The 70459-nt window shown below is 43.3% G+C and overlaps 5 protein-coding genes across 10 annotated transcripts; all 5 read right to left on the reverse strand.

Moving 5' to 3' along the window:
* Nucleotides 1-15563: 15563 nt before the first annotated feature.
* Nucleotides 15564-32834, reverse strand: stk40 (serine/threonine kinase 40). The gene is made up of 11 exons (XM_056444435.1): nt 32481-32834; nt 28836-28960; nt 28239-28324; nt 27456-27599; nt 26215-26439; nt 25384-25436; nt 21438-21553; nt 19928-20072; nt 19531-19650; nt 19210-19294; nt 15564-19006 (listed from the first exon to the last, which is right to left on the reverse strand). Exons 1-11 carry the CDS (start codon nt 32804-32806, stop codon nt 18788-18790), a joined length of 1644 nt encoding a protein of 547 aa, XP_056300410.1. The 5' UTR covers nt 32807-32834; the 3' UTR covers nt 15564-18787.
* Nucleotides 32835-34768: 1934 nt separating this feature from the next.
* oscp1b (organic solute carrier partner 1b) lies at nt 34769-41092 on the reverse strand. Of its 2 annotated transcripts, XM_056444098.1 has the most exons (11): nt 40916-41092; nt 40396-40425; nt 39638-39792; nt 39035-39202; nt 38504-38584; nt 38289-38392; nt 37467-37595; nt 37107-37176; nt 36729-36868; nt 36513-36576; nt 34769-35740 (listed from the first exon to the last, which is right to left on the reverse strand). In XM_056444098.1, exons 1-11 carry the CDS (start codon nt 41025-41027, stop codon nt 35621-35623), a joined length of 1173 nt encoding a protein of 390 aa, XP_056300073.1. In that variant the 5' UTR covers nt 41028-41092; the 3' UTR covers nt 34769-35620. The 2 variants fall into 2 exon arrangements, with proteins under 2 accessions (XP_056300073.1, XP_056300074.1); XM_056444099.1 differs by lacking the exon at nt 40396-40425.
* Nucleotides 41093-41414: 322 nt separating this feature from the next.
* Nucleotides 41415-44111, reverse strand: LOC130187900 (cornifelin-like). Of its 2 annotated transcripts, none has more exons than XM_056405850.1 (4): nt 43173-44111; nt 42293-42442; nt 42047-42183; nt 41415-41867 (listed from the first exon to the last, which is right to left on the reverse strand). In XM_056405850.1, exons 2-4 carry the CDS (start codon nt 42402-42404, stop codon nt 41769-41771), a joined length of 348 nt encoding a protein of 115 aa, XP_056261825.1. In that variant the 5' UTR covers nt 42405-42442; nt 43173-44111; the 3' UTR covers nt 41415-41768. The 2 variants fall into 2 exon arrangements, with proteins under 2 accessions (XP_056261825.1, XP_056261824.1); XM_056405849.1 differs by having other exon boundaries at nt 42848-44111.
* Nucleotides 44112-44185: 74 nt separating this feature from the next.
* On the reverse strand, nt 44186-48232 carry mrps15 (mitochondrial ribosomal protein S15). 2 transcript variants are annotated; one of them, XM_056405848.1, is made up of 8 exons: nt 48006-48232; nt 46112-46174; nt 45941-46016; nt 45787-45835; nt 45605-45689; nt 45422-45480; nt 44745-44936; nt 44186-44470 (listed from the first exon to the last, which is right to left on the reverse strand). In XM_056405848.1, the coding sequence occupies exons 1-8, from the start codon at nt 48133-48135 to the stop codon at nt 44363-44365; spliced, it is 762 nt and encodes a 253-aa protein (XP_056261823.1). In that variant the 5' UTR covers nt 48136-48232; the 3' UTR covers nt 44186-44362. The 2 variants fall into 2 exon arrangements, with proteins under 2 accessions (XP_056261823.1, XP_056261822.1); XM_056405847.1 differs by having other exon boundaries at nt 46112-46180.
* An 811-nt stretch (nt 48233-49043) lies between these two features.
* Nucleotides 49044-59981, reverse strand: csf3r (colony stimulating factor 3 receptor (granulocyte)). Of its 3 annotated transcripts, none has more exons than XM_056445007.1 (17): nt 59891-59981; nt 58144-58238; nt 57320-57394; nt 56834-57127; nt 56190-56322; nt 55898-56064; nt 54043-54212; nt 53321-53471; nt 52934-53016; nt 52605-52812; nt 52319-52507; nt 52023-52124; nt 51598-51744; nt 51372-51512; nt 51161-51257; nt 51002-51080; nt 49044-49866 (listed from the first exon to the last, which is right to left on the reverse strand). In XM_056445007.1, exons 3-17 carry the CDS (start codon nt 57381-57383, stop codon nt 49384-49386), a joined length of 2508 nt encoding a protein of 835 aa, XP_056300982.1. In that variant the 5' UTR covers nt 57384-57394; nt 58144-58238; nt 59891-59981; the 3' UTR covers nt 49044-49383. The 3 variants fall into 3 exon arrangements, with proteins under 3 accessions (XP_056300982.1, XP_056300980.1, XP_056300981.1); XM_056445005.1 differs by having other exon boundaries at nt 56834-57130; XM_056445006.1 differs by lacking the exons at nt 58144-58238; nt 59891-59981 and having other exon boundaries at nt 56834-57130; nt 57320-58109.
* Between the last annotated feature and the right edge of the window lie 10478 nt (nt 59982-70459).

The following is a 70459-nucleotide window of genomic DNA, read 5'->3' on the forward strand; positions in this document are numbered from 1 at the left end:
TTGATTGAGGGCGAAAATTAAGCAGGTAAAATACAATTTGCTATTGTGCAAATATGTAGGCCCAATGTGTACAGAAACTATCTGGTCTTCAGAGGTTTGAGATGTTGCCTTTAAAGTTATTTATTTTCTCCTCTCTGTAATTGAAGCCTCCTCCTACTCACAAAGCGGAACCACTGCTACATTATCAGAAATGTCAGAGTATGAAGCTTGTTTTCATTTTGATTTACCAGGCTTATTTCACTCTCTCTAAAGGATGGAAAGATGGTTAATAGACAGCAACCAATCAGCCTGCACCTTGGGAGTTTAGTTTTCTCTCATAATTATGTCAAAGCATTCCAAGTAAAATGTTCAGAGACGCAGTTCTCACATCGGCCACTGGGAGCCAGTTGCTGACGTTCACGCTTTCACACAGTGACCCTTGTCCTACATCAACCACCATATTCATCAAAAGATTCTTTATTTCCTGGGCCCCTTTGGACGAGCAGTGCCTGCAGTTAACAAGTTATCTGAAAAAGAAAATAGTCACTTGTTCAGCACATGAACACCTTATGATGACGAGGAGCGAATGCCACAAACGGACGTTGAATAATCAATTATGTTTTCCCTGCAGAAAGAGAAGGGACAATGGATGTTCTTTCGCTCGCTGGCGATGTGCAGAATGGAGGTCAAGCTGTTCATTTTGAAGCAAAGCTATCAACGACTTGGCAGTGAGATTTTAAAATGTCTAATTATGAAAATATCTCTACACCTGGCAGTTAGTCCCGATAGCCAATAGTCACCCTCTTGAGATTCAAGCTGCCAATCAGGTGCCAAATAAATCCACACGGCCCCTTCCCCTGTGGGACTGAGCCACCATAATATAACTCCTGGAACCACACATTTCCCAAAGGACGCCCGGCCTCCCAGTCCTTTATACAAACAGCCACTCCTATCCTTACAAGCTCTGTAAACACACACACCGTAATAGATAGACGTTTTGGAATTGAGCTTGAACTATCCCACAGGCTCGGACTAAAAATACAAGCCCTCACTAGTATTCGTGACGGCTGAGAACAAGTCGAAGTGAAACATCAAGCAGAAATGTGTGGCAGGCCGGCAATTTCTTTGGTTGCTGTGAACCACAGACACTTCTACCGCCTTGGGAGCACAGCGCTCTTAAAAGCTTGCGCATAATGACACACAAAGTGGCATTAATAATATGTCAACAAACAATCTGTTTCCATTCATGTTCTTCCCACAGGGAAGGGTCTAGCATTAACTGGAGCCGGGCTGCACGGCGCACATACATCACAAAATGAAGATGCCCTTTAGACAAAGGGCGTCGTGTGTGGGGAGTTTTTCTGGATGCACATTTATATGTGTGTCGCATTACCATGTACGCATGTGTGTGCCTATGTGTGTATGTACGATGTGTGTCCAATGGCGGCGGGCCAGAGCCATTAGATGCCGTTTTTGTGTGTGTGTGTGTTGCCTCCCTCTCATTAAGGTGGAGCCTGGAGGAGTGTGCTGGAGGAGTGCAATCGAGATAATAACACGGTTGCGCGGACAGCTGCTGATGGGGACTGCAGAGCCGAGCCAGGTTGCAAGTCAACGCGGCTGAAAGTCAGAGTGCAGGTTGACTTGACATGTGCATACTGAGAGGACAGGACCCAACAGGATGGGAGAGAAAAGAGAGGAGCAGATGGGAAAGGTCGATGAAGTAGTGCACGGGTACAGGAATATGGATTACAACAGTTACACGCATCCCAACAATTACCCAGCACACTGAATCCTCTCAAACCATCCCCGCAACACAATCCTCCTCCGCACCTTCTCATCCATATCTTCAGCGTCTCCTGCAACGTAGTTTCTCCATTTTAAAGCAATAAGTGGGTTATACTCCATACAGGAGGTGTTTTAGGAAGTTTCCGTGAAAGATGATTACATTGAAAACTAGAATGGACACTCGGTAGAGCGCATACCTTCGCATATCACAAGATTGGGCATTGAATTATGAACATTTTGGCGTTAGTTGCATGCCAATTGGATAAAAATTGACCGCGCTATGGTAAAAAGAAGATTTTGACCTTTTCATGACCTTGACCTTTGACCCGATTGATCCCAAAATCTAATCAAATGGTCCCCGGATAATAACCAATCATCCCACCAAATTTCATGCGATTCGGTTTAATACTTTTTGTGTTATGCGAATAACACGCATACAAATAAATAAATAAATAAATACACGGCGATCAAAACATAACCTTCCGCATTTTCAATGCGAAGGTAAAAAAAGGAAAAATTCAAACTATGAGTGATCAGACCGCCGTAACATTTGAAGTTAACTGAATGGTTTGTTTTGTTTAACACAAGCTATACACACTTTGTAAGCCTGCAGGCTGCATATTTGGTACTTTTAGAGATTATCAGTGGAGTTTATTCATGCACACCGACACACAAACATCCGTCAACACTATAATAATGACATCAGTTGGTCACTTTTCTTGCTCCTGAATCACTCAGGCATCTGCTTCCCGTTTGCCCCCACCCCAGGAGCTTAAGCCCCATGAAATCGTTCAACACCATTGCACTTCCTCTGCTCTGTCCCTCCATCCTGCCATCCCCCTCTGCTGGGAACTGTTGACTCATGGTTGACTGAATCAACAGTTTTGGGTCAGAGGCATCCATCTGCACTGCGGTCGCCGCTGTGCCCTGCTGGTCATTTACCTCTCTGCCGGAACAAGCCCCCGGAGTTACAGTCAACACACATGGACACTTGTGATAACAAGCTGAGCTGCTTTTTGTTTGGTTTTTACTGGAAAACAAGCACTTTGACACCGGCGCACAGTCGGTGGAGCTAAATTGTGTCGAAAAGTGAACGAACAGCTTGTAAATGTGCCAGAATAAGTTTGTCACAAGTTCTGTTTTCAAGACCCACGTTTTTTAAAATTATTATTAAGGGAAGCAGGTGTCCTTCCATGCTTTGTCTCACAGAACATCTCCAGCCCGCTGATGAGCGTGACCCTCCTTTCTTCGAATAAGAAAGAAGAAAAAAAGGTCTGGATTTTTTGTGCAAGCTAATGGCTTCATTCAGAGTGAAGGAACTCTCAAAGATGTGTTATCTGTCAGCATCTGGTCTTGATCTTCAGTGGATGCATGCACACCTCGGGGTGTAACGCACTTAAGGACTAGCTCCTCCCCCTGGGGAGCCGGAGCAAGAGCTGACACGTACAGGACTCATCTCATCTTTTTATGCAACCCATTTCAAAGCACCCTCTTATCGTAATCTTTTGCTTCCTTCAGATGCAGCCACGATTATATATTATTATTATTATTATAACTGGCGTTCATAATGCAGAGCTCCAGAGTTCATGAACCATTTAATCTGAACATGATAGCATGCCTGTCTGCACAGGCAGCTCAGAGTAAGATGATCTATGCATAACACGGACAGCCTTTTACAAGACTCACATTTAAACCATGGTGGTTTATTGAAGCTACAATTTAGTCAGAGTCAAATATCTGCACACGGAGCATTGCATGAACAGCCAAAATAAATCCACCCTGAAAACCCATTGCATTTTACAGCTATTGTTTTTGATATATTGTCCCTTCAAGCGCACTGGACACCTACGAGTTCAGGGAGGGCAGTTAGTGAACCCCACATTTCGGAAAACGTGTGCACACAAAAATATATATATATCTCCTTATGAATGCACTGCGTGTTTTGCATTTTTCCAGCTGACAGGGGAATGCAACAACATGACTCCCTCGGAGTGGAAACCATCTGCCTCACTTGTAATCAGTGTGTGCAGTGTCAGGGTGTTTACATTGAGGCTGCATGCTTGAAAGACAACAAACAGGCAAGACTTCATAAATCACTTCCCCGTTCAAACCCCCAGAGTCTGTGCGGCCGCAGCAGAGCGCGATGCTTATCGACGTCATGAGCGACCTGCAATCAGGAAAACAGCCAAAGTCCTTTGCCCACATGCAAAAGCTGCGAGTGCCGTCATGTCTTCCGGATGTTCGTAGATGGAAACTAGAAGGGCGGTCGGATAGCGCAGACATCAGCTCAGGCCAAATACTTTGTGTAAACGAAAGTGGAAAACAATTTATGTATCCGACCTCTGAGTCGGTTCTTCCATGGCCCATTGCTGCATCCTTCCACCAAGTTTCATGAAAAATGGGGCTCCTCAGAGAGACTGAAATTCCAGCACTGCAGCTGTGGCGCCCGACGATAAAGCGAGGAGGCCAAGACTGCATGATTCCCCCTCCAGACGATTCACCTCTCACAGCACACATAGTCTACTCCTCTTGCTTTTCGACCGCACTTCTTCTGGATCCAATCTGAGGATTATCTGTAACATGAGGAAGAAGCCAGTGAATTGATGGGAGAGTTAAAAAGATGTGCGTGAAATGGGCCTTCCCCGTCCAAGAATAATGACTTTAGCTTGAACATTCGACGACATGGATTCCAAATGAAACAGTTTCTTCCTAATAGGTTTCATTGAATGTTGATTTCCTTAAAATACCTTGTCGGTAACACAGTATGTGTATAGTTGCCTTTTCAGCTTCACAATGCTCTCCTCGTGGGTTAAAACACGTCTTCGTCCACAAACCCAATCGAAGGAGGGCTCTTCGTCAACATCAATCTGTATTTTGTGCATTCTTAGCTCAGGTTGACTCACGGTCGCGTAATTGTTCAGCATCCAGAATCAGAATCCACGACTTTGGTTGGACAGCCAGTCCAGGGGGGAAAGTTTAGCCTGGGGGTGTAGCGAGGCCAGGCGGGCAATCTGGAGAGCTCGACTGCTGAGTTCACCTCAGGGCACATTACTGGAGAAAATAAAACAAGCCCACAAAGTATTCACTGGAAGCAATGTGTGTGTGTGTGTGTGTGTGTGTGTGTGTAGTTAGAACAATAAACACAGCTTGAAGCCTTGAACTCTGACCCACAGGCTGTTGTGCCAGTTTTAATACATATTGGTGCATGAAGCCGACACCTTGGCAAAGTCGAAAAACAAAGAAAAATCTAATAACTTCCCAGTAAACAACTTTCCCTTTTTAATACAAGCATTTTGATTGAGGGCGAAAATTAAGCAGGTAAAATACAATTTGCTATTGTGCAAATATGTAGGCCCAATGTGTACAGAAACTATCTGGTCTTCAGAGAGGTTTGAGATGTTGCCTTTTAAAGTTATTTATTTTCTCCTCTCTGTAATTGAAGCCTCGCCACTCTCCCTGGACATTAATCTCTCGTCGTACCGTTCATCGTCTGCATCCCTGACGCTCCAGGTGTTTGGAATAAAACACTGCCGAGTTGGCGACCGGTGAGAGTGTAGATGATGGAGGAATGGAGTCTGTGGGAGCCTAATAAATAACAGGCCGGCCCTCTAAAAGCTTATTTTACAGTACTGGGGATCATTTACAACGAGAACTGTGCAGCAGAAAAATGTTCTCTGGGCTTTGGTGCAAAGCATTTCCACAGATGGAGGAGAAGTTATTCTGTTATGGTCAAAAATGGGACTCCAACTTTCTGTAGTGTCGATCATTTTGGAGAATTAAGTGTGTTGCTCTCCTTGCTGTTCCAGCTGATAACCAGACTTCACGGCTACACCGAGATGATTTTCTTGAAAGCAAAGGGAAGACGAGCTCTGACTTTTAATTAATGGCTCCACAAACAATTATTTCTATTTAATCTTGATATGGAGGAGGTTTTGGACGTCCAATCACTGATTTGTTTAGTGCACACACTCGCCGATCGCTTGGTGGCGTCAAATGAATAATTACAGCATAAAGGTTTATGGTTCCAAATGAAACGCATAAAAGAAGGCACTGCAGAGTGTTCCCGAGATGAAATGGCTCTTTTGGGATTCTGAATTAACGCCGGAAGAGATGTTATCTGTGTAATATTCGGTCTTCGGAAACTGCTCCTTTTTCCATGTTATTTCAGTGTACTTCACACACACACACACAGAACACTGTGCGTCACTCCCAGAAATGATAAAGCCACACTTTTCAAGTACACTCTTTTTCTCAGGGGAAATGATAGCCTCTCAAGAACTTCAGCCACTGCTGCCTTTAAAAAAAACATAGAAAAAGAGCAAGTCTTGATGTTATATGTCTAAACAGAGCCAACGTACACGCCCTACGTGTGCACTAATTCAGGCTCTCATCTATTTCTGTCAAAATGAATAATACATGGGATGTGGCTCGATGCGTGTGAGGGCAGTGTTCACATAAGGGGAATAGTATATTTTATTCCAGCTCCAGATAAAGCAGCTGCAGAAGACAAACATAAAGTAAACACACGGTTAGCTTTGTGGGTCCAGACTGATCCCTAACTAACCAAACCCCCAGAATGACTAACAGTGACCACATGTAGAAAAACCCAAACCGTCTGGTGCTACCAACAGGTAGCAGCCACAGGGAACCTCCAAACATGGACCTGAGCTGTGCTGACAACAGATATCTGGAGACTTCAATCCTGTTCCCTACATCCATCCTACTGGTCCAACCATGGAAGTGCAAAGCAAACCAGCAGCCAGGGTGGGACCGATCCCAAACCCAACCAAACTCCGGAGGAATTCACATTCCGGCCAGCGTGGTCCAGACTTGTTTCTTCTCCTTGGGTGCCCGGAACCACTTGGGACATCCTGGTTTGGTTTTAGAATATAGAATATACACTTTTATTAATCCCCAAGGGGAAATTAGTTCTCTGCATTTAACCCATCCTTAGTTATTAAGGAGCAGTGGGCTGCGGTGAAGCGCCCGGGAAGCAACTGGGGGTTCAGTGCCTTGCTCAAGGACACTTCGACTTGCAACTAATGGGGAGAGCGAGGATCGAACCCACAACCCTGCGGTTGCAGGACGGCCCTCTTACCCCACTTAGCAAGTGGCACTCCACCCATGCCTCATTAGGGTTGAAGACACAGCCACAAGAATTACACCCTGTGTTAGAGTGTGTCACCCGGTGCACCCACTGCACCCACTTCACCCAAGAATAGACCTGAGCAGTCATTCAAGCAATGCCCTGGGAAGCCTGTAATGACTACTTCCCGGCTCTATTTGGCTTTCTGTGGGAAGAGTGATGCCTCAGAGAGAAAACAAGTACTGGTGTAGTTACTCCACTTGTTTTGTTTTTCTGAACAAAACAAAAAGAGTCCTGAGTTCGTCATCCCGAAACCTCTGAAAATAAAAAAGGTACACATACCAAACAAAGGAAATGATTTTGGCCAAAATAAAAGATTGACAGGTGTGAAAGTCTTTAATCAACCCTCCTGTTGCCTTAGGGTCAATTTGACCCCATTCAATGTTTAACCCTCCTGTTACCTTTATATTTACTGACATATTTTACCCTTGGGGTCAATTTGACCCCAGCAATTAAAACCTCCAGAAAATTATTAGAATTAATATTGTTTTCCAAGTTTAAGTGTGAGGTACTTTATGTTTGTTTGTCGACTACCTAAATAGCCCTTTAAATATCTAAAAAAGTTGATATTTCTTATATGTTTGACACAGTGAAAAACAGCCTGGGGTCAAATTGACCCGAAAGAACACCGACATTAAACATTGAATGGGGTCAAATTGACCCTAATGTAACAGGAGGGTTAAATGACTATACCACATCTTGGTATACATTCAATTACTGGCCATTTTTACAATGCTTGCTGTCGGGTTTTGTGGTTCTCAACTCCAAGGACATTCATTCCATTTACTACATTTTAAAATCTGAACGGGTTACAAATATAATTTTATTTTAGTATGAATTAACACACGTCTGATGCACCAGGATGTTGGATGTTGGATTGACTCATAATAAACCACCTCACCCACATTCATCACAATGAAGGAACATTTCAGCCGGTTCAACAGAGTGGCTCACTGATGGAATTCTGTAAAAAAAAAATTAAAACAATGGAGCACTATGACACAAAATAATGAGCTAAATCCGCTTTTGGGTACTAAGACGTGTACTTATTAGGTACATTGTTTTTGTTGTTGTAGTTGTTTTTATCCTGAGTCTTAGGAAAATATGGAATATTATGTTCTTTAAAAACCTGAAATGCAGCAACCTGATCAGATTCAGAATCACCAAGTATGTTGACACAGACGAGGAATTTGATCTGGAGTTGCAATTTAGTTAAGTCCACTAAATGTAGTTTTCGGGGGGATGCGCTATTTTTTAAAAACTTTTGTGAACAAAGGCCACTGCGGCCTCAAGTGGTAATTACAGGGTGATAGCACATGATAATAAGCAACCTGTCTGGATGACCTGCTGAAAGTAATGGTATAGTGGTGCTGATGAAGCTTTTCATTTGTGCAAGCAATAAACTGTTATTTCATCTTTTAAAAGTCCCAGTGTCACTTCAAGGCACCGTGTAGATGCAGAGAAAGCTCATGCGATACGGTGTAATACATGTTTGTTTATCCGTGAATTGCAGAAGTTAAATCATAAACTCCTTGTTACTCCAAACACTCCCCGAAGAGGAAGAGACGTGCGCTCGCTCTCTCTGTCACTTCACTCATCTGCTTCATCCTGTTCTTTGATGTGTGTCTCAGAGATTAGACCGAGCTCTGAAGTTTGTCTCTTTGATTGGAGAAGATATTTACAGCACGCACAAAGAGAAAGAGACGCCCGCCCACACCAAAGCTCGCTTTTGAAGGGGCAACGAGAGGAAAACCGAGGGCTGTTTGCCACCAACAGATACAGGATGAAGGAGTGAGAGACGTTGAAGAGGAAGAAGAGGAGGATGTGTGAGTCAGAATGTATTCGACATTTTGTCGGTCCAGTGTCTTTACTGGCATAATGACGAACATAAAGCCCTCTGGTTTCTCAGCACAGTGCCGGCGGGCTTCGTCCACATTCTCCTGTCAAGTAAAATCCCTTGATTTCAGTAAATTATTCAACCTTCAGACGCCCACGGGACTGACGCTGAGACTCGTTGCCTTCTCGAAATGCTCGGTCGACTAAAAGTTGTGATGGCGGAGTCAAAAAGCGCTTTGACACGTGAACTCGGGAGACGGGGATCGAACCTCCGATCTCTCGTCTACAAATCTTGACCTGCTTTTAGCGGCAGATGAAGAAAAATTCCAGTTCACCAAAAGTTTCAACAATCCATGGAACATGAATATCTTTCCCAAATGTCATGGCCCTGCATCAAGAACATTGTGGATAGATTTCAGACTAAACCAACGTGCCAACTGACTGACTGCAAGAGCCAGGCTGAACGTTTACATGAGAGCCAACAGGATCTTGATGAATCTATATTTTCCCGATTTAGTCATCCCTCTCCAACTTCTCCGCACTGCAGCTGCCATCAGAAAAGTAGAGTATCTGATTTAATAACGTGCCTTGACTGTTTATGTCTCCATGTCAGGGGGAGAGTGTGGAATGAGTCCAAGCATCATTAGAGACCGAGAGGTTCGGACGGACAGCTTCGTTTCCCGGAGTTTTTCCACATTGTACATCGGCGGTTTTCCCTCCGCTGAGTGGGGACAGCTGCGATGTCGTAATCGCCCTCGATGGACAGCGGCTCTTCTCCCAAGCTAGCACTCTCTCTGCCCACAACGTTTGGGTTTGGCTTGCATGTAAGTGCATTTGGGATGATGCACATTCATCTTGTGCTCAGCACTTGTCTTTGCGGAAGGCAGTAAAACAAAGAAATCAGACTGTGGGACAGTTTGATGTTCCTTAAGTGTCTCAGAGGCCAGGACCTGATTCTGTCATTGGGATAAAAGCAGCCTCTATATTCAGTTCCCACGTTTACATTGATTGAGTCTTGCTTTCTTTTAAAAAAAACAAAATACATCTTATCTCATCAGCCTACTTCAGAGGAGTGCCCCATTTCATGCAATGGTGTCCCAAAGCAAGTTTTGCTTTCAAAGTTTGCTCTGCTGGAGTGCAGTAAATCAGTAAATGTAGCTGTACGGAGAGCGGCGGTTTAAATCATTTAAGGAGTAACACACTGCAGAAACAATAACTGCTTTGTTTAAAATCGATATGAAAAATAAAAAATAAATTGAGGGGTTCAAACTAAAGTTTGACTTCCATTTGAGACTGTGAGAATCTAAAGTGATTTAATTGAATATGTGATGGAAAAATGATCCAAGTGCACCTCGTTCTTCTTCGGCGTGCTTAATGTGCTGCCACTACTTACGCGGTGCTTCATTAAAAAGGACCAAATGACAAACGACTCAGCACTTCTGACAAACTGAAAGACAAAAACTAATTTCTGCACCTTCATCCGTGTGTTTTAAACTCCATCAAGTGTTGACGATGGGTTTTTGGTGCGAGACACCAGTTCACAGACAGGTGGCAGCAGTAAAGGGGCCGAGCATGTATTAGTCAACAAGATGCATATGGTGCAATTACAAAAGAAACAAGATTAGGAGGATCGTGTTTGCGTCTCAACATTAAGGACCGAATCACACGTAATTCTACATACACCTGTTTCGGTTAGCAAAACCAGGAGAGCATTGAAGGTAAAATGGGCATTTCATTAAATTATCAATTTCAAAAGACTACGTTCCTTTGCACCATGGTTCTTAGAAGTGCACTTGTGTCAGGGATCGTTATTGCATGGTGGCATACGCTGAGGTTCCATTAAGATATGAAGGTTTGAATTGCTGTATAAGATTAAACAAATCAAACCAAATAAACATTTATTACATCTTGTAAAGGAGGCTGTTGTTGTTTATTTTCCCATCAAGAGGAGGGTTCAAAGAAAACATTCACAACCCTGAGGAGGTCTTTCTTTTTCAGCCGGTGGGGGTTGGTTCTTCAGGTTTCAGCTAACCGTCACCCAACCACACAATGCAGAGATAGTTGAAGTGCCTTCTCAATGAAAAACTGATTCTTCAATAAAAATGAAATATGTATGTTTTTTAAATTATTATTCATGCTTAGGCAAGTTCAAACACTGGCACTGATAGCAACATATGGTCAGTCTTGATGCAGGCAAGCAGGAAGGTGTTCTTCAATATTCACTACAGGTAGGTTTTCCAAATGCTCCAATTCATCCCCAATCAGAAAAGACAAGACAGCAAAGAAGTCTCAAAATGGCCAAACACGGAGGATGGCTGAACATATCGACTGAAATGATGTCCGCATTGAGTCCAGGAAGGACCAGAAAACCCTGGGTGGGCCAACCCCCACCTTAAGTCCTACAAAGAAGGTTGTTGTCACATCTTGATTGGCAGATGGGGAAAATGCACCAAGCTGCTCTCAATTTGTAATTAGGAGCAGGCAACAGGTGATCTGAATAACCCCCCAATCAACAAAGGAGAAGCGTGAAGTTTAGCAACAGCAGGTCCCAAAGAACCCAGTTCCTATCACACCGGAACAGATATTCATACAATGTTATTATATGTTCTTTGATGACAATTTCCAGTAAGATTTAGGACACAAGAAACACACAAACTTTCTCGCTTATCACATGATGCTCCATTTTGGAATCTTTTCATGTGTCCTGATGATGTTTTTGACAATTGCACCGGATGTGCATTGTTTATTAATTAATTCAACGTATTTGTATTGATGCTGCATGCCGAGGGACGGTTGGCCTGAGACAGTGTACTGTACATCAGATAAGCTTTGTGTTTTTATTTTATTTTATCGGAATTACACCTAAAAACAAGGGACGAGAGCTTTTTTCTGCTCTCCTGAAAGCAATCGAAGCGACAAACAGAAGGTCTTTCATAATAAGTTGGATATTCCAAATGAACATTCATGGTAGCCTACTCATATTTCGCCTCTTATTTTCGGGGCAGATTGAAAGGAAAATGTCAGTGGCTCCATCCACAAACTTGTGAGTCTTAACGATGCCTGTTAAACATCATTCCAGTAGGAACATTGCGGGTCACGCGTTTAAAAGTGTGGGTCACTCACACACACAAACACACACACACACACACACACACGCCTCCTTGTTCACCTTGCGGCGGCCTGTTCTCCTGGTGTTGACAAGGGAGACAAGGGCTCCCATTGACAGGGTCACCCTCCTCCCTGTAGGACCAGATGTTCAGAGTTAGCGGGCAGTTTGAAAATGACACACTCATTCTCCCGCCATTTTGGATTTACCCCATTTTCTTTTCCTGACGGAGGGAAAAAGGAGCTCAGTCAGATTTAAGTCCGCTGCACGTCTAGAGGAAAGAGGAAAATAGTTCCGATATAGTAAATTGACTTTGAAAAGACAAAAAGTCCGTGAGCAAACTTTATCGGCATGGTCGGGATCTTCACAGCGTCTCTGTCCTCCCGACACCAAATATGGTCATGTTTAGGGAAAATATGCAAATGCTCAACCATCACGACCCGCCTGTATCACGTCGAACGCAAACACACAGAAGACAGATTACAGAATGTATTAATGTCCCAAGATGTCGTCCTAAAAGAGACAAGAAACAGAGATGTTTCACTCTCTCGTGGAAACAGGACAAGGTCACGAGGAGACACAGAGCAGCTGTAAACAATCTTCTGCTGATGGGTCTCAGATGAATATGAGTAAGAGGGGTTATGCCCTGGGTCTACATGGGCTTTATTAATAACACCTTCTGGTAGGAGTCATACTCACAATATATGTCAGACTGTTGATAAAAAAGAGGGAAAGGAAAATAACAAAAACATAAGAAAAGTGTGATTCACGTGACATACATTTATTTACACATTAACTAAAATAACGATGATCTCTTTGTCTGACTTTCAGGAGGAAATAAACTAATTAAGGAATTTAATTAAGCCTATAACATTCTATTCATGCAAAAATGTGGCACCATTTTTTTTGGTGCCAATTCATCACAATAAAAGTATTATTATCCGTATTGGACTTGGACCGTTGTCTGGTAGTGCTGCTGCAGGGCCCACCATGTGGAAAGAGAGATAAAGTATTTGCTTCTGCTGGACACCAGATGCAGAACCACATCTGAAGTCACACCGTCTGACTCTGAATTGGACTGCATCCTTTCATGTGGGGCTAGTGGTTTAGTTCCCTCATTTCATTTATTGATTTTAATGGAGGTATCATATTAAGACAGCGGTAGTTTTAAGAGAACATGCAACTTTATTCAACTAAACTACAAAGTCAATGAAAAGATGCGTTAAACGAGGATATGAGGAAACTTCAGAAGATTCATATACGTTGTGGTCACCACTAACCGGTTGATGATAATGTAATTGAGTTTGTCATTTTCAGATCTCTTGTTTTAACAACACTCTAGTATGAGGAACTGAAAACAGAGTGACTTTAAATTGGTAAAGAAAGACCTTTAGCAGATGTTTCCCCTCCTTGTTGCACATCTGGGGACCGCGCTCTGCTTTCAGACATGTTTTTGGGGCCGCGACAGCTCGCCAACAAAAATGAACTTAGTTCAGCGTGTCTGTAAGTACAAGTCATAAGGCTGCTAATCTCATCCGGAAACAGATGGAAACGCTTCAGTATTCTGCCACTTCAAATAGGATCTACTACACTGGATGATAGTTTTATAAATTATTTTTTAGTACTGTGAGATATAAGGATAATTATCGGGTGGTCGTTTGATCAACCTTCCAGAAAAGGATGTTTTTACAACCACTGGTCAGATTGGGACACATTGTATTATGCATATTCATTGTCCCCAGAGGATGATAATCGGTTGAACCCAACTGTTTCTCCCCAGCAATACTTTCAGGCCAAAATGTCTACTTTGCATCCGTGATATCTCGTATTCAGTCATGAGATTTGAAACGTTCTCTGCACCACCGTTAAGGCTCTAAAAATAGATACACAAGCACCTTCGTTTTCAGGCGTTTAATGTTCATCGCGACCCTGAAGGACCTTCACAAATTATTATTATTGTTGACATTGAGGTAAGCATTCCTCTTGCGGATGCTTTTCTCTTGATCGAGACAGTAAGAGGAGCATGAACAGCAGGGATTGGATGAAGCAGACACAGTGTGATCACTACCCAGTGGAAGCACTTATCCGGAGGTGGAACGTCCAGCAGCCGCTAACTCCTCATAGCGGTGGAAGAAGAAGTATTCAGATCCTTTACTTAAGTCAAAGTACTAATACAGTGAACACTCAAAAACTTAATAAAAGAAAGCTTATGATTAAAAAAGGGGGGTTTAAATAGTGTATTCAAGTTATGATGTACAGGACAATTTACTCACCACATAAGGAACACTTCATCTATTAGGGTATCACAAACATTCAAAACTGAATGTATTGAAACATTTGGAGGTATAGAAAAACTGAAAGATTTGGAGATACATGGTTTTTACTGGACAGCTGAAGATCTTACAAAAAATGGAAATAAAGTACACGTACAATACTTGAGAAAATGTACCTAGTTTACTTCCACCACCGAACGCTGGACACAGTTGGTGACACATTCATACACTCAATCAATTATTTCTCCTTCCTTAACGTTTTAAATACGCTGCTACCAGTGAAGTACTCGGACACGGGAAGCTCACGATACGGTTACGTGCACACATCTGGATCCCCGTTCGCCCTCTGTCATCCACGACCAACTGGATGAAGCCACGATACGTAATGCTCTCCGAGGTAATTAAGCAAAAGCATCGCAGATGTCCGACGTAGCCTTTAATGAACAATCGTTAGTTTGAGACGCATGGATCCGGGATGCACCTCCTGAGGGCCAGCTGGTTGTAGTTTATGGGGACAAAGCATTTGCGAAACTTTGACCCTTGGGAATCTCCACCCCCCCCCCCCCCCTACACACTTGATATGTTGGGAGAGGGGTGTAGATACCCACTTGAGGATCTCAGAAGGTGGGAAAGGTTACTCATATTTTTTTATTTTTTTTGAGTCAACATATCATTTTTGCCATTAGTAGCCTACCTATACTTATTGACTGAAAAACTTTTTGATCGAAGATCTGATTTCCCAAAATGTGCTTCGAGGGCTTAAGATCCAATTTCCCTCCGTGGGAGACTCTTTCTTTAATCGAAAACATCTTTGTGGCGTCACAGTAGCCGAGCATGAGTGTGCTGTAATAAAAAGGACTACATAGTGTCTCATGAAACATTTGCCATCATGACAGATTTCATCCAATGTCTGTTTATACCTGTATGATGTTACATCCATGTGTTCTTTGGCATGCATGACAGGATTTCTTATTGAATTAATACCCTTCTCAAGTGTGTGTGTGTGTGTGTGTGTGTTCGTGTGTGTGTGTTGAAAGGCCCTGAGACAGGGTTGGGGATTTGGCAGAGCCCACAGGGTCCCGCAGCGCTGTCAATCAGGTGATTTCCTGTTCGAGCACCTCCACCGAAGTTTTGGTCCAAAAACCAACTCACCGCAAAACTGAGGTGGCACAGAGACTCAATTCTTCACACGAGGCTCAGCCTCAGAGGCCGAAGACAACATTATTTGAAAGCCTTATAGATGGCTGGCACATTTTCTGTAGATTGTATTTGCCACATATAGTAAGGAAAAATCTGGAAGGCAACAATGACGAACATTCAGTTTAATTTCCTGATGCCAAAGTCCATTATGGTCCAAATGCTGGCTTCAGTTAGATTTGTTAAGAAACTGCTCCATCTTCTGGAAGTAAAAGGAAGTGACAGCACACAGACAAAGAAGAATGTTTCCATATCAAAGTTTATTGCTGACATGCATGTAGAGATCTGATGAAGTAGAAAAATATGTGGTTTTTTTTTTTAATACAAACGTGTTTTTCATCTGTACAATTACGCAGTTTTCCTTATCTAGATGCCCACGTCCGACCAAGCAGCTTACAACACAAATCCCATTGGGTTTAAACCACACCACGTTTCTTATCTCACAACTACTAGTTTCCAGTTGAAACGGTCAGCAACGTATCAGTTATACACTGCAGACACAGGACTTCGAAGCAGAGTGAAAAATCACCATCAAAACTAAAACTTGGGACATGAATAGAAAATGTCACTACATATTCAATTAAGGGGATGGATCTACTTTCCCTGGTAGTTTCCCCGAAGGAAACTACCTGCAGACGTTCAAATCGGTCGCACGTTTAAAATCATGCAACAGTCACGTGTTCTACACAGAGCTGACCCTCACACCATCTCCATGCTGTTCGGTCCACATGGCAGTCGACCAATACAACTCTGTCAAACAAAGCATTGAGCGTGGTACAATCCACGAACTAGAAAGTGAAACACTTTTTGATTGGGGGGGGGGGGGGGGGCAAAATAACATCTACATCAAGGGTCTATTGAACCTGTCGTTACCAGTTTGTCGTTGGGCTCCATGGAAGATTGCGCAATACACTTTCCACAGACCGATCGGCATTCAGCAATAGCTCCGGTGTTCGTGAAACACCCTTTCCCCCCCGGTGAACAACCTAAACTACGACAATACTGCTGCACGCCCATGGAGTTCACATTGAGGTGGGAGAGAGCCGACGGCTCCCGTGACATATCATTTAAGCTTCTGGATGTGGCGGTCGACGGCCAACGTGGCCCATAATGCACGTCAATCGGCACGTTGAAACGGAGTCGGCGTCTCGCTGGGTGGAACGACATAGAATGTGCCTGGCGCGTTCACGGTGGTACGTATTTACACAACGACCAGAGAGCAGCCGTATGTGGGGATTTGTGGGGTAAAATGATAGGAAGAACAACAAAAATGGGAAAAAACCTAGTATAATTTTTGTTTTCTGTAAAAAATATAACTATGCAAAGTCAGTCTTGTTATTAGTGTAGCTTAAGTTGACCACAGACTTGAGAATTATATAATTTTTTTAAATGCTACTCTTTCATGAATGTGGCTGAAGACGATCAAAGTGAGAACCGATGTCGGCGTCAACGCCACTTCTTAAAGCTGGGAGAGCACAGAGGTTTAGGACCCCCGCTACACCGGCGTACGCAGAGCAGAGCATTTGGGGACGGGCGGTCGACACGAGAGAATAAATAAATCAACATGAAATTACAAGGAAAAAGAATAAGTGAAGACATTTGAAAATATTTCAGAGCCTATGTGCATGCAATCAGTTATAAATAGGAAGGAGTCTAGAGAGCCTAAAGCAGGTACCAACACGCAAAGGCAAGTTGCAATGTACAGATGCCCAACAGTCACTGGTTAGTCGCTTTGCCATGGTTACAGGAAACCCTTCGATAAAAGACGAGAACGCGTCGACGGCCGAGAAGCCGCCCCGGCATCTAAACGTAGAAATCGACGAGTCCGTATTTTCATTTCTCGATGAAACACGACGGAATCGATCCCCGGCCACCGCCTCGTCTCTCTCTGCGTGGAGAGAGCCGACATGGTGGGATCACACCAGCGTGTGCAAGTCGCGCTGGAGAGAAGGCTTGAGAAATGGCTTTAGAATGAGATCGCTTTCAATCTTAAAAGAGAAGCATTCGTGGCAACCGGTGCAAAACATTCAGTCAAGCCCCGTCTCCGCAAAGCCCGCTCTGGCCTTCAGTGTCTGCCGGCGAGGCGGGCCGGAGAACAGAACACAACCATTGGAGGTTAGCTTAAAAAGGGGCCTGTGGCCGGCAAGAGGTGAACAGCTCCGCGGACTCAAAGCAGAGAGTGACGGTTCACATTCATACTGAGGAAGAAAAAAAAAAACAACTTGCCCCCATCATCTATCTTGATGAAGAGAAACCGGGAAGTTGGAATACCTGGAAGCCATTTGATTCTGAATGAGGCTGTGGGGACCAGTTTCCTTGGCTGAGAGTCACTTTAAGACATGATTTTTGGCAATAGAAACATGACAGTGCTTCGATCTCCGCGAGAATGGCACTGAGGAAGCGTCGCCGTCACTATGCCTTGGCAGGGAGGATCCGACAGTGTTTCCCATTCAGGTATTGGCATGGTGACTTCCAGGTACCTCACGCTAGCTGCCTAGGTGCTAAAATAGATTTCCACAGGGGTGAGCAAGAGCCGGAGACAATGCATTCTGCAAATATCAAAGGATGCGCGGGCACATCCTTTGATATTCATCATCTTCAATCCAAAAGGTAGGGACGAAATGCTACTTATTAAGGTTAATATGATAAAGAAAAAGCTTATTCAGATTTTTTTGGAAACCACTGAAGAGGTTTCAAAAGCATCACGCGGACAGAAAACATGAACGCTTTATGTCACTGGTGGCATCAAGACTCCATCGTTACAATCCCGTGTCTCAAAACAGTGAGCATGGTTTACCAACAGGCAAGAGAGACGGAGAGGTAGATCGATTTGAAGTCAGAGTTTACAGACGGGACGAGCCTCTATCATTTTCGGTACGGTAAACAATAGAGAGGAAGAGGGAGGAGAAGGAGGAGGAGGGCGGAATGGAGGTATCGAGAAGTGACATCTGCGGTCAGGTGATCCGACTTGAGGCGATACCATGAACCACGAGGAAGAGGGGGTTGCTACATGATTCTGGTCCTGTGTTGCTCCGGGGGTCCAGAGTGGATGGGGGGGAGTGAAGTGGGGGTTTAACGTCTCTTCCACACCGCAGGCCGAGCCTCGTGTTCGCCCCGTGTGGGTCGGTGCCGTCCGGTGACTGTGGCTGACCTGAGGGCGGGGAACCTTTGGTCCAGATCCTCCTCCTGGACATTCCATGGTTCGCCAAAGGACTCAGATACGATGCGTGACGTTGGAAATCAGCAGTTCATTGTGGTGCCCGACTCGCACCCGCTTCCACTCGGCTCGCACAAAGCCCCCCTTCCCACGGGGGATGTCTGTTCCCTGGTCTGGGCTGGACCTCCTGTAAGAGAAGTTCAGTTTTAGGGCGTGTCCTCCTCAGTGCTCTCGGGACTCCACAGGGCTCCCGTACTCCCCGGGGGAGGTCGGGCGTGGTGGGGGTGGGGGACTGCCGTCGGGGGGGACTACTTCCGGAGGAACCGCTGTGCCAGGATGGCGGCGTCGAGCGGGCTGACGGGCTGTGCGTCGTGGCCCAGACGCCGTACGGGTGGGATGCTGCCAAACTGGCGCTTGATGAGAAAGCTCTTGGCCTCGTGGATCGTGTTCTTCTCCTCGGCCAGCAGCAGCTGCTGGCGCATGTAGTTCTCAAACTCGTACTGCGAAGACTCTTCTATCGCCTTGGCCTGGAGGGGGAGGGGAAATGTAGTCTGTTCAATGTGACGCAACATCTGAGCGGACGAGCAGGTTCTCCAAGTTTATCAAGGAAGTAATGTAAACATGAGGAGAAACACATCATCGCATCAAAGTGGGGCTCTTTCGTGAGAAGCTGTATTTTAGCTGTATTTCTCCAACGTGCTCAGATCCTTCACGTCGTGTCATAATTTACCTCTTGCAGATGTTCTGCGTGATTGACCTGATCGTCAATATCCGGCACCACCTGCAGAGGGCCGCTCAGCAATGAAACAGACTGCCTGTTGTTAGGAAAACACGGCAAAGAGGATGATTAACACCAGCGATCTTAAGCCTTCAGCAGGAGACGTATTCACTGTGTGCTGACAATCCAAGTGCCTACAAAATCAAAATCATAAATGTGGAGATCTTCACTCATGGCAGTATACCGTTTAAACAAATCCAACACCATTATTTCTTCAACAATAAATTGTGAAATTATGATCATTTTCAAACATCCAGCAGGGGGCGCAATTACCATGAGACAATGATGCCGCTGAGAGACTCCAGCACCTCTCCTGCAGTCAGCCTCTGCTGAGGGTCCAACACCAGCAGCTTTCGGATCAGGCACACCGTGCTCTCCGACACACGGCCGTCCCTGCGAGGAGGTGAAGGAGGACAGAAAGGGACGGTTTGATTCATGATCATGTGACTTTTAGTCAGAAAAGGCCACTATTGGAAGATTACAATGGGCTTTCTTCAGGTTCTTATGGAATATGAAAATGTGACAAATTCTCAGCAAAACGTTCTGCATATAAAATCTCAATTCCGGGATGCAAAAAAAAAAAAAATGGGGTTAACAGATATATAAAATGTATTCACGTTTTTAATATGCCATCACTGTTAAATATCACAAAGACGGGACAATGACTCACTCTGGGATGGAGTACTCGGCAGCCTTGATCTTGCGGAAGAGCTCTTGAGGTATGCTGTCGTAAAAGGGGAACTGGCCGTACAGCATGGTGAACAGGACCACGCCGAGAGCCCACATGTCACTGGGTTTACCGCGGTACGGCCGACCTGGCGACGGGAAGGACGGGGGATACGGATCAGTGTTTTGACGTCAGCAAAAGGGAATTTGAAATGCAAATGACGGCAAAAGTGCCTCGCGACACGCAAAAAACAGGTTTCCCAGAGAGTTTGAAATCAACATGTTTGCCCCGTGTGACTCAGAGGGGCGATTAACCCTTTCAGTTCAACTCCTGTCATGTCACCGGGTCGAATGATTAACGAGATGAGTAAACAAACGGAGGCCGCGGCTCCGTATACATTATTACCGCTGACTTTTAGATGGGATCAAGGAAGTGTTTTCATCAGCCGTGGATCGATTAACAGACTGGAGCTGCTGAAAGTGGAGCAGCATGGCCGTGGAGGACCATAGGCCGTGTTGTTACAGCCTGGCAGGCGGTAGCAACAGCAGCAGGCAATTATGTTAAAGCTTGTGACACACACACACACACACACAGGCCAGGGTGGGGGATGGGAGGGGAAGGGGGTAGATGGGAGTAGTTTCCCTCCAGTGAGTCATCAGAGCGTGAGTCACTGGAGCACGGTTTAATTGTGTGCCTGTCACGTTACGCTGCTGCACAGGCCGCGGTTTCATAGAGTTTCGGAGTTTGTTGGAGCTCTCGGTTTGAAATGACTTCTCAAAATCGTGCACACTGTCCGGGACGACGCTCTGGACGTGGCTTTGGGGTTTAGCGTGGCGGCGCCGGCGCATCGACCCGATCGGTGTGCGGCGCTCAGGTCTGCACATTTACTGTGACGAATGAGCATTGTGAAGCCAAACAACACAATGGATTTCTGCTTTTTTTCAGACAGAGAACATGCTGCACAGAAAGAGGAAAGCGGCTTCCTCTGCAGACACATACCATGGGAACATGCAACATCGGCATAACTACACAAACAAAGACGACAACAAAAATACGCCGTTTCTAGCGAGAGCCGAGATTGCAACATAACCGCTTTCCTGTTGCCTAATAAACCGAAGAATCACACACAAGACTGTCTCCTTAACAATCTGTAAAAGAATCCCAGATTGCCTTCTGGACCCGGATCCACACGGGTCGCTCTTCTAACCAGAACCACGCCCGGTATGTTGTACACGTATACATTAGACGATTGTTTTTTTCATATGCAGTAAACTTTAAACCTCTATTTCACATCTTAAAGTGAACACTAAAAGGAAGTGAGGAGGGTTTCCACACACACACATGATCAGTTGCTGCAAAAACAGTTGTGACTGTTGGAGGGTCAGTGTTGGGAAAGTGACACAAACTGGGTGATGCTGACCACCAGAAAGGAGGTTTTTAACATGTCTGACAGACACAGATTCCGATACAAGGAACATGCACGGATGCAACGCGGTTTCTTTTTTTCACTCACCGCTTAACACATCGGGGCTGATGTAGGCCGGACTTCCTCTCTGGTCTTTCAGCAGGTCGTCCTCGCTCACCAGGTGCTTTCCCAGGCAGAAGTTGGTAATGGTGATTCGGTGAGTCCTGGAAGCGCACACAGAACGCCCGATTAATAACTTCTGTCGTTCACATTTCTGGGCTTGAACAGTCCCACACCCGAGGACTCTCCTCTTTAACTTGATCAAACCGTGGCCAAACTGTGTCGCTCATCAGAACAGATGTCGGTTTAGAACGTGGGACGCTGCACAGTCATTGCTAAACGCACGACGTGAACACATGCTGACGGGGAGGAGAGGAACTTGCGAGCGTGCCTCGTTTTAATAATCTCACGGCTCACTGGGTCGAGTATCTCGTGACGGCCAAATGCAAAACCCGAGTGTGCACACCCAGTCTACAAGAAGGAAGTCTCCCATCTTCCTCGCTTAGAATTGCAGTTAAAATACAAGTTGTCTTTTTCCTTTACCGATGCAACGCAAGAATCTTAATCTCAGATTCTGTGCAGTTTCATCCACTGACGGAGGGTCTTCAAGTCCACAATGTTCAAGTGTTTTTGACTCAGTAGTTCCTTGTATGTTACGTTGCACTATTCCTCTGTAGCATCCGTTGTATTCTACATTTCTCAGCATGCATTTTGTAGTTAAATAGATAATTCAGAGCATATCCATTGCCTCGACGCGCCTCTCAACATAGCGGCGTCGAAGTCGTCGGCTGGCGGCCGGAGATGTATGAATTGAACAGACTACAGCGAAAAAAGTGCCGCCAATCGTTCCTTTGAAAGTTGCTCAGTGGTGCATGAAGCTCTCTTCAAAGTATAAAACTCAGATTAAATCGACCGCATTATGCAGCAACATTCCTCATCCATGGGTTTATGGAGAAAGCGCCGTACTAGTTTTCCCGCCGTCCAGGTTTATTCACGTACGGAGAAAGAAAAGTAACCCTGGATTCGGGCATTTAAAATGGGACATACTTATTTAAAAAAGGGCCATTAAATTGTTTGTACAGGGAAGTTAATTCATCTAAAAAAATAATGATCTTCTCTTTCCCAATTCAAGTCTATGGGGGAACGGGGTCTTTGAGCCCGATGGCATCATGTGACCGACACGGAAATCAGTCAAATCCCAACGCTCTCCTGGAGGCCGTGCTCGCCGCTAAAGGGCCAACGGTCATCAGAGCTGACGGAGCCGGCCGCGTTTTATTGAGGGAGAACTGGAGGACGGTCGCTGCCCTGCTGCCGTCAATCGCTGTACGAGCCAAAGCTACTTCATGCTCAGACATTATTCTCTTATATCTTTACAAAGAAAATAGTTATGTCATGCAGTATTAATGATCAGAATATTGTATTAATAACCTTTAAATAACTATAGACAATATTTATTTCATAAAGTTTTCTTCAGAATAAAATCTACTGTATAACTCTCCCAAATGAAATGCTCATGAAGAAAAAAAAATCTTCATTTTCTCATGAATATGCATTTTATATTCTTATGTCGTCTCTGTACCTTTCCATGACGCTTTATATAAACTCTTATGCTCTACATTAAGTCTATTATCATCATCATCATCACTGTTTTATCTGATTGCCTACATCAGGCCTCAGACGAAAGAAAAATGAAAATGCGCCAGACACACTGGCCCTTCAAAGTGAGCGACGTTTGATCAAGTTGGGTTCTGTGGAGACGATGCGGCACCGGAACATTCTTCAGTCATTACGGTACAATTAGTTTGCTTGTGGTCGAGTGAAGCCAACAGTTGAAAAGACGAGTGCTCCGTGTCGCCACGCTCTTTCAGCAGAGGAAGAGAAAATAAAGCGCCACACTTTGACAAACACATGAGTCAACTTGCGGCTCCGGATGATTGTCCCGATGACTCAGCCTGCATCGGCGATGGGTTGCCAAACGAGTATATGAAGCGCACGGAGATTTTTAATATGTACACATACGTGCAACGATCACTTCAATGGCGAACGCACACACACACGAGTGCAGACGAAAAGCAGCCACGGTCTGGAGCCTGGGTCCTCTGTTGATCACGCTGCTCACCCGCATCCGCTTTCTAAAAAGCCTGAGGTCAACAGCTTCCCCTATTCTCTCCTACTTTCACACCCAGATCCATCACACACACACATTGCTCCTATTACAGCGTCTGGAGCCAATTCCCGTCAAACACTATTTTCAACAAAATGTTCCAATCTCAAATTTCCCCTGAGAACATTTGGTTCATATAATTTCCAGCGACTTCTATGATCAACCTCTTGAACGGCCTTGACGCTCCAAATCTCTGTCACCAAGCCGTGTGATCCGCGCAGGGACGAGCCAGAACAGAGTGCAGCGCTTCAAGGACCCGCCGCATAAAAGCTTGCTTTACGGAGGAGTCGGTTCTTTTGTCCGTCTGCATCACGACCCGAGCTTCTATTCTCGCACCGGAGATTGTGTGAATTGAATTGCATGTTTGCCTCGTGAGGCGAGGGTCCCCGAGGACCGAAGAGAGACCACAGCGTCGCTGCTTCCTGTTCGTGTCAGTCAGGAAACCAGAAACCCAAACGGCCCCGATGTTCTATCCTCCCTCGCCGGAACGTTTTGCTGAAAATACGACTGCTGACGAGAAAGAAGGTGAAGAAGGCGACCTCTACGGAGACTTGGAGGGAAGCCACACTTTACAGAAGCATTCGTGTTATTGGCATTTCTGACGGGATTATGGATGCTGCTCGTCTTGCATCATTGCGTGTTTTCAAAAGTAGTTATGCAATGGGAAAATAGTTCACGGATAATTCCAGAATTAAATATTCCGTACCAGACGGCGCAGAAAAATAACCCCTTAACTTCTAATTTAGCGATATGGGGTAATCCGTTGCTATGACAACAGAGCACATATGGTGACGGAAACCTACACAGACAGTCGGGTGGAGATTGAGAACAGAAAGGACCCCTTGCTGTGGTGCATCTCCATCTATGGAAGTCAAGACCGCTCTGACATGACAACCCTGCAGATTCATTTTACGACATCCTGCTTTCATAACAGCTGGCTCGGCAAGAGGAAATCACATCATTCATACAGAAACTGCTGAGCTTGTTGATGGCATCGGCGCATTTCCCGGACTGACGACGAGCAGCAGGGGAGAAACGGGGGATTTTAGCAGCGGTCTGCATCTAAAATTGGCCACGCCCGTCCCATACGGACTGGACGTCCGCAGGGTGGAGGGACGAGGGGAAACATGCAAGCCAAGTCTGATGCGTAGAGTAGATGGGAAGAGTGAAAAGGAAAAGGGGGAGATGACGAAAAGACATTGAAAAATAGAGACAAAAGCAGAGTAGAAGGTAAATAAATGATGACAGTCCGTCCGTGTGCGTGTGTGTGTGTGTGTGTGTGTGTGTGTGAGAGAGAGAGAGAGAGTCAGCTCTGAACTATGGGGCCTTTGGCAGGACTCTCCTTTGTCTTCAGCTGGGACGGAGTGTTCCGCTCGTCTGCTCCCCTCCCCACCACCACCCTCCTCCTCCTCCTCCCCTGGCCAAAACACTCCCGTTTCTTCATCACCATCATCATCACCACCACCACCACTCCTGCTACTGGAGGAGAAGGCAACCGGCTCTGACCAGAGATGTGTGCATGTGGTCAAAAAGATAAGCCTGGAACGTGACATCTCAATGCCTGTACTCACACCGACAGATAACGAATGAGAAGTGACCGAGTCCAGTGAGATCACTCCGCGATGCAAGCGTGCTCGATGTTTGGACGCAATCGATGTAGCGTGGAAGCAGAGGGAGTGTTTGAGTGCAGTCACGTCCGTCCAAATGAAAAGGTCGGCTTTGTGGCATGGTTGTCAGAGTCGTCAAGAATGTGTGCGTAATGTGTAACGAGAGGGTTTTGGCCAGCTAGCCGGCTGGAGAGTTCGAATGACAGGGTGAGTTTCACCTTACCGTTTGTTCAGCACCATGTTTCCCAGCTTGAGGTCTCTGTGCACAATGTTTTTCTGCATGGAAGAGCGAGAAGAGGGGGAAAAAAGGTTAGCTCGGATTGTGCCCCGTGAATCATTGGTATCAAAACAATCAGAGTTTGTTTTTTAAAGTGGCACACGGACATGGGAGATGAGTCATCGGAATTTAGCAAACAATAACAAAGGGGATATTTTCCGGAAAGTTGTAGTAGCCCAGCTGTTTTTATTGCTAAAAATACAAAATGCACACATATTTTCCTACATGTAACCCATAGATCTGCTCCTGGCCTGTAGTTGTAACCGTCAAGAAACCGTAAAGCAACCTCCACAATGCAGAGGAGGGATTGTAATTATATGTTAATTCATATTCATGGGATACAGTATGTCCCACGTACAAGCCCCGACAAGAAATAAGTCAAATATTAACATGCAGGAAACAAAAGGTTGAATATCCTGGAAACCATTTGATTGGCTAAATATATACACACACACACACTCAAATGAAGATTTGTAAGAACTATCGTTTCTAATGCGTCTCAAAACAATTTGGTATAATCCCTAAATATTGCTTTTACTATGACACGTGATCGAGCGAGGCACAAAGTTAGAAATATTTTGAGCTCGACGACCAAGTACACCACGCGCCAGATGCGATTACGTCATTATCTGATACTCGCCAGCCAGGATTACATCAATTTCTGGCACACGCGCTTGAGCCTCACCCACTTGCCCGGGGCAAGAAGAATGCTACGTTGAGCTACTAAATCTAGCAACTCACTGGGCTTTTGTTGAACAAATTCCATCCTAGACTCACCGTGTGAAGGGCTTCCACCACACGCACCACATCGTAGAAGATAATGATGGCTTCGCGCTCGCTTAGCCGCTTCTCCTTTATAACGTAATGCTGGAGGTTTATCAGATCGGCCGTCTTGTCGCTGAAGTCGTGAGCACACAGGCAGTCGAGCACGAGGCAGATCCGCTTCTTCAACTTGCGTACTTTGTTGGCCTCCATGTCCTCCACTATTTCGTAGGCTCGATCCTGGACAACAACAACAAGGAGAAGTGTGAGCAGCCATCTTCAGAAAGGGGCTCAATTTCAACAGCGTTCAATCAACATAGGTGGAGGTATTCACCAATGCATCAAACTGAATGGACTCCTGTGCTATGCCGGCTGAGCAAGCCGATTCATTCAGCTTAGGGCATAGAATCAAGCAGAGGACATCAATCACTAGCCTGCATGTTGCTGCCCCCCTTGGTGGGGGGCTGAATAACAGAGGTCATTCCGCTATTTCCAACTACAGTCCCGACATCTTATTGATAGCCGCATCAGGTAGGTCAGTTCATTTTATTTTTTAATGCAGCCTCTCAAAGTGTACATTAACTGGTTCACTCAGTGGAAATGCACTTTAATAACCAATATCAATATTGCAGGCCTAAATTAATCAGAGTGCGTAGCTCGATGCTGCTATTTTGAGAACAGAGGCAGAGTGGAAGTGACGGATGTGAAAGAGAGGCAATGAAAAACAGAGAGGAGGAGAGAGAGAGGGAGAGATGACATTGGCAGATGGAACAATAACAAAGTTAAAGGAGGAGGCAAACAGGAAGACAGGTGATGCGCGGGGGGGGGAGCATTGTAAATGGATAGAGCTGTGAATAGAGAATGACGACAGATAAATATGTCTTAAATGGTACTCCCACTTCTCCCTTGAAACAACCCTGATAAGGAAAATACGAGCAGCTGGCAGGATTAACGACGAGCTCACCTCCGCTGTTCCTGGGCTGATAGCAGCAGCGTAGTGTTACTTATGCGTACATGGTGATGCCGTAGTCTGAACTGAATCAAAGTTAGACACGTCTCCATGGTAATGTGGATTTATTAAGCATTTTCAATTCTACAGGAAACTCGCCCACACGGGGCTGAGTAATGCACGATAAACTAAAAGACACGCTTTTTCCCCCCCGTTTGTCCATGTGATTTATTTGACTTCTGATATACCGTGCACCCGTGAACAGAAATGTAACTTAATTGCCAAATGTGTGCGGGTGTCAGTCTACCTGAAAGAGGCCGTGGTGATGCACCACCCCGTCCTGGTTGTGCAGCAGAGAGAGGAGGGAGTACTCTGTGTGCAGGAGCATCTTCCCCTGCCTTTCCTCCTGAGTCTCCCCTGCAGAGTCGTCTCTCTCCTCCAGCGTAAGGATCTGCCGTAACCACACACACACACACACACGAGAACAGAGCAAACATTAGAGGTCACAAGACAAGCGCTCAGGCGGCTGAAAGAGAGCTTTAACCATTTAGTATGAAGCCGATCTCCAGTCTAAATAATGGAAGGCATTACAGCGAGGTACATCTGCTCGGCATTTAAGAGGAAGTTACAATCTGGGCAGTGGAGATGGTAAAAGAGTTTTGCTGCTTTAAAAAAATACAGTGGCTCGTATGTGAAGCAAACAAGCTGTGCAGCAGACACTGAGGCGCTGGAGTCAGGGGTACGAGGGGAGGGTCCCGCGCTGACTCACTGCATGGTCGTGGGGGTTAGAAGGAGACATTCCAGGTGGGGCGCTACCTTCCTCTTCCCCCTCTCTCTATAGTGCCCTCCCATGTGTAATTAAATAGCCCCAATAAACAGATTGCCCAGCTGAGGTTTCGTTCTTTGCACCAGACAGAAACAGGGGACCATAAAATGAACACCAACCAAGAAAGGTCAAAAGTTCAGATGTCGACTGGGACATCATAGCTTTCAAATTTTTTTATTTATTTACGAATTCAAGCAAGGGCTTAACTCTCTGCGTTTGCAAGAAAGAGATCCCCTAAAAACGCGCCAGCCAAGAACGACTTACTTTGAGCTGATAGAAGTCATCGGTGCCGTCCTTTCTGGCCAGACATTGCACGATGCTGGGCACCGGTGAGTTGCCCAGGCGAGGTCCTGCAAGGAGAAGAAGAAGAAGAAAAAAGGACAGCTGCATGACCAAAAGGCAGGAGGCTGCATGCCAGGAGTGTGTGCTCTCACTGAAACTCATTAAAAGGCTGCATGTGCACGTACACATTAGCACCCCTGGTGTAATGTTGTCTTTGGCACTCTGCATGGCAAATAGTGGACGAGTTGTGGAGTAGAAAACATTCACGTTTGAGAGAACGGCAGAGAGACATTTTCCAGAGGGAGGAAATAACCTTGGCCTGACACAGACTGGGACCTCTGGCCGACGTGAGCGGGATCAGGGAAATTCTTCACATTCTTGTCTGAGGAGCGAGTCCACATTGGGACAGCCCACGACTCTCACATTCACACAGACACAAATATCTTTCCCCATGTCCTGCAAACACACACACAGGTTACACATGTTCACACAACTGGGCGCAATCTCAGCCATTCAGACAACTTTGCATACCGCATCCATACTTTTGGAGCTCGTGCTAAAAGAAAGTTGCCTCCTTACCGAGGATGAAGGGCCCGGCTCTCTTGGCGTTATTGCCCGATATCCCGGGACACTGAAGCTTGCTGGCCCTGCCCGACGTCTCTCCAGCCCCCCTCTCCGACGAGCGCCGCTTGGACATACTGGAGCTGCGCAAGGGAATAAATCTTATTAGTACACGGGGTAAAGACAGTCGAGGTGAACGTCAAGTGCGCACGCGTGACCGCGCGGACACGGCGCTTCATCGAGATGAACAGCGGCGGCGGCTTTATAAATGGCCCGTTTAGAAAGGAAGCCTGTACCCAGAGATCCAGCAGGAGGACGACAGAATGCACCGATTAGTGAAGAGAAGAGAGAGGAGGTGAACTTCGGGGCAGCTCCGCCCAGCCTATTTTAAATAGCCCTCCCACATGTTTACCAACACCTCCGTGTGAATGCGAGGCCATTACGGCTCCATTCAGAAGGATGGCTGCTGGCGTCAAGGGCGACACCTCAGATTCAATCTCCCCGACACGCAATGCAAATGTGCCAAAATCTGCTATTTAAAATCAGCTTTTTTAAAAAAATGGTAAATGGTGTCATGTAAAGGCTTTACACGAGCACGCAATTGTTGTTTCCAAATAGTTTTTTATTTGAGCCCCACCACGTATCCGTCTCCAGCTCTTCCTGCATGCGCTGGATGTGGGTTTAGAAAAATCCCCCTGCTCATAATCTGCCTGCTTTTTATCGAAAAAATCTGTACAGCCGGCTTATCTGGCATACCTTCCTCTGAAAGGACATGCGTGTTCGAACAAGGCCGAAACAACAACACAACAAAAAAAAGCCAAGCCCTTTACTCTATGATAAGGAATTGGATTCACATGCAGGAGGGACCAGTGACACAGTGTGACACATCATCATGACAAATGACTTCAACTGCCACAGCCGATGCACCTCCCAGGATTCAGAGAGCAAGAGGCAGGTACGCTTTGTTTACCGACAGAGTTCCTACTCCGTCTGTTTCCCGTAACAGGGAAGTAGTGCCTCGAACCGAGAGGAGTGATTCACCCGGCTGTCGTCCTCACTTTCCATTGGACAGCGACGCTTCGCTGCCCAGGTGATGACACCAATGTGTGCAAGACAAATGTACCAGAACACGCACCAGAACTGGAAAAATAAATACAATCACCATCATATGATGTCACTAAGATGTCACTAACTGATAGCAGTGGTGTCAGGGTTCTTACACATTTGGACCAATGGTTTTCCATGACTTTAAAACAAATGTCCATGACCAAACTGAAATGTAGAACACTTTGCGTATTGAGGGCGTACGCCGGCTTATATATTGAGCGTCTTTCTTTAAAGAAACATCTTAATTATTTCAAACTCGGCGTAAATGAACATGTGATATTAACAAATTGCCAGGACTTTTCCAAAACTTTTATGATTCAATTTTTTTTCCAGGACTTTTCCAGGCCTGGAAATGTCCATTTTTAAATTCAATGACTTTTCCAGGTTTTCCATGACCGTACGAACGCTGTGGTGTGTGTGTGTGTGTATGTTCGCCGACTTAACAAGAGGTGATTCAGACTAATAACATCCAAAACACCTTATAAACTGCAAACTAGATAATGAGCCCGAAACAACTTCCGGACATAAAAGGTCTCGCAAATGGAACACACTCGGGAAATGTTTTCGTAACGATATATTCTTAATGAATTCGGCCATCTTTCCGTTTCAAACCGAATCGTGCGCCACTCGCCAGTTGGCGTTTTTGGGCAGAGAGGAGGCCGGACAGTTGGCAGTCAGTCTGGTACGAATTCTCACTTCCATGAGGCTTTTTGTGATCCCAGACAGCAGACAGTGTCACCGCCATGTCTCTCGCCCATCTGTCTCCATCTCTACTCGTCTTCGCCCACTGAGTCTGATGAGCTGAGGTTTTCTGACAGCATGTATGGCACAAGCCAGGGTGACACCGTCGGCCTGCCAATAGGAAGAGAGCATTTTACTCAAGCGCGTGCAAAGCAACGGATAAATCAACCGCTGCGATGTACGAGGCTCCTGGGAAAGACAATGATTCGACCCGGTTCATCATGTGGCCAAAGTGGTTGGCCGAATTAAAAAATGTACATACTGCCCCCATTGCTATCGGATTCATTTAAAATTCTTAGTTAAGTGCTATCGTAAAAAAAAAAGGCAGACAGAGCTTAAACTAAGCCATTTCCAAACAAGATGATCCTTGGTTGTACTTTAGCAAAAGTCAGATTATAAGAGAATACAACATAAACACTAATCGGACCCAACTAATAGACGACACACAACAAACGGTCCCATGGCCATTCATTTACCGAGTAAACACCAGCTATATTGCTTTGGGGCCAACCCCCGACACATCTCAAAAGCAAAGGTCAATGCAACCAACTCATGCACACTGACCGAAATGACATCAGCGCAACGACGGCACACAGCTATCCCTTTCTGACACTGCTGTGCCTCGTTGCACAGCCAGTGATCTGGCAAGCAAGACTGCCTCTGCCTGTACCGGAGGGAGGACAAGAACAGATACAGCCTCTGAATCATATCGCACAAAAGGAGGAGAGACATGCTGCCGGTGCCCACGAGAAATGTGGGCTCCTGAAATAGTATCTGAACAAAACAACCGCGTAGGTGTCTCAGGATCCACCCACCTAGACTCCATGCCACTTGTCTGGCTCTGCGAGAACAGCTTGAATGCAAAATCAAGATAGTATCGGGATGGACAAAGACGGCATAAGGACACTAGAGCAGGTAGTAAATGTGTATGCATGGAGCCAAATCTGGAGGGAACATAAAGCCAGAGAGATGGGAGAAAGAAAAAAAATCAATGAAGCCACAAATAGATGAAACGCAAAAGTCAGGACAAAGAGGTATGGCAACTCGGAAGGTCAAACGGGCTTTAATCCATGCTGCTTGAATGAAATGTCAATCATTCATGTCAGCTCTCACACATACGCACACACATCTACGGCTATCAAGCTCGACGTGACCGCAGTTGTTGGCGACATTATTGCAATAACAACGTCCTTGACCGCACAACAAGTCCACGTACGCAAGTTCACATTATAAATGACAAGACGGAAAATAATGACAAACGCACACACAGACTGTCACACGTCGGTCGTCGGTGCCATTTTGCGACCGCAAGGTCTGGACACCGTGCAGTCCTCCTGGCAGCGAGCGGAGCAACGCCGCACGAAAAAAAACGCTGACGTTATACCTCACAACTTTGTGCACAAAAATAAATAAATAAATTATAGCACTCCGCAGGAAGCGAATAACTCGAGTAACCAGGTGCTAATGCGTAGCTGCACATACAGACTTAGTACGACAGACAAAAGCAGGCTGAAATGTATTCGGCTTAATTCGCTGCCCCGGCTTCAGGCACACCGGCCACACAAAGGGGGCACGCAACACAACAAGGAGTTGGGCTTTCGCAGCAAACTAACACAGGGCAGCCGTGAGCTAGGTCGCGGCTACTTAGGCACGGAGCGTCATTCTGAAGAGTCCCGAATGCTAAAAGCGACGTTAGCGAAAGCCGAGCCGGAGGCACCGCAGCAGCCGGGAGGCCATTTAAACACAGTAGGTGATATTACAGCTGGCTAGCTTCGCCGGAGAGCTAGATAGCAACGCGTTCGCCACCTCGCTTACCTCGAGCCAAAAACCGCCGGGTAAAGTCTGCGACGTCTGCTCACAACATGGATGTTTCTCGGGAACACGCTGCGGTGGACGCGCGGAGCGTCTCGCGCGAACAGGAGAGACCGCAGAGGGTTCGGGCTGTTCGGGCTGTTCAGCCTCTGTGACTGAAATGAGCAATTAAGGAAAAGCCTCTGCTCTTCGCTGATCGCATCTTTCCACAGCGACAGCGCCACCTGACAACGGATATGACGCACACACTTATTTGATTGACAGCTGCGATCGACCAATGCAAACACCTGCCTGTTTGTTTCTCTCTTGCTAAATGGTTGCGCACCCATGATGAAATTCTTTGCATAATACAAGTTACTAAACGAAACCCATTGCATCATCGTTGTTTTTACGGGAAAAGTTTAGTACGTTACAATAAAGTGTGTCGCACTATGAAACAACACCCTTTTCATACATTGTCATAATTATGAATTGTGTCGCGCAAATAAGTTTCTAGCACACATACCATTGTAGTGGTGCGTTTTTTGTCAGACAGAAAATAAGTTAGGCCTAATACGTTTAACATTCGGCTACATTGCATTTTGATGATCTATAAATAAAATGTGCAAAAGAAAAAACCCACGTTTTAACAATAATCCGTCCGGAGGAGGGTGTAAGAAAAGATGGAGCATTTAAAAATAAAAGTAGAGCCTTTATGTTCTAATCTAATGAGCAATATAACAAGTCTACCTCAACCACACAAACAACTGATTGTTGTCTTCTTCAGGCACACGATTACACGTATCTTTTGCAACAACCAAAGGTCACGTAACTGTAACTGTGCATAAAGAAATCTTCTGAAATGTTGCTTCATAGAAGTCTCTCCACTGAATCACATAGCCTACTGCACTTAATTCACATCAACCATATGACTTAGTGAAAGTTGAATTATTAAGTTATATATTCCTGTACCATGCTATATCTTTACAAATTGCAATTAGGCAGGATGTCATTGCTAACACACAAACTCAGCCCACTAAAAGGTACATTTTGTGCTCATTTACTCTGCAATGACAGTGACAATTTAGTATACAGCCCACCCGTGTTCCCAATTTAGACTCCCCTGTTCACCTTCAATTTCACCCACAGCTACCAGTTTCATACCAGTAGGCAGGTGTGACAGAGAGGGCAACCTAAATGGCAAAGGCTTATTTGAGTTGCACTCGTCTTCCTGCATTGACTCAGCGGAGCACAAGCCCCCGGCCACATGAAACACTCGTCAGCCTGTGGCTTTACAGTGTCCTGCCCACAGTCTTTCAAGAGGAAACTGAATCATACCCCGAATGCAAGGTGTTTCACATTTCAGCGTCTCTTTTTGGCATGTTTTGTGGAAACTAAATTGGCTGCACATGAAAGACTTTCACAATAACAATCATCATTCTAACAGTACTATTTAAACGTTATACACCTCTTTAAAATATGCCAATATAGTAGAACTATTCTGATAATGTAATATACATATTTAAATGAGTAATCTTGCAAATCTTTTTGCAGGGAGGGTGCCATGCTTAACTCCAGTGAACAGTCACGCAGGGATGACTGGCATAAGCTCTGGTTTGTTTGTTTTGCAGGTAGGTTGTATCCTCGGGGCACAGAGTGTTTCTTGTCTCTCCTTTGCCAAGATTATTTGGAAGGCCTCACCAGAATCTTCCTCCCCCGGATGAGATCACAGAAATGTCTCAGCATGTCTTTCCCGCATGGTATGCACCATGTTCGTTCGTGCACGCATGTGTATGTATATATGTGTGTGTGTGTGTGTATACAAATACAAGGGTAGTTTACTGGAATAGTGCAGACTGTCTCACTTCTCACTTTGACCCATCTGCAGTCAGACTACACACACATATATTGCAATTGTCAATGTAGGCTTGTGGACGGGAGTCTAATTGGGGATTACATTCAAGCACATTGCTTTTATAACGTTCTGGTTTGGTGGTAGTTATAGCTGAATATAATCAATCATACATTTGTTCTTATATATTTCAGTAAACCCTCATACAGCAAGTGAATTTGTGAAAAAACTACTTTTTAAATGAGTTTTTATCAAACACAGCATGACTGCATACTAGTATGCAACGTGGTGTGTGTGTGAGAGTCACTTTGGACAGACCAGACACAGAACATGTTTTTTTAAATAAAGGTCAGACAGCCCCCCCTATTGTTGGAGCTTTTAAACTGCAACAAGCTGTTCCAAGGTCCATGCCATTATTAACACTCGCTTTAGTCCCAAAACAAAATAAATCATCCATATGTGTGTAAAAAACAACTTTTTTCATGTATTTATTAAAAATCTTACATACCACATTTAACAATTTACAGACTTTTGCAATATGTATACAAATAAAATACATTTGAATAAATAAATTATGCAATAAACATATCTACATCCATCATAATAACATATCAATGAGTTCATTTCTGGGTCATCCGTCAAAACTATTGACATCACAGGATATTGAGAAAAGACGTACAAGTTGGTCCTCATACTGTTTTAAGGAAGTACAGTGTGACCCAACACAAACATATTTCTTAACAAAATAAAGATTTGAAAGAGCACTTGGGTTTCCATCGATCGCCCCACACTATCATAATATGTTTTCTTAAAATACAGCAGTAGTAGCAAATTCCCTTTTCATATTGTAACATGGAATCACAATCAACTACAACTTAGATGTATAAATGAACATTTAAGATACATTCAATTGTGTAAAATATGTATTTTGTGTGCTGGAGCGCAGTCCAACTCCAAAAAGACAGTTTTCCAATTCACATACACATGTTTAACACACTGACATCAGCCCACTGAAACACTGAAACATCAGATTAAAGTGTCTTACAGCTCAAAGATGGGCTCCCCACATTATTTGCAACTTAAATATGCAAATTTGGAGTAAGCAGTTGGTCATTTAACAATCAATGGAAACACTGACTCACATCTGCATTTTAAAAAGCACCCAAAGAAGAAGGATTTCTAACCGTGTGAGGTTTGTGCAGTGTGTGTGTGTGTGTGTGTGGCTACAAACAGCAGACTGGTCCTCAGTTGAACGTACTGTTGCCGATCCATTGTGCCCCACCCCCTGGGCATTTCTGAGAGAGTGATGATGTCACAGCCCGTCCATCATGGCCAGAAGGTCATCTCCTTTGCTGCTGGAACTGGGAGATTGATCCCCGGAGTCTGTGAACTCCCCCATGATCTTGGCCAGCTCTGCATTGGCCTGCTGGTCCTGAAAGACAACATCCCCCCCGTTCAGACCTGGTGTTAACATGCATCTTTGAGGACCTAATCACACGTGGACATCCGTCCATCACAGTGCCACAGTGGTCATCACAAGGACTTACACCTCAAAGCCTCCAATATCTGATCTACAAATCGATCATTAAGATAAGTAGCAATTGACCCTGCTTCCAATCATACGTGTTAATTATCGAGGGTAAACGACTACAATATTCCTTTCCATGATTTGTCTGTCCCAGAGAAACGTTTTAGTTCTGAGATAAAAAAACTAAACAAATAAACTTGAATCCTTCTGTGATGTATCCAATCAGAGGAAAGCAGATGGTCCAAAATTAAACTAACATCAAAGAGGGTTAATATGAGGATTAGTGTTTGGCCTATTGAGGGGACACAAGAGATGGAGGGGAGGCTCCATGAACTCTGGCCCACACAAGCTCCATCACTGGCCGAGTTAACAAACCGGACGGCATTTCCGGGGAGTGACGTCTTGTGAGTTTTCTATAATCATACGCTCCTGTCGCACATCTCCCAACAGGGAGTAGTTGATCACAATCAATCCAGCTTGTCTGAGATCCCTTGGTGCCCCCTAAGGCCTACATGTCAGGGATAAATAAATAAATAGTGTGTGTTTTGAGAAGCTTATTTTTAGAGTATTGTAGTCTGCACTTTCCCTTTGACGACAGTATTTTGTCACCAAAGTTTCACTTCACAAATACTGGACTTGTAAAAACAGGTTGTGGGGACAGAGGACTATGCTTTACCTTCGTAGCTTGGATGTTTATGACTCCATATAAGAGGTCATCTGGTCTTGATATTAATGCCTCTCTGTGATAAAAAAAAAAAAAAAAGCAGTCACAATGTTAGTTTTGATTGATTCAAAAAAGTTAAACAATAACATTTCTGTAGAACTTTCATATGATCAAGTACCATACAGCACATTGACGGAACAAACAAAAAGAAAAGAAAAGAAGACTCACTCTTCTTCCTCGTCGGTGGAAAAGAGGTTGACTCGAAAGCCGCTCTCTGCGTTTCCCAGCGTCTGAACCTCTAACCCTCCCATCAACCTGGCCAACAGGTTCAACTCCTCTTTGGCGAGTGGATTGGGAGCAACGTTGACCTGTTGATACACAGTGGCTCGTTTACTTCGGTATATCGGTGCTGAACCTGAACGCTGAGAGACTTCAACTGATAAATGTGCCTCTGTCAGCAGAGTATAGGTCTGGACCGGCGTCACTGCTCATGCTATGTACTGTGGACACGTAAAGGGTTAATTAAACAAAGTCAGAAACACTGTTAAAGATATAACTTGATAACAATCATGAATGTCTACAGTGCCGAGAGAGAAGCTGTTTCACCTTTGTGTGCTGAGAAGAGTTTTTAGATGTTCCTGACATGTGGGTTTCCACTGGGCGGCTCACACTGTACCTGGAGGATAAGATGCAGATGAGAGCATGAACACTTCACTGCAACAAAGATGATCCGTCTACTACATTTATTTCAGGTGTTAACAACGTTATAACATGAAATTATGCCAAATCGAACCACTCCATTTAAATATCTAGGACTCTCAAGCATGATTCCACCATTATGTTCAGTTGCCTTTGACTTAGTACTTTGAAATATTTCCCAAACCATCATCGACTCACTGTCCTTGCATTAATACAGGATCACCGAGTCCAGATCACGCACATCTTCGGTACTTTGCAGCGTCTTACATGTTTGTGCCTAGTTTGGTGACCCGGTCTCCAAATATCTCGAACGATCCCTCCCGGAGAGCAGCGGTGTAGTTTCCTCCGTGACTGAACTGCCGCCTGGTCACCTCTTCACCGCTGCAGCTAAACATCCTGGAATTACCAGAGAGAAAAATACATTTAATAATATGGACAAACGTGCTTTCAATACTTTTTCTATGCATGGCATTTTTGTTAAATATATTTTCCTGTGATGGAAGAAGTTCCTTGAAGTGGAATCCTAAAGACCTCTGTTGTTTCATACTTTAAAAGCACAGCGTTGAAGCACGGATGTTCTACACGTCAGCTCGTTTCTTCAACGTATCAAAAAGGTATCAATGTGCACATACAATCCTGAAAGGTCCCCCCACATTTTTGTAGTTACATTTTTATGTCTTTTACTATTTTAAAGTCCAAGTGCCATATAAATACTGTGAAGGCACTGAAACGCTTAATTCCATGAAAACAAGTTCTTGTAAAAACCCAAAATACAAGTATGGACCTTGAAATGAGCATGTCTAGTTCAAACTATTTCATGCTGAACATACAACGCTCTAAAATTAGAATGTAAATTCTTGTTCCACAAAACCTCTGTAATGGCATTAGCTGCAGATAAGCCTACTTAACCTAAGATTACAGTCTCCTAGTTAAGATCAGCAAGCACATGAAAGACGTGAAGGAAAAAGTCAACATTAAGAGCGGATATTTTAGGATCCAAGGCACTTGTTTCATCTCAGTCCTCACCATCATTCTTCAGAGTGAACACATTGTTTTGGTCTGAGTGCAAACAGCCAGAGGAAGTGCTACCTTATCAAACCTGGGACTTGTGTTCCATAAGGCACCGGACCACTGGTGGGAAGTACAAAGCGGCCATTAGAATTCTGCACTTTATCCTTGAGGAAAATAGACACCTGGCAGAGAAGAAAAGGTAGAAACAGACTTGTGAGGAAAAGAAAGAAAAAACAAAGACAACGGAATATTATTCGGTATATTTACTCTGTGTGATTGAAACGTGGACTTACTCTTATATGCATGTCTTGGAAGAAGATGAGGAGAGTTTGTCTGATCAGCTGGAATTCTCCACTAGACAGGGTTGTGTACATCTTTAAAAACAAAAACAAAACTATTTAATAACACAAACAATACAAAAATATAACATGTGGAATCAGCCTGTAGCTTGATGTATGCGATTACAATCCAAATAGTTTGACATTCTAGTAGTATATCACCCGGAAATATTGAAATAGGAAAGTACCCATTTTAATTGATCGCATGATTTGTTGACATTGATACTAGTTTTTTTCATAGGACTATGACACTTCTAACATTTGTTATTTCCTCATTTTGACATTTTTGTACAAAATGAAATAAGAAAACAAAACTTTTTGTATAATCAGTATACTCGGCCCAGTTCGGAGGCCTTTTATGCTTTTCACCCGTTATAAAATTAGACCTTTAAAAAAAAAAAAGAAGAAGAACTCTGCAAGCCACGTGTAATGTTGCGAAGCGAAGGCCTGTTGTCGATAACAAATGTGAGGCGTGGCATTGTGTACCTCTACGAGCTGCCGGTAGGTCTCATCCACCTGGCTGAGAATGCTGGGAGTGTCTTTCACAAAGTCTTTGATCGCATCCATGTGGTTGAAGGAGACGAGAAGGATGTCCTTCGGCCGGGGACAGAGGAGCACCTGGTACTTGAAAGCCATGGTCATCAAGTCATAGAGCTGTGAGCACACACACACACACACACACAAACATACACACAATGCCACTGTTGTAAAATATACAGCAGATGGAGCCACATACAGTCTTTAAGATATGACTCAATCTGTACTTCAGTTATATATTTTGTTGTTGTTCCATGCCTCAAGGCAACAAATTATACAATATTTGCAAACTTGGGGTATGAATACAAAGCAGTGATTAATATGTATATTTGTCTAATATAGATCTGTACTCTGCTTGACTCTAAATGTAGTGTATATACTGAAGAGGCATCAACTGGCATCACTGTGCTGTTGGTGAGAAGGTGATTAATGTGTAGATAAGCTTGGAGTACTGAAGTGAAAATACTAATTAGACCCCAAAAAAGATGGAACAGGACAAATTCAACATGTGCATGATGCAAAGGATGGCTTCATCTGTACATGAAGACTCACCTTGTCCATGCTGGCTTGATTCAGTCTCATTATTGAGGCATGGGCGAGCCTGTCGAACACAGTCCGCAGGGCTTTTTTGGAGTAAAGCTCCTGTGGCTTGAAAAGCTCTTCGAGGAACTTTTTGTTGAACATGGTGGTGATGATGTCATTCATAACTATTCAGGCAAACAATAAAACAACAACAGTCCAGTTAACTGAGGTTAGGCATATGCACTTTCTACACAGTAGGCTCAGAAGCAGGCAGCATTGTCTACTATATGTTGGCCAACACCATTTCATCCTAAGCGTATCCCAACAGCTCTAATGAAGCAGCAGCTTGGAAAGCCATCAGCGTATGCCCTACTTGGTAAAGCAGCAGGGCAATTCCCAGGTTGTGTTCTCACTCTCCTCAGAAATGTTTCATTTAATGGGATTACATCCATCAATCAGCTATTAAGAATATCCAACAAGCTTTTTATTTGGCTCAAGGGGGAGGCAAAGGTGATAAAAAAAGATAAATGAAAGCGCAGAAAGACAGTGTGGAGACACCAGACGAGTGTCTTGATAAATGCAGTATAACCAAATCCAATGTACTAGTTTTCTGGGGCAAGAGAGACACTTAATGATTGTGTCAGGGCATGTAGTTCATGTTGCTGCGAGGTCGGTTGAAAATTGCATCTGTTGTTTTATTTCTCACACACTAGTCAGTCTAAGGCAAAGCGGAGCGAAGAGCTACTAATGCATCAGCGCATGGTTATGCTGAAGCTCTGCAATAATACCTCTCCTTCTGTCATCCTCTATCCAGCCAGCTATTGTGGACATTTTGTGATGTGAAAAGAGATAGATTCATTAAATTATGTTATGAAAACCAGATTTCTCAAACGACAAATGACTCAAAACTTGAACAATGTTGTTGTCAACCCCAGTTAAATATAGACTAACATTCTTAGTGGAACAGCAGATGTATTGACCATGGAGTAATTGGAGTCAGCTAACCTACACATGTTAATATACTTAAAATGACAGTTCCCCTAATGCAACAGCAACCGGTGTCTATGCGAGTTATGATTTTCTTATCAAAAATATGTGAATATAAGACAACCAGCTTACACATTATCGTTAACTCTTGACCCGGTTTCATGTATATACTTTGTATTGACTTTCTATGAATTTTGATTCCTAATTCACCAAAAAGCAAACAATTGACGTGCGCGGTTACCGCAATGCAACGTGAATGTTTCACTGCAGGGTGACATTCGTGTTGTCAGGATGGCTGCTAAACTAGTTAGCTAACGTTACCTTTCTTGGCTTTGTCAGCGGGGATGTTCTGAGCTCGAAGCCGTTGGTCCAGGATGTACAGCATTTCTCCACCGAGATTAATGAACAGCAGAGGCAGAGTTCGGGAGGACATGATGGTATCTGGATGGGTTAAATCTCTCCAGATTAGTCGGCAGCAGCCAGCGGTCGGAGCTAGCTAGAATGCTAGTTTGGTTCAGCTTCTTCTGGTTGCCAGGCCACGAAGCAAACAGCCAATCAGCGCATTGGGATTTATGACGTAGACCCAAGACGAGCCAGAGCCGTAAAAAGAGAGTCGAGTAAACTTGATTGTTACGTACACTTCACAAAGTTCCGGTACTTGGTTGGCAATTTGTATGCCTATAGGCTATAGGTATTGGTAGAAATCAGTATAAAAAGATAAACATCATTGAGATTTTCGATAATTAGGAGTCAATAAATGAATCAATTTACAATATTCAAGGAGAGCAACAAAAAAGGGAAAAGGGGTCACACACCACACACTTTTGGAACCACTGTCTTGACCAACATAAGTCAGAACATATATCTTTATTGACAGGGTTGTACAAAATGGCCCATGTTTAAATGTAATTAGTCATGAGTGATTGAATAATGCAGTTTATTTACAGTAATGCAGATCCGTACAAGCACTTTGTCATGTAGTTAGACAGACACACATCAGGCTACAGCTAAAATATTACAATTGATGAACTCAAACACATTGTTCATTAGCCCTTCCTTATTTGCATCGAGCATGAAAGCCAGGCCCGCTATAAGAACAAACTATCTATCTCCACATCATCACCAAAAGGAAAACACTGTATAATGTGGGCCAGAATCCTTTGTCTTCTTATGATTACATTTCTCCATTCCTGATGTGGATTTCTCGCGCCATCCTGCACAGCTCGCACCACCCGCAGAAAAAGGTCATCAAGGCATCATTGGTTATTGTTCCCTGAGGTAAAATAAAGAAAGAAATTGCAACAAAATCAAAACTGGGAACACCAGCCCTCTATGAGGTAATGCACTTGCAGGTTCTGAATGCAGGTTATTGAAAACACGAGAACCACGGCACCACCCGAAACACGAGCAAGGGTCTGGTAGAGAGTTGCGATACATATACGAGTCACTTACTTGAATACCATAGGTCAGTCTCATATGAGTCCTCAGGGCGGCCGTGCCTCCTGGCACACAACCCAAGCAGCAGCTTTCTCCATACTTATTCGCCGTGTAGCAGCTCAATACAGCCGGGAAGAAGCAACCGAGAGCACCTGCACGACCACAGTGTGTTTCATTGGGAAAGAGCAAAATAAAGCATGAGGTTGGGTCCTATGGATATGGACGAAAATGTCAGATGTCAGCATTCTGACAGGTACTCACAGACAAAACAGTCAGAGCTGCAGGAGCACAGGCCTGTGCTCCACTCTCCTGTTTGGACGTTGGTCCCATAGCTGCCTGCGCCTGGCTGGTTGGTGACCACTGGGTTCGACATTACTCTCTATTACTGGATCTGATTCTTGATTGTGAAGCCTGTGAGAACACAGTCAGCGGTGAGTATTGGAACAGGGCAACACGCTGCTGGAGAAATGACATTGATCACTCTTTCCATGTGCCACAATTGCTTTTTACGTATTTTTTTTTTTTTTTACATGCAAGATTTATTTCCATGTCATGTCAGTTTGAGTTTAGAAAAAAAATCAAAAAGGTAAAAGTAAATATATTAGTGCATGTGTTATTCATACACTACAGCTCAAATCAGCATTCATGGATCAACCCGCACAACACATGAAACACATATTTCATAGACTTCTTCCTTAACACAGAATGAGACATTACAGTCTGCGGGTTTTGAGAACTCTGAAAGTGATTCATTAATTGATTAATTAATACATTGATACATATTTCACATGGGTTCCTAATTAGAAGCATACTCACATTGGAAAATGCTTCAACAGCTCAGTGAGTTATGATGCTCAGAACATATTTAGCTTTGGTATTTGAGTTTCAAACTTGAAATACTTTTCTTGAAAAAAAAAGAATGATACGAGAGGGTTCGCCGTCTGTGCTACTTCACTACAAAAGAACACGTGCCAGCCTGGGCTATCGGGTATTGCTGCTGCCAGAATGAGTGCATTAGGTATGCAGAAGTCCTAAAGTTGAAAAATGTGTAAACGTGGTTTATTAGCCACAGTTGAACTTCCTTAAGTCAATTCTTAAGTGGATCCACTGCGAGAGGAACACTAAAAAAGGTGTCACTTACCAGAAGAGTGTGTTGGTGTGAAGTCCTCTTGCTCGAACTGACAAGATGCACACCACACAGGAAGCTGTGAAATACCGGTGTGCAGACTCACTGCTGTTTCTGAGGATGACAACGATCTCCGGTCTCAAAAGCACGGCAGCGGTTCTCGTAAAGCCTCTGGTTGAGGGTGTAATCACAAGGACGTGCAGCTCTAGAGGCGAAGCCTTCGACTGAAACGGGTTTCCAATCTCACGTTAGATCAGCACAGTTCAGTCGATACTTTCGCACCGTGCCGTCATACGGCGACCACAAACACATTCTGTCCCCGTCGTCACAGAGTGTACGCCGTCAATCCTATTCGATGTCACCACTGCAGTTTGCAAAAAGAAGGGATGGGTTTACTCAAGACTTGAACCACCACACAACTTCCTGCAGCCGCAAAAAGGTTCCGATTGACTAAAATGTTCAAATGGATTTGGACAAAATAAGAGACACATTGCAATAATAATAATAACATCTCTCTGGCAGTCAGCCAACATGTTTACCTTGTAAGCTTCTGAAATGCCTTCGTTATTTAAGCAATTTTGTGTTAAGGCTAGTTCAGTCGATGCAGACTGTTGGTATGACGTGAACTCACATTCTGCACAATGCCTGCAGAAACAGGCCACGCCAGTTCGGAAACAGGGAGAAGTATAACGATTTGAATTGTGTATTATTTCACATTCTGCAATCACTTGTTGGTAACATACCTCAGTGATGTATTGGTTTGATAAATGTTGAAGCAACAGGAATTTTGCCTTTGACAGCTGATGGAAAAATACTAGAGATGTGATTGACCCATAAAGAGAAAATAGAGGAAAGCACGTTTTCCTCAATACTCTGGTTATTTTAGTCCTCTACTTTACTTAATTAAAGTAAATTGAGTGGAAACCTTATTTGTTTTGTTCACATAAACCCAATATAATTTAAAAAAAACAAACGAATGGACAGTCTTATTATTCATCACAGATACATTTACAAAGAAAATCTGAATACAACTTTCTGGAATATTTTATTTCCACCATGAAAGCAAAATAAAATAACATTGTATGATGGTCACACATGAATAAGTGAGCTATTTATCCACATGCCACATATCTGAAGGTGTTAAAGTAAATGATGTGAACGCAAGCATGTCGAATCGATCGTGGTAATATACCGCATGTTGTCTTTTATTGGCTCTCAGCGGCTTGGGCCTTGGCTGCCTCGATGTAGGAGAGGGCTCGACTCTGCTTCAACAGCCTCTGCTCTTCTTTCTGCTTCTGCACTGCCTTGAAGACCTGAGGAAAGACACGTGTATGATGAAGTGTGAGTGGAGGCACAAAACAACACCTTCCACATGTTAGTCTGTTAAATGAGTGTACACATAGAGTTGAGTAAAGCTCTCAGACACAACAGGCACTCGTTTCCCCCGCGTGGGATGACCCTCGTCAAGTGTTTGAGCTCTTTAGGTGTGAATCAATTGAGACAATTAAAAAAAATAGAAACACATTTGGATCAAAGGTCGAACATAGAGTAGATGCGACCAGAACAACGGGGTCTTTTGTGTGCTACCTTAATGCATAAGGCCTTCTTGGCCACCCAGCGGCGTGTGGCCCGTCTGTAGTAGTCTGGAGGGAAAGTGTAGGTGATGCCCAGCTGCTCGCATACTTTCTCAAAGGCATCGTAGTTAACCAGCCGGAGGTTTTTCAAAAGCTTTTTCCGACGGTCAATAGCCATGAGCATCCGCCTCTTGTTAGCTTTGTCCTGGAATCAAATAGCACGTAAAAAGAATGAGAATTACAGATGGGATTCAAACCGGCTAATATGGGGGGACATGGGAACACCAATAGAAGCTCAGTGCAAACACGCATCCGCTTATAGAATCTTAATTACAAAAGAAACAGAGCAGCAGCTACAACCTCTCCAATCCGTGTCAATTTTTTAGCAACAATGTTTGATGTATGATGTAACGTGGAAATTTCCAACCATGACCGTGCTAAGCATGTTCTTATTTGATGTGGGGGAGTACACAGGATATCCTGAAGTACATGCATGCTTCAAACCAGAGCAAGGCAGAGGAAATGTGAAACGGCACATCCATACGTCAGAGGTCGCTTGGTGCGAGTAAAGTGGTGTATGATATGACACGTCATCCAAGACCTTCATAAAAAAGCTGTTGACAGAACAAGTGGAGCTGTCGGGGAGAAACGTGCTGCTTGACTGCTGCCGCCTGTTGGCCCTTCACTCACCTTGTGGTGTTTGTGCAAGTGCTCCTGAAAGTTTCTGATTCTCGCAGTCAAAATAGCCACTGAGGAGAGAGAAGAATATAACGGGGACTGAATCCATATACAGGACAAAAGAAGAAGAAAAAAAACAGACTTACGCACTTGAGTTGAGAACAATATCTACAACACTGAAAGAGCACAACTCACCCCTGACTTCCACTGAGCTGCGGTCATTCTCGTTCCTCTGGACTTTGGCAACCAACTGTTCCTTTTTCAGCTTCAGCTTTTCACTCTGGAGACGTGAACACAGACGACATGTTTACGGAAAACTCGAGACCGCGGTAAAGTCAAATATGACGCAGGCGATCTGAGGGAACGCGAGAACTCACATGATTCGCCAACTCCAGAGACAAGAGTCGTTTGACAATATCATCTGTCCTATTAACAGAAAAATGCACGCGTGTTGGAATAAATAATAATTAATTGTGAATATACAATATATTTTTGCTCAAGAGTCCATGTACATTATGAATGCGTGTTTACGTTTGAGCGAGGGGCACAGCTGCATAGTCCATCTTCAGCATCGTGGGAGTAAGATCACTGAGCTGGCTCACGGGGCCTGCAACCAAAAATAAAATAATTAAAAGGTTTGGATGAAAAGCAAGCATCAAAAAAACGTACAAAATCCGGTGCGGTGACAACACAGTCTCATACCTTTCTTTGTTTTCTTTGCAACCCGAGCATAATGTCTCACTGGTGGTGGAACAGCAAAGCCGCCTGCAGCTGAGGAGAGAGAGGGATTGATGGAGGGAGTGACTTAAACATACACTTGAACTTACAAAAAACAACTTAGACGGAGACATTGTAGTTTATTAGAGCCCAGAAGAGGTTCAACAGTTGTTCCTTGAACAACAGCTGAAACAAAACCTGCAATGTGATCCAACGTTGCAGGACAAAAGGAAAACATGGCGTTTGTCAGACACGCAACAAACTCAGGAGAGGACCACTGGTTTCCCGCCAAAGCTGACTGGGAAACTTCCCATTAATCTAAAGATACTAGAGAACTGAAAAAAGACATATGTGACGCAGTTTCAATACAAATGCATGTTGTGACCTTCCCAAAGCGGCTTTGTGTGTCAAGACTTCTCAAAATCTGTCATGAGACTGCCATCTATTTCCAATGAGTGTAGCTATATGATACGGTAGAAATACAGGAAAATAAATAGGCCATTAACACCTACATGTGCCTATTTTTTTAAGGTGATAATGCCCTTAGAAATGTCCTGAAAATAATCTTATCCAACATTTGATATCATAGCAAAAAGATGGAATTAATTTAATTCTTATCCGAATCCAGAATCGAGTAACACTTTATTACTCCTCCTGCATGCGAGGAAAATGTTCTGCTAGAGACCAAATGGAACATGTTTGGTCTCCAACATGCCACCGAGTACGCCTAGCGTGCCGTCTCCATTGCATTGAGAGATTTTGTTGATGTTCTGCTGCGACAGGAAAGACAGGATGATGAAGCAATCAAGAATAAGATGCACGATTTGAAGAGCACAACCGAGATAATCGGTGTAAGCACGGCCATCCCTCACCCCAGACGAAACACTACCTATCAGATGGAGAGAGGAAAGTGGTTTTCAAGATCTAAATCATCAAAACACCAAATGATGTCATTTTCCGCAAAACACTGACTGAAGTTAAAGACAGGCGTACAGCTAACATGATGGTGCATGATGGTCTCTCAGTGCTTTCTGTGCATTAGAACATTTAAGAGAAGGGTTTTTTAATGCTGGTGGAGAACAGGGGGGTATATTGGGCTAAGAATATTTAGCAACCGGTCTGCACATCCTCTCTCAGCCTGACGGTTAGTTTCGACATGCTTCTGTTGATGCGGTACGTCTACCTTTGACAGGTTGCCTGACTTTAGACGCTCGCTTTTATTTGTTACTTTAGAAACATTAACCGGCAGATCATAGTGGGCATTTAAAAAAATATATTTAACCTACCCTCACTGATATGAATGAAGGTAGAACACATGCTTTTTGTCTAGGTGTGTAAAATAAACTGTCAACGGAGTGTAAATGTAAACACTCTAATAATAGGCTATTATTCTAATATGTTTCAAGGATTTTAAGCAGCGCGTGATGTCATTTTATGAGCCAGCTTGTACAAATTGTCAATGCATTTTTATTTAATATCCGGATTTAATGTAAATTGATGCATGACTTCCTTCTCATCGTCGTCGGTTGGTTTTGTTGTAACATGTTGGGTTGACTGACTGTACGTTCGAACTGGAAACGTAACAATGCAGACTTTATAATAAAACTTAAAAATCATTAATACGCGTTTTCGACCACTTCAGCTCGTTAAAGGCGCTCACGGATGTAACCGTGATATAGAAAACGATTCAACTTAACGACGAGGTTGTGGTTGGCAACCCACACGATTGTTGTTGTTGTTGCACCTCTTATTTCCGGGTAAAGCTTCCGCTGCACGTGACCCACTTCACCGATAAAGGTATTGACAGACGGGTGACGTCAGCGTTAGACCCTGTGAACGACCAGGTGCACCGGGTTCGCCAGCTGTCGCGCGCACTTACCGCAGCCGCCTTTCGGTCCCGTTAAAAACGTCGAGCTGCATGTCCAGGGTTTCACGGACACAGCGACGCTTTCCCGCAAAACATCGACTGACGACTTCAGAACAGCTCGCAGAGCAATGTTTGTGAACATGGTCGTGAGGATAGCTCACCAGGCTGAAGATAAACCCCGCTAAAAGAATGAAAATGTGACAGTTTATCACACTCGACCCCTAGATGAGGTTCGCCATTTTGACTAGACCACACTAGCTGAAGGAGGAGTGGGTAATATCTTCCCTAGGCTAAGCTAACAATCACAGAACACATCGAACACACGAAGTGAAATAATGTTGGTTTCTGTAATGAAAAACACGAGTTAACCGAGTCAGGTTGTCGTTGTTCCACTTCTGCTTTCTTTTAGCATTAAATAAAGGTTGATTCATAACTAAATCATTATATTTAGTGTATTTGAGAAGGTTTTTAAGAAGAGATGATAAACATAAAATAGCAAAAGAGAGAGGAGCTAAATCCAATAAAAATACAATATAATTATTAGCAGAATAGGAGTCGTTTAACAAGTCTTATATTTCAATCCCTAGATTTATATCCAATGTTTATCAACTTTTCATTTTATATCCATTACCTCCAACGTAAACAACTAAATGTAAACAGTGTGGGTTTGTTTTACTGACATTTTGGAGTGAATAAATAGTAGTCAAATAATTATGAGTCTCACTTCACCCCAAAAATGTATCCCAATTAAATAAAAATGTATATATAATAGATATAATCTCTTGCAAAACAACATGTCATTATCATTGTGTTTATGTTGATTAAAAAATACTCCAATTAGTTTTCACTGTAGTAATGTTTATAAGGACCTATTTTTCATTTTAAAAACGGCTGTTTTATTGTGTGAGAAGAACTAACTGTCAATCAGTTATTCCTGGAAATGACTGCTTCCATTTAAAATCATATCCATTAGCTCTATAGGGAACAACTTTTTGTTGGCATACACAGTTGGTAAATGCTAAAGGTATTGTGATGAACGATCAATAAACATTTACAGTTACATTATTTTATTCAAAGAAATTATTTTAACTGCACACAAAATTCATTTGGAGAATGTTGATATAAACCTCCCACAATCATCCCAACAAAATAAAATGATTCTCTGGTATAAAAAAAAGAAAGTCTATCTGTTTAAGAGGTGACATATCTACAAAGTGTGGTACAAACAAATAATGGACATGTTAATCATTATATAGCAAAGTGATTTTTGCATTAAATCTTCTATGCATTTACAGCTATGTGCTGAATCAACTTATCACAATTGGCTCATTACAAACTCAGAACTACATGATCATCATGTTAAGCAGCTACTTTTATCATCAACAAAGTTCTACTCGTCAATTTCAGTTTGCTTCAAGGATAATGCTCGAAGAAAAGGAAAGTCATCGCACAGAAGGCCTGGATCCGCCCCTTTTTCAGGTACACAATCATGGGAAGGTCCAAAAAAACATTGCTCACTCTGCATCCCAACACTTCCCATATTATGGTAGCACTTTGGACTGAAGGACTCTTCAGTCTCCAAGAGGGGCTGTGTGGACTCAGACCGCAGGTACACACGCAGGTCTTCAGGTGAAGGGCTGCTGCATGGACCAGAGAAGATCACAGTAGCATACGGAACAGAGTCGCTGATGGAGCCAGAGTAGCCAGGGGTGAATGGTGAACCACAAATGGACTCTCCCAGGTCACTGGTGTCCTCTGAACTGCTTGACCACGGGTCATCATCCTCTTTACTGAGTTTCACAGGGAGGTCCAGGAAGCTCAGGTGGGATAGGTACATTGGATTGGGCTCCTCGTCCAAGGAAAGATGGGAACCCTGCAAAAGGAAAATAAATAAGGCTGGAAATTTGACAAGTATCACTTAAATATATACACTACCGTTCAAAAGTTTGGGATCACCCAGACAATTTCGTGTCTTCCATGAAAAATCACACTTTTATTTATCAAATGAATATAAAATATAGTCAAGACATTGACAAGGTTAGAAATAATGATTAATATTTGAAATATTAATTTTGTTCTACAAACTTCAAGCTCAAAGGAAGTTGTATAGCTTATATCACCAGCATAACTGTTTTCAGCTGTGCTAACATAATTACACGGGTTTTCTAATCAGACATTAGTCTTCTAAGGCGATTAGCAAACACAATGTACCATTAGAACACTGGAGTGATAGTTGCTGTAAAAGGGCCTCTATACACCTATGGAGATATTTTATTAGAAACCAGACACTTCCACCTAGAATAGTCATTTACCACATTAACAATGTAGAGAGTGTATTTCTGATTTATTTAATGTTATCTTTATTGAAAAAACAGTGCTTTTCTTTGAAAAATAAAGTCATTTCTAAGTGATCCCAAACTTTTGAACGGTAGTGTACATACTGTACATAAATATATGTTACTTAAAGGAGAATTTGTCTGTTTTTTGCGCGCATGGGTAATTTTGAACAAGCTTTAAATGACGCACTGAAATATAAATATAAATATTACGGTGAATGTAGTTTTCTGGTTTACACCTTCTGCACACGTGGAGCAATGTTATAATTCAATTGGAGTTGTGTTTTTGGCCACCTGCTGAGTCCAATGTTCCCTCTCCTTTTAGCTTTGTTCTGGTCTCCAACTCCTCAGGGAAGTATCCGTCTCTTTAGCTGCTAAATGCAGCAATATGTTCACCAGTTATTTGCCAATTTTGCTTGTCCGTCTGTTGTTTGGTGATGGGCATATAGTGCAAAAAGGATTTATCGCAGCCTTTTTGCCCCAAAACAGCTGCACGCTGCAGCTGGTTGTTGGAGTGAGGAGAGCACTGACGGAATGTGCGACTTGTAAAACCTGCGAGTTGGTGATAATTATCTGTGGGTTCATCATTTTGAGCAATTCCATTAACATTGCACAAATTCATTGATTCATTGTTAATATAAAATATTGTTGTTGAAAGTAAATTGTCTGCACCTGGGTAGATTCTGATGTCCATCTCCTGATGCTGCTATTAGCCGGATCTGGAACAGCTGGCCAGAAACGCCCCTTCAGTCTGAGAAAGAAAGAAGAATGTTTTATAGAATAAATGACAGCACAGCTTCACAGCTTAAGTCAGTGTGGCGTGGAGCTGACCTTTTGTTGTTGGAGAACGAAGTCATGGCCACGAAGATAATCATCAATAACAAGCCAACGACAGACACAGGTACAATCACAACAACAGCCACTGTATCTGAGAGGACAGAAACAGACACTCGGGATGAACTCTCTGCTGTGGGAATACACACTGTCTCGGTCTCTCTGTCTTGCCTCCAGAAAGCCACGGCAAAATAATAATAATACCAACCGAAGGAATCAATTTCGAAATGAATTGTTGACCCGTTCAGGCTCCCACCAAACGTGCTGACCATCATGAAAGCTTCATACAGAGACCCAATGTTGAGGTCTCTCAGGACCACTCTCCTCTCTTCCAGGTCGGCATTCACAACTGAAAGAAGTGTCAGACATCAGATTAGGCATCAAGTAAATGAAAAAAATGTTTGAGGAGAGTTAGATTAAGATCGTTAACCTACTCTTAATGGGTCCCTTCGTATCACAGTAGAAGACTTGGTAGTTCTGGATAATTCCGTTCCTTTGCTTTAAGGGTATTTCATCCCAAGTGAGCTCAACATGCGACTTCCAGATCTTTTTAATTTGTAGTTTTGGAACCATGGATGGAGCTTAAAAAACCAAAAAAATTGTAATTATTATTACAGCGAGAATGAGCGATTATGCTCATGATATAAAAACCTTCAGGCCAGCAAAAATGTTTTTTAAAATTTCTATCCACAAGAGGGCATTATTACATCATGGATTAGCTCTTTCTAATAGATTGCACTGTTTTTGTTTAATCATGTGGCAACCTCTTTTCTCACTTCTTCAAAGTTGATGCAGCCTGACTCTCACATCCCCCCCGCCTGCTCTCTGTGTGATCCTCTTTGTGTCTTTGGTGACTTACCCTTTTGTCTCGAGTAGGCATTAACAGTCTGAGGAAGGCCTATCCCATCCTTAAACCTTGGATACACAGAGATCCCATAGGGCTTGTAGGGCTCAAAGCTGCCTATTGATGAGAGTGAAGAGGTTACGGGGTATCAGTGCCCATAAGCTCCTAACAGTGTGTACACGAAAAACAATACATTGTATAGGCGAGGATTCTCGGGGCAAAGGATAAACACTAGATTAAGAAATTAAAATAAGCATAAATTGAAGGTACATGGATCCTAAAACCTGCAATACAAAAACTATAAAACATACCTGTTATAACAAGGAGAGTGTGGTTCCTGGAAGTTAATTCAAACTGGGTGAAAAAGAGGCCCGTCTGTAACAAAGGACTCCATTCCACCACAAAACCAGTGAGACTGGAAGACAGAAGGCTTCTCCACTGGACCAGCAGGGATCCGTCATCCTGAGGAATCACTGTGACGTCGGATATCACAGCACGAGCTGCACACACAAAACACATCACACACCTTGTGGCAAAATGTAGGACACTATCATATTGGAGACACTTACTAAACCAGTTTAAGGTGGTCAATTCTACCTTTAGGGAGGTAAATCCGCACTTCAGTGGGGGAGGATATCCCTTCTGCATTAACAGCACTCAGGTACACCTTCTTTGCTCTCCCTGGAAGCTGGAACGTACAGTAATTCCCCATGGTAGAGCACACCTTTCCATTTTCACCTGGCAGCTTTTTCACCGACACAATGTATGACACATTTTGGCCGTTGGCGCGGAATTGTTTTGATGGCTGGACAAAAAGCGAGAGGGCATTTTGAAGGCAGACCACACACACACACACACACACCAAGAGCTGTAACAGAAAATACATCAGCCTGTGACAGGTGTCGAGCAACATGGGATGTGCGTACCTTCCAAAACAAGAGTACGTTGAGTTGTTTGTTTGTGTGATCCCCTGATACCCTCATCCACGAGTCTAGGCGTCCAGTGGGAGCTGGGGAAAAAAAGACGGCTGTCAGCTTTGTGGTTCGTCAGAAACCTGAACTTCTCTCCTCACTCTTTCAAAAGCAAAAAAAACTTTCCTCTATAAGACAGGTGGCTGTGGACTATGGATTCACTGCCTGAGTGTGTGGCAGAACTCAATACATCAATTCAGCCTGTGCTATAGAGCAAAGCAATGGGAGATGCAGACATGGCATTAGCATATATTGAAAAGAGCAGGAAATGGAAGAAAAGCCCATAGATTGGAACATGTTAGAGTGACTGATTGTGTCACCGTGAATTGATCTGAGTCCTACCGCTCTCCAAGGTGACTCCAGACTGGCTGCTGCTCCATTCACTCCAGGGGCTCTGCTGGTATCTGACTCGAATCTGGGCGAGATACCGAGTCCCGTGGAGGAGACGACACTGGTCCACGGATTTCGATGGTTTAATCTGGTTCACCGGGATCTGTTGTGTGTTTGAGTTTAAGTTTATTTCATTTACGTAGCACTTTTAAAGCAAACAGGTTTCGCACCAAAACAAAGCCAGAGAATAAAAGTGCGTCTTAAAAGTATCAACAGACTGTCGAACGGTCTGCAGCAGCTTTTTTTCCAGAGCCAAGGAGTCGCTGCAGAAAGAAGTCTTGTCCTTGGCCTTTTTCATCCATAAATGGGGCTCAGCCCACAGGGTGGGTCTGAGGGGTTTGATGGTCGGAAGATTCTGAGCTATCGGTAGAGGCGTGACCATGAGGAGATGTGTTGACAATTAGAAGGATATTGATGTTTATCCTGAAATGAACCGGGAGCTATTTTAAGGATGCAAGGATAAAGGTGAGCTGGTCTTGCTTCTTGGACTTTGTTAACAACCGGGCAGCAGCTAAGGGACATGTTAGTCTGAGAAATGCCCAGATAGAGGGAGTCCTCCCTGGATGATAGTATGGGTTTGTCCCATGACTCCGGGCCCGCATTTTTATGAACTCAAAGTCCATTTCAAAAGGTAAAGTGAAGTTTATTTTGACACTGGAATGATATTGACTCACGGGTTGTCCCCTCCGTTGGCTGCTGTCAGCGGTCGTAAGTCGGACTTCGAGGTTCAGCTTAAGGTTACTCATCCAGACCTGCTGCTGAGATAAGCTCCAGCTCAGCTTGAGGCAGCCATACCTTTTAGGCACAGCTTGAATCTTCAGAATCGTCGGTCGGTCTAATTTAGCTGTGACAAAACAGTCAACAAAGTAAAAGCTTTGATTAAGATGTCCTTTGTTTTTCATATTTCCTCACAATTATTTTGTTTTTCCTAAAGTGTGCAGAAAAAGTTCATGTAATCATCTGTCACAGAGCTATGCATCAGCTTTTCCCAACAACATTTTTTAGAGATCCAGAGGGTCCTTTAACAACACTTAAGACAGTGGTCGCCAACCCGTCGATCGCGATCGACCGGTCGATCTCGGAGACGTTCCCTGTCGATCTCCAAAATAAAATGAAAATAAAATCAGAAACACATTGTTCCTCGTTCTCGAACATTTTCTGAAGTGTCTTCTGAAACGTTTTCTTCCTGACTGGAAGATCGACGTCAGAAAAGATCTCCACCTGATTTTAATGAACGCCTGAAAGCGGGTTCTCTGACAGCCGTGTTGTCAGCTGTGCTCCCCGAAAGAGGGGAGCGTACCACAAGTGAGGCGCAGGGGAAATGCAGAAAGACCTTTATTCATAACTTTACATATTACACAAGTTCAAAGTACAAGGACATACAACTACGTCATCAATAAATAAATGTTGTAATGCCTGTACCTTAGTGTAAATGTTTACGTTACGGCATTTACAGGTTACGCCTGCGCATGCGCAACTGCCGAGATTATTGGCGATTTGCCAGGTTTTACCTCCGTGAGATCGGCTTTTCTGCTTTTGTCCTTCAAAACAAAAGCTCAACATTGAGCTTTTTTTCTTGTCTGATGGAGCAATCTGGTTTACTTGAAAGTGATTGCAATTATATTTATTCTATTATTTGAAAAAGCACAGATGCAGGAGTCACAAATGGTGATTCTCATATTTATTATTATTATAATTATTTAAATTTGAGGATGTCTTTAGAGCTGATGTGAATGTATTCACCAACGGGCTGACTTCAGAACCAGTCCCAGATGATAAAACTTTCATGAATACCACATTTGCCCCGAAAAACTCGTCAGTGAAGTTGAGAAAATCACCAAATCAAAGACCAGGAGCTGGATTACTGACAGCAGCTCACAGACGGCCTCAGACTGTCTGTCTGTGCTTATGAACTAACTACAAGCTCACAGACAGAGTTCAGTCACAGCCATGCACTGACTGGAGTCACATGACTTGATGGCATTATGATGAGAGCTGAACTTACATGAGTTGCACTGACTGATCATGTTGTCAGTGTCGTGTTGTAATGTAAATAAATACAACATTTATATTGGTAGTTCATCCAGCTGCTCATTGAAATGTGTTTTTTCTTGTTCATATTGTGTGTGGTGAACAAATATCTTACTTTTTATATTGCACTTAAATTCTGTGTTCCTGATCTCATCAATTTGAAAGCTGGACCAATGTGTTTTGATTTCATTCAATTAGAATTAGGCCAAATAAAAAGCCTCAAGTCATAAGTCCAGTCTGGACCGTCGTTTTCTCTCAACGCCTCAATAGGTAGATCTTGCCGGTCATGAAGGTGGAGGTCAGTGATCTTGGGCTCAAAAAGGTTGGTGACCACTGACTTAAGAGGTACTTCCAGAATCCTAGAAGCCTCTTCTAACCATATAAAAATACATAAAAAATATATATTCCACCTACTGCAACATCTCCAGTAGGATACACTCCGACAATAGAAACAATCAAATAGTGTTCCACTACATGCATATCTTCTATATTTCTCACCTGAACTGACAGGTTCCAAAATGATAGGTGCTGATGTTGCTTCTCCGAGTTCATTCACTGCCTTCACATATATCTCCACATCTGAGAAGAGGACAAAGCCAAAGCGAGGGATGATGTAACGGTGGAGTCCTGGGAGCAGCTCATAAGTGTGGTTCTCGTTCGAATCCCTGAAAGGAAATTATAATTTGGGAAACGCAGACATATTTCGATACTAAACATTCCTGACATTGAATGGTGTTTGCTCTCTGGTAATTCTATTCCTGGTTGATGGCATTCGTGGGCAGAATATTACCGTATCGCGGTGTGGAGGGTGTACTTCGTGTGCAGGTGGGTTTCCTGCTGCCCAGGGTTCCAGCTGCAGGTCAGGGTGTTCGGGGTGGTGAGGTTTGTCTGACAGCTGAGGTTCTGTGGCGCTTCTGGTGGATCTATAGGGGAGAAACAAGATGAAGGTTATGAAGTTGTTACATGAGGTTTTGGGCAGATACAAGTTACACAATACCTTTAAGTTAATTAATGTGTTTAATGTTAAAGTTTGACTCTCTATTTCTCATTTAAAGTCCTCCTTACTTAACCCTCCTGTCGCCTTCGGGTCATTTTGACCCGATTCAATGTTTAATGTCCGTGTTCTTTCGGGAGTCAACAAACAAACATAAAGTACCTCACACTTAAACTTGGAAAACAATATTAATTCTAATAATTTTCTGGAGATTTTAATAGCTGGGGTCATATTGACCTCAAGGGTAAAATATGTTAGTAAATATAAAGGTAACAGGAGGGTTAAACATTGAATCGGGTCAAATTGACCCGAAGGCAACAGAAGGGTTAAAACACATTTCAACCAAGTATTCACTTTATCTTCTGGTTTTCACCGGTGGAACATGAACAGGCCGTTCGTTTGATTATTTAATTTACTGTAAAGGTTTAAATGGTTCTCACATCCAGCTCTGATCTCCACTCCGTCCACGACTTGATAAGTCGAGGTCCGGACACAGCAGGTGAGGAACTCCCTGGTGTGATTGAAGTTCGGTATAACAACCTCAGACACCCGGCTGCTCTCATTCCCCACAGCGCTGCTGGGGAGGAAACGATCTCCAAGGCGCCACGCGATATGAACAGCTCGTCCAATCACCAGAGGGCAGTCGTCTCTGATGACACAGGTGGCGGTGACAGGTGACCCCAAAAGCACCACTGAGCTGGAAGTCTGGATCTTTGCACACGGCTGTATGTCATCTTCTAGCAATGAGGATGAAAAGGAATTTTGAGATGTTGATAAGGAATCTTAATTGTGAATGCACAGCTTCATATGCAGTTTGGAAGACTATGAGAGGCAGGAAAGAAAGGTGTCAAAATAATCATCCCTGCAATGGCTGGATAGGTATTTCCATTTAGATTTGCTTCTTTATTCTAAGAGCTAACACTCACCGCTTCTCGCTCCATTCACAAGCGCCACCAGCACGACAATCACTGACATCGATGTGGATATCATGACATTAAAACCTGTTGGGCAGTTCAATTTACATGCATCATTCCTCAATTACAGACGTTCATGTCCTATCAACACAATATTTGAAATGCCGTTCCTTCTGAGCGACTCCGTCGGTGCATTGAGGGAGGTATTGACAGTGATAACGCCCGTCGCTTCAGAGGACATAATCGACGTGGTATTTCAAGTGTTTGGCACTGCAAGGATCCCCATTATGCATAATATGAAAAAATAATAAATGGACAGATAGAGAATTCATCCAGTGCTTTTACAATGTAATAGTTGAGAGAGAATGCTGTGCTGCCTGTGTAAGACAAATGGCACACTCGTGAATATAAAAATCCACATTTATGACAGCTGGAGTCCACTTTCCTGTAAAAATATTACGCGAAAGATGTGACATTCCAGCTGTGATGAAATGAAATGTAAATACTCTGTCAGCAGAATAAATAACTCTCCTTTTACACCATTTGATTAGAGGGATGAAACTCCTACAAGCATGCAGAAAGACTTTGATTGTCAGTTGTTAGAAAGTAAACAGCCTTGTTGAGAATGCGCTCACTAGCTGATTGCTCATGAATCATGAACAGAAGTTAGGGGGCCTGTAAGCCAAGCAGATGGGAGAACTTCCCCACAAATTAACTGTGATAGTAAGTCAACAACATGGTTCTTAAATTTGAGAATCAGGTGGGACATCAGCTTAAAAGCGCAGGTGTTAAGAAGCCAAAATACAATTTGAGGAGTGTGTTTTTTAAATACTCACCATTACACAATCACACAACGTTAAAATTCTACTAAACTCTGGGAGCTGGTTCACAAAGCAACACCAACGAGGAAAGACATGCTGTTACTGCATTTCTGTGGGAGGAACGACAAAGCAGTTATTCATCTGGAATCACGTGGAAACAATTAGTTTCACTGTTTGTATCAATCACAGAAAGCTCACATAAATGTTTCCATGATAAATGAAAGGCACGTATTAATTTACATGTAAAACCCCATGTCACACAGCATCCATCCAGAAACTTACATCCAGCTGTTTAGAGTTGTGAAAGCAAAGATTTCACATGTAATACATACATTCACAAATGATGTATCCACACACATCACAGACATGTGGTTTTTAGACATTTTTTTCAGTAAGTTATGAAGAAAATAGTGACATTAAACTTGTACTTTCTACCAAAGAAACTTATTGAGATGATTTGTTTTTAGATTTCCATTAAACCCGCTTCCAAGTACTTCTGGTCGATAACAACTCTCTACCTTCGGGCAGAAACGTGTAGACTGTCAATTTCGTCGATAAATTATTGCTTTAATAATTTGTAACTATCACTCAAACTCACATTCAGATCGCCTCCCTCAGTGCCCAAAAACATACTTATTGGAACATTTCACGTTAAAGCGGTGTGCGAGAAATTGATTTTCTCCCTGTTTCTTATCAGCCGTGTGCATAAAGGCCTATATTTTCCTTTTTTTGAATTTCTGTTTACTACTCATAGGTAATTGCCTTTGGCTCTGACAAAAGGCGGTCGAGATAAAGAGATGAAGAGCGAGAGAAAACAGACGTGACATTAAATCTGGAATGTATTTTGTCAACAATCACAATTTGATACGTGACAGCATAAAATGAAACATGATATTTTAGGTGTGTTGTGCAGTGAGTCATGCCACTGTGGAGGGGTTTGCATTTCGCTGTAGCCAACATATGCTTCCCTTCCCGTTGCTGTTGGGGGTTACAAAACGCCCACAATCAGGATTTGGCAATATCCTCGGCACATGTGCAATGACAAACTTGCCACTATTTCCCGTTTTTTCTCACACGAAGTATTGTGCTTTAAGAGGGCGTTGGTACATGTTATTGTTTTTGTATTTAGACACCTATAGAACAGTTCCTTCAAGACATGGTGAGCTTTAGTGTCAGCAGATGTAAAAGTCCAAGAAGCTAAAAAGGAGGAATTTAATCTCTTTCACTTCCCTTTTTTTAATGGATGTCCAGAACATGTGTTTTCCTTAACTTAACACGCTAATGTTCATTTCACAGCAACACTGTGGCCATTTGAAAGAATACCACACATCCTTTTTTTAAATCTTAAAACTCTTTAATACATTTAATGAGTTCCTCTAATTGAAAGGCGCCGTCTTATCTTAGAATTCCTCTTTAAATCCTCAATAACTGAAGATCCTCGATATCTGTAGTTTTCATGTTTGTTAAAAACTTTCTGGTGTTATTTGACAGGAAACTACAAAGGATGATATAAAAGACATAAGTACAATACAGTGCAGGCAAAGAAACAAATGAATCAGATTAAGATTGTTAATTAAATTAAGTTAAGCACTTTGTAAAAAAAATGGACCAGAATGCAACTCTTTAGCGTAAACCTGCATCACTCAGGAATAAGTTCCATGAAGTTTCCCTTTTCAATCTGGCACAAGTGTCAAAATGAAAGCAGCGGCAAATCGCTTGATGTGAAGATAAAGGAGAGCCATCAGAGAGGCTTGCCACTCACCACACAGCCGCTGCAGCAGACCCAGAAAGACGAGATGCTCTCATCAGCCCTGATAGCACGAGATGAAACAGCGTGGCTCAGAGCAGCTCAGACTGGAGGACATGTGTGTGTTCGCCAAGCAGAAGCAGCATCCTTGTTTTGAATTTGTGAAACTTCACTATTTTTCCAGGAGGAAACACATGACTGAGGGGTGGGGTGTGTGTGTGTGTGTGTGTGTGTGTGTGTGTGTGTGTGTGTGTGTGTGTGTGTGTGGGGGGGGGGGGGTTATGGGTAGAAAAATAGGGTGTTTCAAGCTGGGGTGTTCTAGAGACAGAATAGTTCATTTATGTTTGATTTCCCAGGATAATCCCATTGACATCTCACATCCTGACTGCGGCATGAAGGTTTTACACATAAATGCACAAATACCAGACTCGAACACAACGTAAGGAATTTCACATAAAATAGTAACAGACAAAAAAAAGCAAATTATTCAGAAGTATGAGTACATCCAGTTTTCAAATGGTACTGAATTCTTTATTTTTATTTTTGCATGTTTACAAAATAATCTAGTCTCAAATGACTCTTTATCTCAGACCAAAAATGCATGAAACTCATAAATACATTTTTTACAGTATAACGTTTGTATTTTTTTCCGCATGACCGCCGATTGCAGCTTTTGATAGACAAGTAAAATAAATCTAATCTGGGACACCTTTTTTCATTTTTCACAAGTGATATTGATTTGTTTATTCATTTATTATATATTGCACTTGTGATTGCTAGTGGAGTAATAAGAACAGTTATTACAACTCAATTTGAAGCAATGTAATGTGATCTCTGAACAGGCAAGGCATCTGACCTTTGCTTGTATGAGAGGACGGAGGTATTTTAACTCTACGTGATGGTCTTTTTCCCCACCAGTTGTTATTATATCACACACCCAGTGATAAGACTCCAAGGAGCCGTCTTGAGGAATGAAGTCGTCTGGTTCAGACTGACCTCTCTGTGCTGCGTGTGACCTTTGAAGTAGCAGCTCTGCCATATCAAAAACGCAGTGATCTCCCTCTGTGGGCCTGTCCAAGCATTTGTCAGCATGGTAATAGAACACGCTTCTCAAATGGGATTGTAAACTGTGCCTTGACCCCCCAAGGCCACTTCAAACTACTTGCCATATCAGGTTTATTAGCTTATTAAATTGTAAAATGATTCACTGAGACCTCATTTAAAATGGTGCACGGAGGCGAGCCAGTGAGCTCACCCACTCGACTTGTAATCTCAGGGCGGCATCCTGCTCGGTCACTCCGTCGCTCTCAAAAACATAATGGAAGCTAACTGTTAATCAAGAGGCGCTGGAGGAGGAATTGAATGCACACAGTGGGAAAGGCTTGTGAATAGGAATCAACAGTGGAAAAGAAAAGCAGGCACTAATTAAAAATACATTAACTGGTTATCATGCGTCGACATATTTTGCCTGATCTTTTTTCCTAATCGGCAGTAATGAACAAAGCGCTCTGCATCTACTGGGTATTACATGCTACGTTTCAGTGAGCAGTAAAATGAGCTGAGGGCCTGGAAGCTAAGTTGAGCTGATGGAGCTTCGCTCTCGGTTTGATTACGGTTCTTGTAATGTACTCGATACAATGCTGTCTCCTCTTTAGATTCTCGTTCACATTAGAGACGTGACGAACCGAAAATGAGTCACGACTGGGAATATCCTCTCATATCTATATCGACTATTATACTGAATTATTATTACAGGAGTTAACTGTCATCACAAGTGCTGTTATCACGACATCGGCTATCCATGGAAGCTTATACACCCAAGGCCCGGCACTTTCTGCTTAAATAATGCCCTCCTACTACTACCCCATAAGTTAAAATCAATATACGGCACCCGAGATTTAAGAGTAAAGCAAATGACCGATTATTTGAGTTCTGAAAGTGTTCTCAAATTAGTCCTTTAATCTACAACTATGAGTCAGAGATATTGATGTGCTATTAAATACTCAATACCTGCCTCACAGCTGTAATTGCAACAACATGTGAGTGTTTTAGTGCGTTATTGGGTGCTTGCCCCTTGTTGGGAAGATTGGGCCATCATAACAACATCAAGTGCCCGTATTAAAGGGGCCTAATGTAAATCAATCCATTTAAACTATTTATTTCTTCAGTTTTGGTACATTTTTATACACCAATGTATGATGTTTAGAAATGTCTTTTTTATGTTAGCTTACCACAAAACTCAAGCGAGAATTTAAAGTATAGAAATATAATCCTCTAATAATGCTCTTCGGCATCCTGTATTTCTTTCAAAGATGTATTCTCCAATTCTCTTATATAATGTTGTATCTGCAACACTCTTCTCTCCTCTTTTGTGTCATTTGTTTGAGGAATTATTCTCTCCAAAAGGCCATATATTTAATAGCATATATGTGTTCCAGGGAGCTTTCTGCTTATGTTTAAAACCTTCTGCACATTCAAAACAAACCCCACATACCTCTGAGTGATGGTCTGCAGCATGACTGCATGTGTGTGTTCATGATATTTATTCCTTGAAAAAAGTTTATATATTTTGATAATAAAGTCGCAATTTAATTAGAACCAAGTAATAATCATTGTATTTCTAAAATAAAATGTACTTCATCTTTTACTGGCGGACTATGTAATGCACCAATGACACGATGCAGCCCGTAGAACCTGTAATTGGTCCTGAAATCTAATGTTGAGGACTGAAAATCATTTCAGAAAATAATAAAGTGCCAAATATCTATTAATATTCATTATATTGCGAGGTGCTCTTATGATATTTCGGTGTGCTCGGGCAGATAGGCTCAGATCTGTTCTCTACTCGCTGCCCAAATAATCAAACCCCCCAGATGGAGCGACCATATGTCCTGCATGAGGAGTGGCAGTGTGGAAGGTGCATGTTCCCGTCAGCGGCGTTATAATCACAAGTGTACGGATGCTGTTTGCATATGTGCTGAATAAAGGGTCCCGCCATATGCATTTCATTAGCATAAACTTATCCTATCTTTTGCAATGTGTCACGATACGAATTATAACATAAGACAGAATCTGATTACTATCTTTTGTGTATAGTCCATGTACATATTATAGTGTATGTATGGATATTAAACAAACGCTAGATGTCACGTAATGTGTCTACATACATCTGAGTTGTTGTACTTGGTCGAGCGAGACGCTGAGAGAGAGGGAGAGAGAGAGAGAAAGAGAGAGAGAGAGGGAGGTAAGTCAGGTGTCGACTCACGCTCCTGCTCCTTACATGCACCCAATCCACTCCTATCTAGTACCTGTCACACGCTGGCTGCAAAATGGAATTGACTATCGATTTCCCCCTTACCACAGGCCAGTGGTGCTGGCAGGATAGAGTGGGAGCCACAAGAAGAGTAACACCAGGAGGAAACACACACAGAACACAAAACTCACACAGGTCTTATTAACCACCACTGGCTGGGATTGTGTAAAGGGAGACAGTGAAGGCTGCTTTCATAGGAGGTGTGTGTGTGTGAGGCCGAGTGTGCACTGAGGATGTGGCTGAGCTTTGAGCAACTGTGGTGGGATTTGTTTTGTGAGGCAGAGGAAGTTAAGCAAGCGTACGTGTGAAACGCTGTGAGGCATTCCAGATTTGACAAAATGAGAGATGTCCCACACTGACACACGAGTGATTCATAACCTTTAAAAAAAAGAAAAAACTATGTTGCTAAAGCTACAGGTCATCACCACCTGGGACTGTTGGAAAATTGCAGCCAGGAAAATGTACAGATGTGTAGTTGAATCTCAAAATAAGGGGCCGAGATGAAAGATGGCTCTAGTCCGAGCAGAGGCGGCGGAACTATTTAGGCATCAGAAGAAGATGGACATTATCATTAATATAAGTCAAAGCACAAAGGCTACTATTTATGTTTAAAGTGACAAGAGCACTGCCCTACCTCTCAGAGCAAATAGGGTTGTGTTAGGCTTGAGCCCTTGATGCCTTTTGTCAAACAGAAATAAATCATCAAAAAGTGGTTCATAATATTTACAACTAGAAAAACCACCACATCATGTCTTATGAGAAGGTTGGGCGTGTAATAAGAATACCATCCTAGTTATTATTCTTTATATTTTAGAGCTTAAAGTTGCCAACTTTAACTATTTCCTTTATTATTTTATTTGCCTTCAGGGTTGTGAAGGAATAAGCAGCCCCTTAACATTTTTTAATTAAGCAAGCATGAAACTTACTGAAAGCAACTACATTTTCAATATCTTGTGCTACAGGTGGACAACATTGGAGTTTGAAGTGACAATATAAACAAAGCATTGCGACACCACAAACTAACTCTTAGTACACAGTTACACTATTGTGTGGAATGTATTTAGAAATCACACTCTATATACAGGATGTTATTCTGTTTTTTCTCCAACTAAGCCGACACTCATAAACCGTCACTCCCTCTTTCATGTGAAGGAATTCTGTTTTCCAGGCTAACTGCTCTCCGTGAGTCTTGTGTTATCAACCACCTCTCTCTATATAAAAGTTGATTTCAGCTAAATAACCATATTGTAAAGTGACAAGGAGAGGTTGTGATCTCAAAAGACAGTCACTTTATGCTAATAGCCCTTCCATCATCCAGCATGTTGTGACATTAACCCAGGGAGCTGCTGGCGATATACGCTGAAAGAAAGTGCAGGTGCCTCTCGGGTTGCTTCCACCCACATGTTTACATACAGCAGGTTCTCCTACTTGCTGCCTTTCACCGTTTCAACCGTGCATGGGTCATTAAGTCATTGATCGAGGGGTAAGGAGGCGAACAACTGCAGATGTCATGGGAAATGTGTGTAGTTTACGGTGAATGTGAGGACTGGCTTGAAGGGTGACTAGTCCTCCATTTATTTACTGTGTGACACTCAGATCAACATTATTCATGCAATACAGACTCTGCTTCTGGGTTCTGAATACAGCCTGACATTACCAAGTGTGTGGTCTCGAGGTGGGATTCAAGCCAGCGTGCTGAACGTCTCATTTCCCTGGACGCGTTTTGGACCGGTGCTGATAGCAGATTCCCTTTCTGGCTCCTGATTGGTTGATTTATGGGAATAACCTAACCAACCATCTAGTCACAAACTCAAATGTCTTTCATTGCGAAATCAAAGCAGGGATTGATCGATGAAGGATTACTTCAATTAAGCTGGTCTAGAAAAGCCACCTGTGTTTTTAGGTCCTGTACTTTGATCATCTGTTGGTAAAAGAAGAAGCGCGGGGATACATGTTCAAGATTGGCCGAGGTAGGCTTCACATTTTAAATCTGAGGATGCATTTTTAAGCCCTCAGACTATTATAAATGCCAAACAACCAGTGACAAGTCATTATGGAAAGAAGACTACGCGGACAAATTGGCATTAGCACACTTCGTACTCAAACAGCAGATTGTGACCAGATTAGAGGATTTGTCCAAAGCTGACCTTCTGGTGAGCAGCACCTGTGTTCAACAATGTGAGCCAAACGAGGATAACTACACATTAGAACCAACAGATGGCACTCTAGTAACATACCAGACCTCAGTGACACATTTATGATGAGGGGTGGGGATCATTTTATATTCAACAGGGTTATAACATTGAAGGAGCGTGTACACGTTAAAAGTTAGACATAGTTGTTTTAATGAAGAAAAATAAAGTTTAAGAAATCCAGACAAATACATTCTTCACAAACTGCTTGTTAACTTTAACAACTCCTCACAGGACACCATTTGACAAGACAGCCAAGCTGCGTGTCAGAGCCTTCAGCTCACCTACTTGTTATCACTGTACCCAATTTTACTTTTAATCAGACGTCTCGGAACAAAGTTACCTTGAAACGCCGGTTTGACATTGAGGCGTCTGTACAGGGGAGCAGCGAGGCGGTCAGGGTGCCCAATCCTTTTCGGTCTACCAACAGCAAGCTTTTGGCCGGATGTCTGCGCTCCGTTGGCGTTGCCAGATGAACTGAAGACAGGAACCCGTCTTTGGAGGCCATAACCAGTTCGACCGCTCGGGTAAGCACCGTGACCCCCGCTTGGGGGCTGGGGAAGCCCACTAGGAGACATGGCACGTCTATTTGGAACAGACTCATCAACAACACGGCCGTGCTTGTTGTAGACAAACGAGAGCGGCTTGTTGCGACCTTGGGGATCCCGATTGACAAGGTCAGGCCGGCTTGAGGCTACAGCCGGAGTTGGAGGAGCAACGTGCTTGACCTCGTCAAAATTGGACTTGCGGTTAATAACGGAGCGTCTTCTGGGAAGGCTGAGCTCTCGGTCGTTGGTGTATTCACTTTGAACTGGACTGTAAGCGCCAGGCAAAGTCCTGAAGTGTGTTTGTTTACGTCTTCGGTCATCTAGGGATCTCACTTCTTGTTGACTCTGCTTGTAGGAGGCCATGTTGGGTTCAGTCTCATCCAAGTCAGGATCATTGTTCTTGTAAGGTTGGGGACCGAAGGGCCTCATGTTGGGGTGCATAACATGGTGAGCTTCTCTGTACAGATAAGGGGCTCCATGGACTCCAGGATAATCCAAACCCAGGGCAGCTGCACGGGCTACAAAAGAACATAGAAGTATTAACAAAATGTATTTATTCTACGTGTGCCATTTCATTGTAAAAAAATAGACGGTAATGGGCAATTATGAAAAAGTAGTAACATCAATCGATGCGCACTAGGTACCTCTGGCTGTTTGAGCACAATACACACCTCCAGCTGACACAGAGTGGAGCACAACTGCGCTGCAAAAGACAACAAACAATGAAAGACAAACAGCACAGTACTGAGCAGCTATGATGGATTTGTTTTTCACAGGAAACATCATATTTTAAAATACCTGAGAAAAAGTACCAGTGGTCCACACATCCCTGCTGTAATGTCAGCATAAAGCACACAGCAACGGCAATTACTGAGAACACTTGCCACTCTTGACTTCTTTTGCAGCCACTCTGACTGCCCACAACCTCGCCCTGTCTTGATTGACTAATTACAGACAGCTGGTTGTCATAGAGACCAAACCTCAACCAGTGACTCCAGTCAGCCACTGGCCAATTGCTTCATTACAGGCAATTAGTTTAAATGTTAGCTTGCAGCAGAATTCGACAGACACAGGATTTTTTTTGGTTATTTGTTATTTTAGTTAAACATTTGAAAACATGTCCGTGTGAGCAGGTATAAGAGTCATGTCAATATTGATGGTTTATTGCAATTATGTAATCTCTGCAAAGGAAAATAAAAAAATTAAATAATCGTCTATATAGGTGCGAGGAGAAGAATTCATTATCTATTCTGCAATCCTAGCATAATTATCATCACCCCAGAACCTTAAATTACCTGAACAGGTATTACAACGTCTAATTCACCGGGCCTAAAACCCTGATAATGATGTTACATTTCTGCACGATTTCCATAACCACCACACATTAAATATAATTTCATTGAGCTCGACCTCTTTTATTAAACGGTTCAAGGAACACAGAACGCATTTGGAAGCATAGGTAAAGCAGTAACAGTGGGTGTTTTTTTAATTAATTGTTGTTTATCATAAACATGTAAACAGTTAAAGAATATAATTGCAATTAAAAGCACAATCGCCTGACTTTAAAGGAGAAAGGAGCAGAGCATGTGTTCTTGCAGCTATTCTGAGCCAAGACTGAAGCAGCAGAGAGTTGGGGAAGCATTTAATAATTCACTCAAATTATTCCTGTCAGGACTGACAAGCTAAACGGGGACTTGATTTAATTCTATAATTGCACGTTCACCTTTACCCTGAACCCATACTTTGGTAATTAATAGGCCTGAGCTTTATTTGAAGTGTGGCATGGCAAGTAATGGAATTTAAATTGCAGGTGATGTCAAACCAAAGATGTGAATGCCTGCTAGGCCAAGGAGCTGCTGTTATTTCCCCACCACAGTGTCCCAACCTAAATCAGCCTGCTCCTGCACTTGGAAGGACATCTGTTGTTGACAAGGCTTGTCTTGAAGTCTGCTATTTGACTTCCACACAGAGCACACAGAGCCCGGCCCACATTCAAACCGTCTGATAAACACTGGTGGTGCCGGCGTGTCCATCAGCAAAGTGAAACTGTGCTTTGCTTGAAGCAGACCTCCATCCCATGTGGTTGAGGTTGAATTGCTTGGCTCACCTCCTTTTGGAGGCTCGTGATGCGATACGTGGTCGGCAACAGAGAAAAGCCGACCTCTCAACCCCCGGGCTCGACGGCCGGCGCCCTCGCTCGCCTCCCATCATTCCCTCTGGGCCTCATTTGTGAGGTCCGCAGTGTCATTTCCACAAGATGTTGACACAGACACGGCCGCCTCAACGGACCGCCAAATGACGGGTGAACTCTGACACTGCGACGATACGATGGCCGGCTAACGTCTGTTTCAGGCCGGAGCGTGGCGCTTAGAGTGCTGCTGTGAGATTCACTCGCAATTGTTTTAGACACATTTTTTTTTTTTTACTGATGTAAATATGTATCAGAATCAATTAGGTCGATTAATATACGGTCCTTAGAGGATTCACATCAAAGCGCATAAGCACACAATCCAATTAAGAGTGTTTACTGTTTCGATTTAAATGCTCGGCGTTCCGCTCTTAAACCCAATCCGCATATCAGTAAACATTATTTGCCGGAGTGTCTTTTCCAGTGGTTGTGCGTGGGCGTGTATGTGTGTGTGTGTGTGTGTGTGTTCGTGTGTGCGCGCGTGTTCGTACGTAGCCTACGAGGCGAGAGAGAGAGATAAAGAGTGAGAGCATACGCTGCCTGTTTTTCATCATCTGACTTGCGTCTCGGTTTTATCTCCAGGACTCCAAACCCTGATACTAAAGTTGCAGACAACAAGATAATTGGTAACCGGGAATTACAAACCTTTTATTTGCTGATTTAAAGTGCTACGGTGAATTTTCTTGAAGACAAAAACAGCTAAAGGCAAAGTGCAGACATTACTACCAAAGCAGGCTTTTTAAAAATGTGAAAGTTTGTAATGACACAATATAACAAGGGCACATATCCAAGAAAGTAATGCATCCATAAATCTACATCCACATACATTCGTTGTTTATAATCATAATAATATATATATGATTGCAGGTGGATAACCCGGTCCCATGTACCATGACGATACTGAAACTATGTGGTATAAAGAGCCTGAATAACAGAGGAAAAGCACATTATTGAGGCTGTAATGTAAAATAAGGGTGACACAATACTGTTAGTATAGATTGTGTACAGTAAGCTTGTATGTACTGAAGATTTACAGTGAGAATACAACTTAAAAACAGTATTACCAATTGTTGTTCTCTTGTTAGATGCCAGCAGCCTCATGTTCCAGATGGTGAAGAGCACAGGATTCAGGCAGCCTTGAATTCTCATGGAAATTATCAATAATCAGAGAAACACACTGGAAATAAGTGAATTTCACGATTTCTCATCTCTAATATTTCTATTATTTGATTGCTGCTTCCACTTCCTCCCTCTCCCCACTGTGGACAATAGATATTGAACTCTTTGAGCTCTAGGGCTCAGGCTGCCAGCACAGCACGAATATCAATCAGCATAGGGAGTGAGGGAAAGGAACCGAGGAACCGACACACAGATACTGTACACACGAAGAGCAACAGTCCCTGTGAGAAGGAAATGGTCGAAATACACACCGAGTGAAATATCTACAACAACAAAAAGAGAGATTGCGTACGAGAGGAAACAAAGCATTTGTTTCCACATTATCAAATCAGAAAGCCCTCCAATTCATCTCCTGTTCTTCCAACTTTCATCACAGAAGCTGGCTGATCCTGCAATTTGTTTTGAGACAACAATTAATTGAACTTTTTTGGAGCCTGTCTCCTTATTCTTCAACTAACCGAGCGTAGGCTGTTGCTTGCAATCTGTCTCTCTCTCTTGGATTTCCATAACGAGAAAAAAAGAAAGAGACAACAAGATGCTGTGAGGCCTAAAGTGTAATTAACAATGACACCACCGGGATGGTTCCATTTTTAAATACCTTGCCAATTAGGAAGAAGAGCAGTCAGCAAATATTGTTTTTGATGTTTCAAACAAAATGCCCCTCATGACTGGTTCCAGCATGAATGCGGTGGCTCGCATTGGGGACACAGTCGCCTGTCAGGCCTTATTTGGATGTGGTGGATTCCTCTTTGCATGGTGCCGTCCCAAACTCACCACGCGTGGCTCAGTGTCAGGGATTAACTAGCTATGTCTGGTTCTGCAGAGAAACCCGAGCTTGCCAGTAAAGGAAGAAAATTAATGGTGAAAAAAGCAGTGGTTTCTTCCTCACAGGGTTTTTGCTATAAGCAAAGGCATCACTCTAACTTTCTTTGATGCTAGCTGCCAGCTGCTAGTGTCTGAGCTTTATATTGTTTTCATAATTATTACGTCCCTTTTGTTATTTTCACAACTGCATTACTAAAAAAAATAGCAATAATAACAAAGAATGTAGAAGTTGCAGCAAGTTAATTTCAGTTCCCCTTCCTCAAATTAGTTTCACTTTTAGGATTTATAATTCATTTCATTATAATAGTTTCAGTTGAACAGACCCTGAGAACTAATTTC

Source organism: Pseudoliparis swirei, chromosome 22, assembly GCF_029220125.1.
Source record: "Pseudoliparis swirei isolate HS2019 ecotype Mariana Trench chromosome 22, NWPU_hadal_v1, whole genome shotgun sequence".
Taxonomy (NCBI): Eukaryota; Metazoa; Chordata; class Actinopteri; order Perciformes; family Liparidae; genus Pseudoliparis; species Pseudoliparis swirei.

Coding starts and splice junctions, on each gene's coding strand:
- stk40 (XM_056444435.1), bottom strand. CDS start 32,806: ATGGGTGCGCAACCATTTAGCAAGAGAGAAACAAACAGGCAGGTGTTT. Junction 27,600..28,238: donor ATGACTTCTATCAGCTCAAA/GTAAGTCGTTCT, acceptor TGGTTACGGCAG/ATCCTTACGCTGGAGGAGAG. Junction 20,073..21,437: donor CAGCCCCGATGTGTTAAGCG/GTGAGTGAAAAA, acceptor TCCCGTCGCCAG/GTCGGCCGTACCGCGGTAAA.
- oscp1b (XM_056444098.1), bottom strand. CDS start 41,027: ATGTCCTCCCGAACTCTGCCTCTGCTGTTCATTAATCTCGGTGGAGAA. Junction 38,585..39,034: donor CCTACCGGCAGCTCGTAGAG/GTACACAATGCC, acceptor TTGTTTTTAAAG/ATGTACACAACCCTGTCTAG. Junction 36,869..37,106: donor ACTCTTCTCAGCACACAAAG/GTGAAACAGCTT, acceptor GTGTATCAACAG/GTCAACGTTGCTCCCAATCC.
- LOC130187900 (XM_056405850.1), bottom strand. CDS start 42,404: ATGTCGAACCCAGTGGTCACCAACCAGCCAGGCGCAGGCAGCTATGGG. Junction 42,184..42,292: donor CAGCTCTGACTGTTTTGTCT/GTGAGTACCTGT, acceptor GTGGTCGTGCAG/GTGCTCTCGGTTGCTTCTTC. Junction 41,868..42,046: donor GACTGACCTATGGTATTCAA/GTAAGTGACTCG, acceptor ATTTTACCTCAG/GGAACAATAACCAATGATGC.
- mrps15 (XM_056405847.1), bottom strand. CDS start 48,135: ATGTTCACAAACATTGCTCTGCGAGCTGTTCTGAAGTCGTCAGTCGAT. Junction 46,181..48,005: donor GGGACCGAAAGGCGGCTGCG/GTAAGTGCGCGC, acceptor CTCTCTCCTCAG/CTGCAGGCGGCTTTGCTGTT. Junction 45,481..45,604: donor CAGCTCAGTGGAAGTCAGGG/GTGAGTTGTGCT, acceptor CTCTCTCCTCAG/TGGCTATTTTGACTGCGAGA.
- csf3r (XM_056445005.1), bottom strand. CDS start 57,383: ATGATATCCACATCGATGTCAGTGATTGTCGTGCTGGTGGCGCTTGTG. Junction 56,323..56,833: donor AGTGGAGATCAGAGCTGGAT/GTGAGAACCATT, acceptor TCTCCCCTATAG/ATCCACCAGAAGCGCCACAG. Junction 54,213..55,897: donor TTTGGAACCTGTCAGTTCAG/GTGAGAAATATA, acceptor GTTTTGTCACAG/CTAAATTAGACCGACCGACG.